Here is a 72089-nt window from a genome sequence, read left to right on the forward strand (position 1 = left end):
AAACTATTTAATAAGCACTTGTATCCACATAGAAACTTGCTACCGAAGCATCATTTCATGACCCACTGTATATGTGGTCTATGAGGTTTGAAGCCAAAGACAAGATGTTTTAGGATTATTTCAAAAACATAACAAAATCACTTGCTTAAAAGCATCAGATGGCTATTGCTTATCACTGGGAAACCTTCACCCTCAAATAAAAAGAGTATGGACCAATTAAGACTTATTCCCTCAGAGATGTGAAAGTGGTCAACAATGAAATGCTTGAAATGATTTTGTCAAAAGATGTTTTCTCAACTAGTTGGGTTAAAGTTGATGGTGTAGAATATACATCTGGACTTGTTTGTCTTTTGTCAAATATGTGATATACTTTTGGTTGAAGGTAACACATGTTGTTTATTAACAAACAAGCTATCCATCGAGAATTCTTTTGACGACCATCATCGTGCATTTCGAGTGTTACAAAGTGAGGAAAGGTTCATAATGAAAATGTCTGCGCTTAAATTCCATAAGCCATTTGATATTCAAAGCTCATACAATGTTTCAGATGAAAGTTTGTACATTATACCATGAAAATGGCTTTGTTTATTGGAATCAATAAATATATTATTTAATAACATTAATTAGTGTTACTTTAACTCTGTTTTGTGAGTTAAAGAAGGAACTCTGGCACAGTGTTTTAAGTGTGGACCTATATAAACCCTGAAAAAGTGTTGAAATCAACTCTGGGAGTTAATTCAACACTGGACTTTTTGCAAGATCCAGGGTGTGGTTTAAACGGTGAGTTGGTTTATGTACATTCTGACTGAACACAATTGAATCTAATGAGATGAACGCGTTATTAAGGCTGTGGTTATCGATATCCACATGAATATTAAAGTCATCTACAATAATTACTTTATCTGTTTTAAGGACTAAATTCTGAGAATTCAGAACAGTATAAGAAATAAAAATGGCTTTATTGTTTTCCATGTTGGGTTTGAAAGCATAAGAACAATGCTTTTAGGTTTAGGATTGATTAATAAGCTTGAGTCTGCAACTCCACCTCCTCGGCCTGTGACAGCGGCGTGGTAGCCTATGTCACGATGTTCAGTCTCATTTTCCTCAAAGTGCAACAAACTGTCTGTCACAGTGCTTGACATCAAACAAGCTCTTGCCCGGATGAAGTTAACTATTTTAGTTACAACATCAACAACATGGTTAATTTGTAGAACTGACTTACACAACACTTCCTGATGTATAATACAATGCAACAATACCAATTTCTGTTCAGGGTTCATTTCTGTCACTTTATGCTGCATTCTCGTCAAAAGTCCGACATGTTTCCCTGTTAGATTTGGACAACCATCCGTTGTCACGCCTGCCAGCTTGTCCTATTTCAGTCCCAACTTGTCCACACGTGCATTTACCTCCGTGAACACATCCCTCCCTGTTGTTGTCCCGTTCATTGACTGCTTGGCTTCTCAAATGCCTCCTTTTTCTCCGGACATATGAGTTCTGCAGAATCCACCAAACACTCCTTGATAAACTGATTTACTTTTTCTAGCGATTTTGTGGGATAAGACATAAGTTGTGTTGACAGCTGCATCTCTGGATGTGCAATGTTTTGTAAAATGTCCTTGTTGGTTTTACAGTTTAGCTAGCAAAGCACGCGACTCCTTTTCCCGCTCTTCATCAGACAAGTTCTTGAACGGCGACTCAAATTGTAATCCTTGAACACAGCGACCTGCGCACCACAAACTAAGCACACGGCTTTACCTTTGACTTCTGTAAATACATACTTAGCAGTCCATGTCTTCTTGAAAACGCGGCATTCTGTATCAATCTTTCTTATTTTGGCGTGAGCAGACATTTTGAGGGTCCTCACGCGGGCCGGACAAGGCCGGCCAGAGGGCTACCGCAGACCTGGGCATTGTAAAGCTCGCGGGCCGTACAATGGCCAGGTCTGCGGTAGACGATGGATGGATGGATAGTTCAAAGGTAATAAAAGCACAACAATTCATAATCATAAATAAACAACATAAAAAAGTCCTAATCAGGGGCAACAGAAAATATTTCATTAAAATACAAGATTGTATGTGCACATGTGTTTGTCATAGGGATTAATGTATCTATATATAAATTGAATTAGAAAAATATTTTGGTAGTTTGTAGTATGTGTGAAAATGTATCAACTTCAAGTATAAAATGTGTAATGTAATTTAATGGTTTAACATTACATTCACATTTAGTGATAGAGAGTCTTTAAGTTTATGTAAAATATGCTGTATAAGACATACCCCATCAAAACAGTCTTGTCGGATAATGGGACAAATATTTCTCTTAGTAGATTTTTTGCCATGGTATTTTATAATCACGCCCACTTATGTAAGCAGCCCTCCATTGGTTTTTGTTGTCCAAGGGGGAAGTGGGTTGTACTAGTGGATTTTCATACACACATATCGCGCTTTACAATGCAAAATAGTAAACATGTAGCAGCCTCGACAGGTTTGATTCATGCTAAACCACAGATGTTGCGCGCGAGGGATCGACTGATATAAAAGGTAACGTAGGTCTATGTGTTACAATGCATTCACATCTGGTTCAGCGCCGGGCGATGGCAGCCGCCGCATCCCCAGGAGAGGGATTTAATATCGGCTGGAGAGTTGGTGGAGACCCGGGGGATTCTTCCCCTGAGCTTACTGCTGACTCTTAGCACGTTTACACCTATTTCGAGTCGCTATATCATCGTATTAGCTACCTGTCTTGTCTAGTTTGACGCCATAATAATTTTGGGCTGAATTTGAATTTGTGCTCCAGAGTCGCGAGCCACAAGATGTAGTCAATGTTGCCAGTTGCCTGATCATGGCCCACATGCCCATGCAGGCTATTAGTGAAGTAAATAATACACAGAGTTGGAGAGTAACTACTTACATGTAACAGAGTTTCTTAATTATATTACAAAATAAATGTAAGAAATGTATGAAAGAATATGTAATTAAATAACAATTACTAATCAAAATGTTTGTAATTACAAAGGGGTTACATCTAAATATAATCTTTTCTATATAACAGTCAGTCTGTTGCACTTCCAATCTTAATTCAAGTTTTATTGAATATCTCGTAAAGTTTGACAGTAATCAGAGTTTAGTTGTGTTGTGAGGGTCACTCTGCCTGGTTTAACTTTATGTTTTTAGAACTTATTGCCCAGTTTGAAATATGTGTTGGAAAAATAATCAAAAAACTGTCAAATGTAATAAATTACAAAGTAACTAAAGATTAAAACAATTATCAAAAATGGCCATAGGTTTCTCAATCTGATATGATTTAGTAGCAGGATGTTAAAGATGTTATGGAACTACATTATTCAAAATGTTTAATGGATTGTATTTATTGATAATTTATGCGGTTTTATTTACTATGTTATCATATCATTACTCTTGTACCACATTGCCTCGTGTCCAACAGGTTATGGATTCAAACCTTCCTTGTTTTATCCTCTTCATCTTGATTGGCTGTGTCAAATGCTCCTCTGACAACCACCACCACAACGGCACCCGCCGCTATGATTACTGCGTGCTGGGAGCCGGGCCTGCAGGCCTGCAGATGGGCTATTTCCTCTCCAAGGCTAAAAGAGACTACATCATCTTGGAGAGGAACTCAGGACCGGGTAGCTTCTTTAACAAGTAGGAAACTTTGCGAAAGCATGTTGTAGACGCGCAAAATAAATTCTCAAGAAAATTGCACCTGTCTCCTCCTGAATCACCTTTGACTTGGGCCTTCTCTGCTCTGTTTTGTGTGTCAAGGTACCCCAGGCACAGGAAGCTCATTAGCATTAACAAGATCCACACAGGAAGGCAGAACCGAGAGTTCAACCTGCGCCATGACTGGAACTCACTGCTGAGCGATAGACCTGACCTGCTGTTGAAGAGAGTCAGCACTGAGTTTTACCCTCCAGCTGATGCCTTCCCACTCTATCTGTCCATGTTTGTGAAGGAGCTCGGGCTGAAGGTCCGGTATGGTGTTGACATTGGAATGATCAGGGCAGTGCAGTCAGCCTCTGGCAGGAGCTACATCCTGACTGATCAACACGCGGCAGACTACACATGCAGGTAGTTTGCGTCACACTGAACCTGAGATGAAAACGTAACAGTTGTTTGGATTGTGGATTGCATTGTGTTGTACTTCTCTCCCTCAGCGTCCTTCTGGTCGCCACAGGTTTGTGGGTTCCTCAGAAGGTACAGTTTGTCGGTTCTGACCTGGTTGAAGGCTATGAGTCCATTTCCACTAATCCCGAGGACTACAAGGACCAGGCCGTACTTATTCTGGGCAAGGGGAACTCAGCTTTTGAAACAGCCCAGAGCATCTTGGGACGAGCCAGTCAGGTGCACATGCTCAGTTCCAGCCCTGTTCGACTGGCTTGGCAAACACATTATGTTGGAGATCTCAGGTAGTGCTTGAGATGTGGTCATTTGTTTTCCTATCTACTCCGTCTCTTAGGTATTGCTGTAGCTTACTTTTACATCAGGGGTTCCCAACCCTCTTGTTTTTTCAGACGCAGTCCACACAGCCCTATAAACCCAAGGACCCCTGATGCGTTCATTTAATTTATTTAACACTTTCAATTATTTAAAAGTGGATATTTTCATACAACTGAATTGTTAGTGTTGAACTACTTATCAATTACTTTTAGCCAACTATTTTAAGTATTTATCCATTAATTTAGAGTAATTATTTCAACCATTTACACAAGAGTTTTAACTATTTCAACTGCTAACTTGTTACTTTTAGCTAGTATTGAATATATATATACTTTGAACAAACTATTATAAACATTTATGCATTACTTCAAAATGTGTTAATTGGGACTCAGTGTTCTGCATTGATTCTTTGCACATGACAGCTTCACCAACTGTTCTGCATTAGAGCTGTCAGCAATGTAATTCTAAAGTGACGTTTGTTTTTCAGAGCTGTGAATAATGAGCTAATAGACACATATCAGCTGAAGTCCCTTGACGGGTTGGCGGAAGCGCGCCTGGACAAAATAGGCATCACTCAACGAAAAGAGCAAGGCGGGAGGAGATTGGGCGCGCAGAAAAAAGGACAGTTTTACTTGACTTTAAAGAAGTACACACAACACCAGGAGAAGAAGAACAGCTCTGATGTGACAGGAGAAGAAATGCCGGGTTATCACATTGACAACTTCTCTATGCGAAAGCCTTACGACCGGGTGATTCGATGCCTTGGATTCCGATTCAACTTCAGTGTATTTGACAGGTAAAGACTTATGAAACACCGCCGCTTATTGTATTGTGTCATTAGGCTACTACATTAAGTAGCCTAATGAACTGCCCTGCCAACAAATGCCCCTCTTGTGTCATATTACTGTGTATAAGAAAGTCCGAGCTGTTTTATTTACATAATGTTAAATCTCTCTAGCTCCGCTTGCCCACCCAACAGTGACAATGCAAAAGGGAGGCTGCCGGGGGTGACTGCGTGGTATGAAGGGATAAACATCTCCGGCTTGTTTGTGCTGGGAACCGCTGCTCACTCCAGAGACTACCGCTCCTCTGCTGGCGGCTTCGTCCATGGATTCCGTTACACAGGTGAAAGATGTTCGTTGACTCGAAACAATGCTTCATTTGTTCATCGCATCCTTTCTGCCACTACTGTGACATCTTGTTATACACGGTTCAACTGCGGGACCGTAGTCGTAGCACTCAAATGTGCACCATGAATACTCAAGTGCGTGGGTCACAATTGAATGAGCCCTTTTGTGCCAATTTAACATGTAATTAATGTGATATTCTTAAACCCTGCATGGATTTTCTGCCACAGCGCGAGCTGTACATCGTGTACTTGAACAGCGTTACCATAGTAACCGGTGGCCATCGACAAAACTGTTGATAACGCAGCTGCAGTCCTGGATTCTGAAGAGGCTCGGCGAGGCCTCTGGACCATACCAAATGTTCGAGGTGCTTGGGGACGTTATACTTCTTCGAGGGTAAGCACATGTTTCCTTTTCCAACTGTGCTCATTTGTTCAAGAGATCTGTCATTTGCTGAGTGATCCGTCCGTCGGCTGATCCGTCTATCCATCGCTTTTAAGTTACATGTTTCTTTCAACTGCTCCTGGCCACGCACTGCCAGTTCAGCTACAGTAAGAGATGTAATCCCTCCTACATGACCTGAGCCTGCGCAGGGGCTCCTCTCAGATGGTTCCGTACAGAACAACACTGAATGGATGTGGCCACTGGCCAGGAGGCATTAGACGCCACTACCACTGACTCCTTATAATTCATGTGAAAGGGCAGTGGCTGGATGCCAAGGGAGCAACATCAATACAATACTCCATTTTCAAGAAATATATTCTTTCCTACTCAATCTTAAGGATAAGTGTCAAAGTACACACTCACATTTGTAATTCTAACGAGCATCACTGTCCAAGCAATGCCAGAATTTACAGACTTTAGTTATTCATCTTACAAATGTTCCTCCTGTGTATTCTCATTACATACATTCTGCTCTTCATAGGTGTAAAGTCACCAAGAAAAAGACATTACCTGACCTCAATTAACAAAAATGACGATTATTAACTTTTTATAATCATCATATTATGTTGCTTTGTTCTCTGTCCTCTGCTTGACTCTAAGCTCTCACTGTGAATACGTGGAAGAGTTTACACTCCAGGCCTTGCCTCAGTTCTCCTCTCTCTCGGGCCACGAGGTCTCCAACCATGGACTGATAGTTCTAGTGATGCAATACGGGCACAATAAGATAGACTATCTGGGGTGGACCAGGGCAGAAACAGACTGGACCAAAGCTTGGAAATCCAACTTTCTGCACCCTGTTTTATACTACTATGACAAGCTTCCTACCGGTGAGTAGAAATGCTGTATCTTTAAAAAAGTGTACTTTTTAGGAGTAGAATTACTGCAGTTTTGTCGGGCAACAATCTCTGATTATTACACGGCTTAGTTGAAAACTTGATTCTGATTGGTCAATTTTGACATTGTACGGTCTGTTATTTCTGTATAACAGACTGTTGCCAAGGACGCTCTGATGATAGGACCACGTCCAATCATATGAATCTGCAGAAAGAAGTCCGGTAAACTTAACATCATCAGCTGTGGTAAAAAAAAAACCACATTAGTTTTCCATTACTCCATCAGAAAGCACCATATAATAATTGTTTTAAATTAATTTTTATATATGTGGAGAGCAGGAAACTTTGGATTCATGATGGTTGAACGAAACGAAGAACGAAAAGAGAACATGAACTATTTTTTTTGCGGAAGCAATACAAGCATCAAAACAATAGAAAATATTTATTTTCAGTCAAATTATTGATTAATTTAGTAAGTAGCCGTGTAATAAGCAGGATAATATTCAGAGAGCGAAATGAACCCCGACAGGGTGAGCAGGACTTGCACATTATCCCTTACATGTAGGTGAATGTAAGTACTTTATTTTGCCCCAGAGGAAGAAATGAAGCTCCGTCCCCATGGCTGGCCTCTACCAAGGCCCAAAGCTATTCATCACATGGTTGAGGACTTCCTCGCAGAATGGGAGACTCCCATATCTCATATCCAGCCACTGCGGCGCTTCCTGGAGCACTGTGTCCAGACTGACCTCAGGGCCTTCTATGCGGGTAAAACTCTGTGTTTTATTCAGCTTTTGCTAGGGCTAGCTAATTCAACATTAGTTGTTACTAACAAGCTTGATGGGCTACTCTAAGAGACATACTTGCTAACGTTACTGAACAGTATGTAGCAAGATGTTTTAACATGTTTGGTTTCTAACCTACAGACCAGAAGCATCTATCATTGATTGTATAGCAGGTGGTAGTTTGACTCATTTCTGTGTCTTTCAGAATCATGTTTCCGTTCATCCCTTTCCCACCGCAAGCCACCGCTGTTTTGTCAGCAAGGATACTTGAAGCAGCAGGGTGTTGTTCACAACAGTCAGCTGTGGCAGCACGTTCATGACGCTGGACTGATGCCTACTGAGCAAGACGCAGGCACATCAGGGGCTGACCCCGCATTCCCCAACTACCTTGCACAAGCTGGAGCCTCCATGTCTTCAGGTCTGAAACTTGACTTCTGATTGTTTTGCTCATGCCTGTTAAATCTATGCCTATGATGCTGTTTAGGTCCCTCAGACTTTCTACCTCCAGCACCCATAATAATTCCTTCCACAAGACCAAATATTTTGACAGAATACCATCCGAAAGATCAGTGGTTCCACATGTTGTTGGCTTGTGACCCCAAGTGCTGCTTGCAAACCCTTGTCACCAGGTGTAAATGTCTAACACTTGACTATTTCAACCAAAGAGTGATGTTCCTTTCCTTATTTTGATGATGTTTAAGGGTCCAAAGAAGTAAAATTATGCAGTAGTTTACAAGAGGAGAGGAAAGTCTGTAAAAAGAAGCATAATTTGTGTGTGAACTTGTGTGCAGCAGATGACTTGTGTGTTTCCTTTTTTGGTAATTATCTCACGGCCCCTCCGACTCTCGGGGACCCAACCCCTAGGTTGGAAACCACTGCTTATCACTGGAGAGGCACCTTGTCCCTTGAATGTTCCCTTATTGTTATTAATCACACAATATTTAAATGCATTATAATATGCCATTTTCATATTATGGAAATCTAGATTATATGAATCTTTATAGGTGGAGGGTGGGTGTTACAAAATGATTATGCATTATACATTTTACATGATGTTACATGATGAAACATATATTAAATAGACTGTTTTCAATTAAAATAAATGTGTTTTGTGGACCGTTATTGATTTTTCACGGTGCGCATGCGCGGATCACTCATTGGTCCAACAAGGGGACTGTCTGATTGGCTGTCCGGATGCGTTGATCCTATTGGAAGGGAACAAATGAACAACAGGGAATCTGATTGGTCGTCATTGCACTAGGAGCAGTTGACTGTACAATGGGTGTGCCTTTTACTACCTTTACCCGATAATGGAAAATGTGAAATAGGGGACATTTTGGTGCTGTAAGGAAGGGTGTCTTCTGTTGTTAAAATACTGCAAATTACCCAGGATGGAAAGACTTTAATGGGGGAGTTTCTGAGTTGACGTCCCGTGCAATGGCCCCATGGCGTCGCTGACAGCGCAGATGGCATATTCAAAGTTGACCGACATTAATGAAGACTCCTTTTTGCATTGGTAGTAGTAGTCGTAGTAGTAGTAGTCGTAGTAGTAGTAGTCGTAGTAGTCGTCGTAGTAGTAGTAGTAGTAGTAGTAGTAGTAGTAGTAGTAGTAAGGACCGTAGTATAAACACAGCATTCACATGTCACGATAAAGTATGGACGGGTGGAGCCCAATCGTAGCAACACCCTCGGATAATGACCGCTCCAGCTCCGAGGGGGAGTACATGTTGGAGCCTGGACCCGAAGATGAAACACGGGAGGCGGTGGACGGAGAGCAGCAGGGTAACCTGGAGAGGATGGACCCCGGGGGTACCGCCGCTGTCGGGTTTGGGATAAGTGGGACTGGGGAGGGCAAAGTGGTGTTGGGTCGAGTGGGACAGAGAGACGACAAAGAACTCCGGTACCTGCACTTGTTGTGGGAGCCGGGACGGGCTGAGCTGGGTGCCGGTTCTGTGGCGAGCAAGATGGGGAAGGTGACGGGGAGCCGGGCCAGGAGGCACCACAGAGTTGTTCGGAACCTCGGTCCTATGGGTAAAGATATTTATGGTAAGAAACAGTTACATTTTCGTCCATTTGAGGTGTGCGCTGTGTGTGGAGACAGCTATGCGTGGGCTACATTCGTTTTAGCTACAAAGTACGAGCTAAAAAAATCAAGCTAACTAATGTGTGTAATAGTATTTAGACTTGGTATCTAAATATCGCCAATGGGACAATATTCTAGGTTTGTGAGTACGGTGAATTCATACAATATAAAAGCCTTAAAAATACATATCATTAAATTAGATATAACCAAACAGGAAAAGTAAAAAGTAATCACAGTGTTATGCAGTCCAGAAGATGACAACATTTAAAGGAAGTTATATAAAAATGTGCATCTCTTAATATCTATGTCATAACTTGCATTCCATAACCAGTGTTAACATACAGTATATGTATAGTTGCAAAACACTGTGGCTGATCAAACAAGTCCCCCTCTTGAAAGTGTAAAGCCAGTGTTAGTCCCTGAACAATGTCTTTGTTTGTTGTTCGTGCAATCGAAGCCCATTCATCCAGTCATAAAACTTTGAATATCTTATCTTCACAGCTGTGAAAAGACTGAGGGAAGCAGCAAACAGCAATGACATCGACACAGGTATGAACAGTGAGGTGGTGCAGTGAAATGCCTTGAAGTGGTGTTAGGGAACGATGGTTAAAGGCTGTGTTTTGCTAACTCTGTTGTGTTCTTCCAGTTCGAAAGCTACTGCAAGATGACATAGACCCCTGTGCAGCAGATGACAAAGGGAGGACAGCCCTCCATTTCTCTTCCTGCAATGGCAATGAGAGCATTGGTAGGTTGGTGATTAACTTGTCATGACTGTATCATAGGAAATCATGTATAATGCAGCAGTTTGTTTACCACACAGCCAGTAATTATTTTTTTACACTTCATATTATTGTACACTGCATTTTAGGATTAGCGACAGTTAGTTAAGTCTAAATCTTTTTTTCAAATGTCTGTAGTGCAATTGCTGCTGAGCCACGGTGCTGACCCCAACCAGCGAGACAGTCTTGGGAATACCCCCCTCCATCTGGGTAAGAGAAAACAATCACCACGGCCTGTAAAACCTGTAGCACTGTGGTCAGTGGTCATGCATATGACTGAGGTTTCACTCTGACTCACAACTGTGCAGCTGCTAAAGGTTCACACCTGCTGAAATGAACTGATCTGAGATGTACTGCAGAATGAATGTGATGTATTTGAATGCAGAAAGTGTTTTAAAACACTTTTATTCTTGTATTTTGTGTTGCACCTTTCCCATTTTAACCTGTGTTTCTGCAGCGGCCTGTACCAACCACGTGCCTGTAATTACCACATTGCTGAGAGGAGGTGAGACTGCTGAAGAGGTGTTGAATCATTGTATACATGTTGCTCAGTTTCCCATTATAGGGGAGCTCTTAGTGAAAAAAAACAGCGGAGCAAGAGCAACTTTATTCCTTTAAAGGGACAGTTCACCCCAACATCAAAAATACATATTTGTCCTCTTACCTGTAGTGCTATTTATTAATGTAGATTGTTTTGGTGTGAGTTGCAGAGTGTTGGAGATATCAGCTGTAGAGATGTCTGTCTTCTCTCAATATAATGGAACTAGATGCTCTCGGCTTGTGGAGCTCAAAGTAACAAAATACATTTGAAAAACTCAACAGTAATGTCTCTTTATAGAAATCATGACCTGGTTACTGAAGACAATCCACAGAACTTGTTGTGAGCAGTTTCATGTGGGAACTATTTTCTTTCTAACATACTACACCCACCAACCGTATCACTGCGGAGAAGGAAGCGTGTATGTACTCGGGGAGGAACGGCTTGTGCTTGTGACAGCACTAAATGTACATATTAATGGTGTCCTCCTTGGCTGCGCTGTTAAGTTAGCTAGCTCAAGAGAGCCTCTTGCCCACGAGTAGATGCGCACTTTCTTCTGGGCAGTGATGCGGTGGCCGGGTAAAGTTTGGTAGAAAGAAAATAGTTCCTACATCAAACTGCTCACAACAAGCTCTGTGGATTATCTTGAGTAACCGGGTCATGATTTAAAAAAAGAGACATTACTGTTGAGTTTTTCAAATACTACAACAAAAGTGCCATCTAGTTCCATTATATTGAGAGAGAAAACAGACATATCTACGGCTGATATCTTCAACACTCGTCACCAAAACAATGTAGATTGATAAATAGCACTACAGTTAAGAAGAAAACATGTATTTTTGAATTTGGGTTGAACTGTTCCTTTAAACCAGGGGTGGGGAACCTCCGGCCTCCGCGCCGTATACGGCCCGCGAGACCATTTGATCCGGCCCTTGAGGTAATTTGTAAAACGCACGCAAATAAAATCCACTAGCAAAAAAAAAACTAGACGTCAATATTTTAAATGGGGGACTGACTGTTTTTCCTGACTGTTCAGGGTCCTTGAACACAACACGAGCGGAACGTGTTATCACATGGTCACGTCATGTCAAAAAACTTCAATTTTAAACGAGACTATCGTTGACATCAGTGAACGCAGCATGGCGAGTGTAAAACAGAGAAAGCTGGATGTGGAATGTTGCACTTTCCAGGAGAAGTAATCTCGAGCGTCATTACACCACGAAACATGCCGAACTGCACGAGCTGAGAGGACGAGTGCGTGTGGATAAAGTTAACGCTCTTCGGAGGAGTTTGGCCCAACAAGCAGCTCTCTGCAGAGCGTAACATACAAACATAGACAGATAGAGAGGTAGACCACCACACCAAGAACAGACTGTTCCACCACTGCTGTGCAATTATCACTGCCATTTACAATACTCACTTTATTTTCTATCAACCACTTGGTACTTATATTATTTTTATTCTATTTAATTATTGTTTACTGCCTTTTTACTTCATATGTTATTTGCTGTGACAAGATAAATGTCCTCGTTGTGGGACTAATAAAGGATTTCTGATAAAACAGAAAGATACATGGATAAAAAAAAGTTGCTTTTTTTCACAGCATAAAAGAAAAGTGAAATGAATGGGCTGCGTCGTCAGAGGTTATGAGTTCAATAATTAGTATGGCCCTCGAAGGATGTTGTAAAAAACAAAATGGCCCTTGATAGGAAAAAGGTTCCCCACCCCTGATTTAAACTCTATGTACATCTACAGTATATCACTTGCCAAAAATACAGCAAATACCACAGGGTACTTTTAACTGTAAGTTAGTCTAACTATAAGTGAGTTAAACCATAAACATTACATAAAGCAAATGTATTGCTGCTATTTACAGTTTCAAAATTAATTAATATAATTCAGAATGTAACCAGTTCTGACAAATAAAACAAAGATATTAAGACACATTTTGAGTGATGTTGCAATAGCTATAACTACATGGATTATGTTACCAGAGTTAATACTCTACTGTGATTATTATTGGATTATAATTGAGAATCATTGCAAACTATTAAATGTGTGTAACTGAGAGATTTGTGCTCTTATTGTGTCTGTTAAGGAGCCCGAGTGGATGCCCTTGACCGAGCAGGCAGGACCCCTCTGCATCTAGCACGCTCCAAGCTTAATATTCTGCAGGAGGGAGATTCACGCAGCATAGAAACCCTGAGAGGGGAAGTCACACAGGTAGATGAATGCTTGCTGGGCTCATAACTTGGATCCTGATTATTTCAGCAACTTGCATTCTTGACTCTGACTTTCCCTTGCAGATCATTCAAATGCTGAGGGAATACCTGAACCTAATGGGCCAGAGTGAAGCTAAAGAGAGGCTGGAGCATATTTCCACACAGCTGCAGCACACACGCACCAAAGAGCAGGTAAGACCTGCATACTTATTAAATGATCCTCAGATTTGCATGCATATAAAGAAAGATTTATGGTGTGACTAAACCTAAATGTGCATTTTAGATATGCATGTATTGATTATTTGTATGTATTTACCTAGATTTCACCAACTCATACATGGTTTTATGTATTTTTGCTTCTTTTCAGGTGGATGAGGTGACCGATTTATTGGCCAGTTTTACATCACTCAGTCTACAGAAACAGAATTTGGGGGATAGGTAAAAGATAAAGTTTAAAGAGAGCTGAAGTCCTGCTTCTTTTTAAGAAAGCCTCTGCTCCACTAGCCTTGGCTAGACAAGGAAATACTTAACCATAATGCTTGGTTTTTCTTTCAATATTGGACTAATATGCTAACAATGCAGACATATATATTCTTATCTTGGTTTCTAATGCCCAGTCCTGCAGTGTAGTAGATATTCATTTTGCTTATGGACAGAAAATACTTTCACATGTTAGCTTTTCAGAAAAAGGATACAAGAAACCCCTTAGGGAAATATACATTAAAAACAGGATGCTAGTGGAACAGAAGCCACAGAAGTGCAGTGGGATCTCGGCTCTCTTGTGTGTGCGTGTGTGTGCGTGTGTGCGTGTGTGTGCGTGTGTGTGCGTGTGTGTGTGTGTGTGTGTGTGCGTGTGTGTGAGAGAGAGAGGGTGTGTGTGTGTGAGAGAGGGTGTTGTTTATGTGCTGACATGTTCTCTTTTTGCCTGCTATTATTAGCTAAGATCTATAATAATTATGAGACGTATTGTCATGAAATGGTTAAAACAGTTTTCACTGTTGTATTTTTGGTTTTCTTATCAACAGCATCTTTGTATCTCGTTGCCTTTTTTCTCTTGTATTGCATGTTATGTTTGTATGTGAAACATACTGTAACAGATTATTTGACTGTTGTTGGAACATGGATATATGTGATTCAATAAATCAATATGTTTGGCTATATTCGTGAAATATTGTCTTTCATACAATGTGATAAAGAATTAATCAGAATCAGAAATACTTTTTTGATCCCAAGGAAAAAAATTAGGTTGCTTTAAAGTTGCTCCAATTCTAAAATAAAAACATATAAACAGAGAAACTATGAGAAAAATAAGAAAAGTATGTAATAAAATATGTGCATTATACGATAATAGCCTGTATAACAACAATACATATACATTAAGAAATGTGTAAAAAATATTTATACTTCAATATAAATAAACAGTGTAAATAATAATAATGCTGAAAATGGTGAAAATATGATTAAGTGTGTTTAAAATGCAGAAATAGTATAAATAATATTAGTTTAAAATGTATAGTAAATGCAGTATGCCAAAGTGAAAAAAACATCACTGAATTATTATTGCAAAGAATGGTCTATCTATCTTGTTTTCCGTTGCTATTTAATTCAATACTTGTTTAAATATCAACATATTTAATGCATATATTTACTTTTGTAGTAATTTTGCATGACAGGATATGTTCAGCGGATGCATTGCGAATATCGCTACTTGTCCCCTACGCTGATTGGCTGCTTTACGTAAGCCACTCCCCTACGTCGACACGTATTGTTGCTCGCCGATAATAAAAGATGGCGACCGGACCCGCGTAAATTGGAGATCCCATAGAGGTAGTAAAATTTAATAAACACATTATTTCCTGTCTTCCTGGTGTTTATAAACAACACATGCTATAACCCCACAGGAGATGAAGACATGAGCAGAGTTAAATGCATGTTTGCCACTTTATTGTATGCACTTGAAGCGACCGCGGCCTAGCTGTGGGTGTAAGCCCCGGACTTTCCTTAGTTGCTTTCACCGGAAAGCTAAAGGCACACCCAGCGAGACGCGTACGAGTGCTGGAAATGTTAGGAAGCTAAGGAGTCAAAGTGAATGGAGAGGGGGTGTGTTTGTGTATCTTTATGAAAGTAGGCGGGAGTTTGTTTAGCTATCATTTGTTGTACTCCTTTGTAGGTGACAGACCCCATCATTATTGTAATATAACGCAAAATACAACTTGTATTTTCTTTCTCGGGAAGCAGCCAATCATTGAGCACTTCCCCACTTTTGAGGAGCGTTATGTCCAAGTTACCTGCAGCTCCAGCTCAGTGTAGAACTGATTAGGAATAGCTTTAGCAACCCAGTGTCCTATGTCTACTTAACGTTGCAAAAGGAAGAATATGGAGGCATAAATAACCAAGTTTTGTACTTTTTTATGGTGTAAGGTTAAACTGCTCTGATTCGTTTTTGTCCAGAATAGATATTATATATTCAAACCCATAACTAGCATTTGATTTTTTTTTTCAGGCCAGAATCCTGCCATATGTTGTCAGCGACATACTGGGACAAATAAACGTGTTGACAAAGGAGGCACCATGGCTTTTGAGGAAATCAAGAATAAAGGAGGAATGGGTAATCATTTCTGACTGTAAACTTCATGTAGTTTTACTGTGTTTCTACTTTACAGGCTTATCAAAAAATATACAATATTTTGCAGTCAGAAACACTGACTTGAATGCTAGTTTGAACAAGAAACGGAGAACAGTTCAAGAGACGTAGATGTAACGAGACCCTTCATAGAAACTCATCAAATCTTTCCTTTTAAGTTAAGGATTCTAATACTCATTTATTCTAGATGTGGGGATGGACGGAGACAGAGGACTTGTAGCTGGTCGTAGCCAGAGAGAGAAGAGGAGGTCGTACAAGGATCTGTTAAGGGAGGAAGAAGAGATTGCTGCTCAGGTTCGAAAGTCTTCTAAGAAACGGCCCAAAGTAAGTTATCTATCTTCGTTAACTTGGCCTTGTGGTTCAATACCACAGAAAGCTTTTAAGACATTACACCCCTAGTTATGGTGTTATAACACATTTTAACCAACTTGTCTATGAGTTGGTAAATGGAAAGCAATTGTGTCATTCCAAATCAGGATTCAGAACTGTTCATGCTTGGAGGGGACTCGCACAAAAAGAAGAAGAAACATAGTGATGACTACTATTACAGAGGTGGGCGGTTGAAATATTGCAATCTTTTAATTTCCCCAAAAAATGACTCTGAAACTGTACTAATTTTTTTCTTTTCCTTTATCGCCCCTGTTCCAGACCACGATGGTTCAGGTCCTCCTCCCCACAAGAAAAAGCACAAGTCTGCAGACCGCTCCCCTCCTCTCTCGTCCCCCTCTTCCTCCCACCGGACAGACACAGCGATGGGCCTCCTGCAAGCCATCACCTCTCCACTGGCCACAGGTTCAGACCCCAGCCCCCACTTGCACAAGAAACCCTCCTACCCACCCTTCTCCTCACACTCTTCCAAGGACCGCAAACGTGAGAGCAGCAGCGGCGGTGGAAGCAAAGGGAGCCACTCCTTCTCTCACTCCCGCCCCGCGCCTTCATCATCATCTTCCTCCAAGAAGCACTCCTCCTCTTCCTCTAAGTCGTCTCTATTCCACGGCGGAGCTCCCAAAGAGGAACCCTTGACGTTACGTGAGGCTGACGGGCTGAAGATGAAGCTCATCATGTCCCCAGAGAAAGAGGAAGGAGAGAGCTTCCCGTTCACGCCCCACTCATCCAAAGGGGGTGGGAAGAAAGACAAGGACAGAGACAGAATGCAGCACTCAAAGACGCCCAAGAAGAAAGTACAGCAGAGTCGAGATCCACTCCCTGTGGTGGGGAAAGAGGTGGAGGTAGAAGGTAAGATAACCTTGAATCATGTTCCAGGGGATGCAAGTTATGTTATTTTTCTCTTAGTACAGCTGGTTATTATGCTTCTACGGCCTGCACGTGAGATAACATACACCAGTGTGGAATGGACATACATGTATTGACTGGGAGTATAATGTACATGTCTACTACAAAGCAGTGTCACGTTTAGGAAACCACAGTGTAAAGAAAACGAGAAAGAAATCCACAATTGGAAATAGAATTCAACTCACAAATAATTGAAACTACATCTGTGAAACAAACACAAAAAAAAGAAAAGGATTCATGAAGATGGACCGTGATATAAACTAGCTTGAATAGGTATTTAGGTTCCTGTGCTCGAGTGGAAAATCACTTGTGGCAGTACTCTTGTTGAGATTTGGGACGTGTGCACGTCGGCACTTCTACAAGGTTACCCATAACCCCCTACTCTGCGTAGGTTTGCAAAGACATTTATGTATCTCTGCAGAACCATAATTCTAGCATAACTCCATCATTTGGCGTCCATATACTGTATACACCTACCAATACGGTTAAAAAGTTGTCATTTGCGTATTTGTGCAGTTTACACTTTTCAACTCGCGTGACGCTGTGTTACGAACGCTTATCAGCGTTGAGGTTTTTGCTGTCCTGAAAATGTGTGTTTGGTGTGAACACAGCATAATGCATTTCATTTTTAGTTCTGGTATCACAAACAGACACGATTGTTTGCTGATCAAACACGTACTGATGAGCTGTATTGGCACAGATACAGCTGCTGTAGATATTGTAGATATTATTGATAACTCCCTAAATGATTGAGACCCACATGTTTGCTTGTGTTTTGTTCATTAATCTTCACTGATGTGTTCAACAGGTCATTATGGAGGTGGCCTGGGAGATGATAGCTCTTCGTCTGGGGCCGAGCTGGAGGCTGGTGAGCTGGTTATAGATGATTCATACACACACCTAACAAAAAAGAAGAAGAAGAGCAAAAAAAGCAAGAAGAAGAAGGACAAAGAAAAAGACAGAGACAAGGATAAAAGTGGGAAGGACAAGAAACACAGCAAAGGATTTGGAGGTGAGTTAATATTGTATATAAATATATAATAAATACATTGTGGTCCAGCTGAGTGTTCTTTTGCTGCGTTGTTTGATTATGTGAACTGTGTAATGACGTCTGTAAGAAATCATTACAACACAATTGATGTTTCAATACAGAACTTGTCATTATGGCTTTATCTTTGTGTGACATTCAGACTCATCGAGGGGCCACAGCCACTCCCATCCCACCGTCACTCACAGCGCTGTCGGCCCAATGTATGCCATGGGCACGCCCGTCCCTCCACACCACCATCAAGGCAATGATGGGATAACAGAGAAGAAGAAGAAGAAAGAGGAGAAAGATCGGGAAAAGCACGAGAAGGACAAAGATAAGGTAAGAAGAGACTGTTCACAGATTTATGTCGTTGGGTTGGTCAAACAGGAAATTTAGCTTTGAATGCCAAAAATAGCAAAACATTTGTCAACGTCATCTTAAATTGCCGACTACGTAAACACACTTTTACTAACTTTTACACACTTTTTGAGCAAACTAACACACTAATAAGAAAAACCTTTAAATGCTTTGTTCATTATGTTTCTGTGTTTCTTGCATTATTGGTTCATATCTTTGTCCCCTCTTAGCCCAAGAAGAAGAACACAACAGCATATCAGGTGTTTTGTAAGGAGTACAGAGTGAACATAAATGCAGAACAGCCAGGACTAGGTGGGTATTATTATGTAAAGTAAAGTATATGTAATATATAGAAGCATTCGGCCGACTAAATTACATTTATCAAGCAACCCGTCAGTCTTTCTCGGAAGACTTTTACATTTACACATTTGAAAATGAAAAGTCAAATGGCACATGGTCACATAATGTGCATAAAGGTATATGAACATTTACATTTCAATGGTGTTGATGATGCAGCTAAAAATGCAAAATTAAGTTACAATATCTATACTGCATCTTCATTTTTATTTTTGAATTTGAATTGGACATTTGAATATTTTCAACCATAAAGCAGAATCAGTCTTTGAAAATGAATGTAAAATGAATTTTTTCATTTTCATTTTAGTATTGTCATCCAAATGTGCCGTATTGAAGTTTGACCCAATAAAATCATATGTAAATGTGAAAAGTAAATGCTATTGTGAGATCAAATTTTCATTTATAATTTAGTCCGACAAATGCTTCCATAGTTATGACACTGATTGGCATATTTTCCTAATATCACTGAAATACACATTTTAAACGATATGCTTGGATGTGTAATCTGCAGTCTTTGGTGAGCTAAGCAAAAGATTGGCGGAGGTATGGAAGGCGATGCCAGAGAAAGACAAATTGGTAAGTTTTGTCCTTATTTGCGATTGATATTAGAAACACTTTTGACCATCATGTCATGTTTGCAGTTGTGGTGTTGCACTAACTGTCCTGTGTTCGCTGTTTGTTCTGTGCAGGTTTGGAGGCAGAAAGCTCAGTACCTGCAGCACAAACAGAACAAAGCTGAGGCCACCACAGTCAAGCACAAGAGTGCCACTGAGGGGAAAAGCAAAGGTATCGTTGACTCTTCACATTAATGAGGAAGCTTTATCATTTCTCAGCTCTCGCTGTCAGTTCTCATATCTGTTTTGTTGTCATGAAAGTCATAGGAACGGGAACAGGGATGGTGTCCCCGAACAGAGCACCCGGCGCTATGTCCCTGTCCCCAGCACGGGTCCCAGATGTTGATCCCATTGATGCAGCCGCTCACCTGCAGCTGCTGGGAGAGTCCCTGTCTCTGATTGGGCATCGGCTACAGGAAACAGAGGTAAGTCTCCACATGCGTGCACGTACTGCATTTGCAGTGGATTTGACCTGTGACCTTTATACAACAATTAAAACATAAAGACAGCAGAACAGATTAGTAGATTAATAAATATCAAACATGTACATGATAAGAAAGAAGCTTTATGTTCCTCTTAAAGGAATACTTCACCACAAAACGACCATTTGTACATCAATTACTCACCCCGTGTTACCTTGAATTCTTGAAGAAAATGTTTCTCGCATGCCTCCGCGGTGAATGAAAAATCCAAAAACGTAAACAACGAAGTAAACAACAGCAGGTCCAATAAAAACATCTGTTTACAAACCCTCACTCAACTCGTGCAGTACAGTCCAAGTCTCATTTATCCAGTCGTCTGCTCACTACTTCCCAAACTCATTAGAGTTTTGTTGTTCACTTCAATTCATCGACGATTTTCTCACTTTTTGGATCTTTTTTCTTCGTGGAGGCATGCAGAAAACAACAACAGGGTTTTCTTTAAGAATTCAAGGTAACACAGGGTGAGTAATTAATATACAAATGGTCGTATGTAGCACCATATTCTCTGTTTTAAGTGTAACATGGAGATGTTTTATAACTATGCTGTGGAACAAGTGTGACTGATGTTTCTCTGTGTTAGGGGATGGTGGCAGTGTCCGGGAGTCTGTCTGTACTTCTGGACTCCATCTTGTGTGCGCTGGGACCGCTGACCTGTCTCACAGCACAGATACCACAGTTAAACGGATGTCCTCGAATCGTCCTGGTAAAGTACCGGCATTTCTAAATGTTGTATAAATAATTCAGTTTCATAAACATTCAGGTGTTTTACAATTTGCAGCGATCATGTGCATCTTTAATGCCGTTTTACTAACACAGCTCTCGCTCTCTTTTTCTGTCAGTCGAATACGTTGGACAACATTGCCTACATCATGCCTGGGCTGTGAGGAGGATAATCAAAGTGAAGTGATGCATCAGAAATCTACAGATTTGACTGGAGGCGTCCTTTACAGGAGTGACTCTCGGACTTTAATTTAAGCCACTCGCTTAGCATCTGAAAAGTTGGATATTTCTACCGTCAACATGTTTTTAAAGTGTATTTTTTTAAAAACCTTGTTCTCTTAATTTTTCTAATTGTTATTTTTAAATGAAACATTTTACTGAACATGTTCATCTTTCTTGGCATGTCAGCTTAGTCGTATTGTTACTGTACAGTGTGCTGTTATATGAATGAGTGTGTGCATTTGTTAAACTGTTCGGTGGGTTTGACTGTTGTGTGTTCTGTATGTCTACATATTTGATTTTTTTACTGAAATGTACAGGAACGTGTGAGTCATTTAGTCATCATCACCATAATATATTTGACAGCTGCTTAGATATTTTACCTTGTAAAAAGTGCTGTTTTATACATTTGATATTTTACTGTGCATTTAGATTTGACGGCTCTGTAGAAATGTGATAGGAAACACCTTTAGGTCCAACCTTGTGTTAATCAGGAGCTGTTCATCAAATCACTGTCAGGCATTTAACGAAATGGCAACATTAAAATTGTTCCCTAATTCAGCCTCTGCTTTTTTTGTGATTAGCCGGGCCGGTTCACAACTTTATTCCAGGCTGAAATATTTCAATAACCTTCTGGATGGATTGCCGTGAACTTTTTCACAGACATTGATGGTCAGAGGATGAATTCTAATGACTGGTGATCCTCTACATTTTCATCTTGCGGCACCATGAGGTTGACGTTTTTGTTATTTTGTGAAATGTCTTAAAAACTTTTGTATGGATTGCTCTGGAGTTTTGTACAAATGTCAATTTCCCCCCTCAGGATAAATTGTAAACACATTCCCATCAGTCCCAGTCTTCTATGTGGCTAATTATCAAATAATAGCATGGTAACACACAACACTAACACTGAACATTAAACCAGCTAAACCTCAGTATGTTAGCATTGTCATTGGAAGCTTCTGATGTTAGCATTTAGCTCATAAAGCCCCACTGTGCCTCAGGAGGCTACAGCTAACAGCCATGCTAACTGTACTCTTGTTTTATTGAGTAATGGATTACTTGGATGCTTGAAGGTAATAACTAACTTACTTAATCGAAATATACAATGAAGTCTAAATGCACAAGTGTTCAAATAAATAATAAAAGTCCAAGTTAAATACTTATTATAGGCACTTTTATAAGTTGTGGGCTGAAATGATCAGAAAACTGTTGAGTCATTTTTCAGCGGATGTAGGGCGTCTCATCCCGCGGCCCCGGGCGGTCCCCGTGCCCCGGGTTGAGACGCCCTACACCAGCCACCACCACAGATGGAGCTGCTGTGTTCACCTCTGCTGAGTCAGCCGGGTTGAGTCCAGTACAGCAGGCAGGAACTAGGAAGTGCGACCATCCCTTGTTCAACAGTGAATACGGCAGCGAACAGGAGCAGACATGTCAACATCTGCTGCTCAGTCGGGTAGGTGGACCATTATTTTTTAAATGTTTCCCAAGAACAGCTGTCTATCTGCGGAGACGCAGTCGGCCGGGGCGGCTCCCCGTGGCGTGTTTACGGTATTTGTGCGGTTTGAGATGAGAAGAGACGGCAGCTGCAAAGGGCGCTGCCACTTCATGGAAATGCGAAAGCGGTGCTGGCAGCACGGGTCAGCGACACAACATGTCAATCAGCTGACTAAATAAACAACACGAGGTCTATCACTTTTAGGAGGAGGACATACACATTGAGGCGAGGAACTATAGGCAAAGACTTCTCCGTGCACTGCTCAATTTTGAGAGCTTGGGCTATTTAGCTTCCAGAACCTGTCAGACTAATGGAAATACAACATCAAACTACACATTTAGCTGTTTATCTTTCTAACTTTGTCTATTTGTGTTTGTAGATTTCTCCTAAATTGACCAAAAGTTTTAGTCAATGCCTCATTTGCATATTCAAGTAATTGTCTTAAAGTACGTGTTTAGCTGGGGAAGTTTCATGGTGATATCTATTTCTTAAAATGTTTACCGTATTCCCGTGCAGTGTCTCGCAAAATGTATGGGTATTACAATACATATCAAAATGAGTGTTTTCTCAGACTCTGAGCCAGAGATCTCCACTTCAGTAGCTCTGACATGCACCAAACTCTCCAGTTTAATTCCTCTCGATATTCTGAAGGTTTTTACTCAGGGGTTTGTTCATATCTCATTCATAGCCTGAGTTATAGATCATTTGACTAAAAACCTAATATGTCAACAAAATAAAACAATAATTTCAGATTCCTACTGTGGAAATGTATCCTTCATTTTTGTATTTAAACTTAACATTTCTTGTAATACAAAAAATAATTGTCTTAAATGTAAGTAATCAACCAGGGATGTTTCAAGGTGATATCTATTAGTTAAAATGTTTACCCTATTTACTGGCGGTGTCTCCCCTTTAAAAGATTGTATTGTCATAAATGGAGAAACCTGTGTCCTCTCTGGACAACACAAACACTCAGTATACATACAAACAGTACACCATGAAAACCATAATTGTGTGTTTTTCACTGCTGTGTGTCTCCACCCTTTTGCTGAGCAGAGATAAGGCTGGTGGTGCTCGGCCGGACGGGTGCAGGAAAGGGATCAGCAGTCAGCGCCATCCTCGGCCTGCAAGACTCTGAGCAGGGCACAGATGCTGTAGTCATCCAGGAGTGCAGCAAACACAGAGGAGAGGCTGCAGGTAGACAGGTAGGAGAGAAGTGCACACACAACAACACACTGCAAAGTATCTGTTTTGAAAGAGTCAATTATTACAGTGAAACAACATCATATTAAGTTGACAGCCTTCATTATTAATGACATATAGGATTGAACCTCTCTTAAGCAATGTCCCCTACACCACTTACATCTCTGATTATAAGCAACTCTGTCTACAAAGAGATTCAAAACGTCAACAACGAGACGCAAAACAACCAAAAAGAGACAGAACACGAACCCAAAGAGATGTGAAACGACACAAAGATGTCTCTTTGAATCTGTGTGTCCCGTTGGGGGCCCGCTGCAAGTCTGTACCCTGGGGGCCCATTGTCTCATCTGTCCGTGCTTCTAGTGTTATACATTACTTTTCATTTAATTTACTTTACATATAATCTGTACAGTCCTACATGTCCTATGTGGAATTTTGTTACAGTAACTTATCAATCAAACACTATTCAACCTTGGTTTTGTGCTCCTGCCACCTCCCTGTAGGTGGTGGTCGTCTCCAGTGCAGTCTGGTTCGGCTCAGGCTGCGACCCAGAGGAAAGGAGGAGACACATATCCTCCTTCATCTCCTTGTCCAGCCCTGGGCCTCACGCCTTCCTGCTGTGTGTCCCCGTGAACCAGCCAGCCGACGGAGAGGCCGAGGCGCTGGATGTCCTGAAGATGCTGTTGGGCCCCTCTGCAGTCAGAACCAACACCATCATACTCTTCACCCACACGGACGAGCTGGAGGAGGAGGAGCCACTGGAGGAATACCTTGTCACGTGGCGCAAGGACCTCCAGGAGCTGGTGGAAGCATGTGGCGACCGCTACCACACCTTGGAGAGCCGCAGGGGAGAGCCAGAGGAGGGGAAAGCTGTGGAGGAGCTGCTGGAGAAGGTTGAGCAGGCGGTGAGGGAGAGCGGGACGCAGCACTTCAGCTGTGCTCTGTACCAGGAGGCTGAGGAGAGAGTGAAGGGGAGGCAGGTGGAGATGGTGAGACAGAGGAGAGGAGAAGTGTCTCCCGAGGACACAGAGGAAAATGTCACAGAAGAAGAAATGGCGGCAGTGCGAGAGGAGGCAGAGAGGAGCGTTGGTGACTTGAATGTGGATGTGGAAGGTATGTTCCCCTCTGCCGGTGTCTCCCCAGCTCCCTCTTTCCTCTGGTGCTTGTGGGAGAAGCTGACAGGCTGGATGAGCTGGCTGCCCCTGAGGAGGGAGGCCCTGCTGGGAGCGCTGGTTGGCCTATTTGTGGGAGGGCCGTTTGGAGGTGTGATGGGGGCCACTGTGGGATCAGTGGCTACTGAGGTGGGCAGAAGAAAAACACAGAAAACTAAATGAGAGGTAACCCCATGTTTGAGTATTATGCTTTAAGTTGCACCTTAAAGTCGCTTCACTGTGTTCAGCCAACCATTGTATTACCATGTTGTTGGTTTACTAGCTAGCGCATGTCACAATAGTATTTATGCTTGACCTCTGAGCACCACTACTCTACTAATGCATACCGTATTATCTAATGGCTTTAATTATGGTTAATACATCATGGTTTATATATCAGTAATAACCCATTGATAAGAACAATGTTTGGGTTGCCAGGTTGCTGGTGTATATTTCCCTCTAGTTAACTCATCCTTAGTTGTTCCTCCTGATGGCACAGTCACTGACGCTATAAATGTAAATGATTAATACATTTGTTTTCAGTACTTCATTGATGGTACAGATCTGGCTCTGTAAATGGGAAACAAACAAAGTGGCTCCGGCCGAACAACACTATTCCGGCCAATCAGCAACAGAGACGCTCATGCTAAGGCTAAGGCCATGGATGTATAAAGATACAGGCAGTGAGGGGGGGTAAAGCTGGAGGGGGATTTGTTTGGATGCTGAGTTCAAATGTCATTAATCTTTCACCAGAATCCCTGACTCTACCTTTAGGTCTGCACATGGAAATGTCTGCAATAACATATTTGGTCACTTGGGGGCAGCAGAAACATTTAAATATTAGCACTTTTTAAAGTTCATTATGACACATTTGCAGTGGTGGAAAAAGTACACAGATCTTTTCGAGGGCTCAGTGATTTTATCCAATGTTCATATAATAATAATATTGATTAGAGTAGTTTTAACTAAAGACTAAACATCAAGTGTCATACTGTAGGAGGATATACACCACCCACATAGATTCTTCACTTGGCAACACAAACATAGTCCTGATGAGTGGATTGTCAGCGATCCATAAAGAAAACAAATATATTTATTAATCATTAAAATGTTATCAGTAACTTGTGAACCCCCTTTAGACTTTTTAGAGAGGGGCAATACAGATGGTTGAAAACATTTCGTAAAGAGGCAATACTAAGACTCCTCCACACGGTGGAGACATGGACCTTTATATATTGGAGACGCTGGAAATGTTTGAGGTGAACTGAGAGATAATTATTTACTGCCTACCAAGCAAATAAAAGCTGCTTTTTCAAATACATTTCACTGTTTTGTCTCTGAAGTCTTTGACTCAAGTACGTCATCTTCCAGAATGTTCTCTAATTTAAGGACGTCCAGCATTTACCAGTTTACCAGCTTCAACTTATTTTCTAAGATGCATATTTTGTACTGCATCAAATGTGCTGCAGAATGAAGTGAGAGGATATAGTTAACAAGAGATTCATGCTGCATGAACTCAGCAGAGCACTAAAGCACGTCTCTCCCAGACTCTCCTCCTTACACAATGGCAGGTTATGGCTTTGACATTGATGTAATTGATACTCTTCTAAAACCGTCAGTCATAACCCATCCTTACATCTCTTTCTCTCTCTCTCTCTCTCTCTCTTGCTCAGTCTCTCTAAATTGCCGGCGGCTCTGCCTCAGGAACAGCTAGGCGTTTCCGAATGTGGGTGGTCCGGCCGGGAAGGGAGGGAGAGAGAGAGAGAGAGAGAGAGAGAGAGAGAGAGAGAGGGAGAATTAAGCTCTCATGTTTCCCAAAAAGAGAGAGGGGAGGGAGACTCAAGAAAGAGAGAGTGAGTGAGAAACAACGACTGCGAGGGAGAGAGAGTGAGAGTCAAAGGCAGAGAGAACAAGCTTTGGGACTACATCTGTCTTCCAGATGTGGCCTCCACAGTTGTCTGAAACAAGGAAAAAAAGAAGGTTTTAAAAGTAAAGGAAAATTGGTGCTAAACAGTTTTTTATTGTTAGGGATTACACATACAGTGAAGACTACAGTATACCAGCTTAAGAATCCAGCAGCCAGGATATGCTGCTTTTTTTTTTCTCTTTATGAAACTGCAATGAAACAGCACACTAGACCCCTTGAAGTTAATGTGTGTGAACGAACACCTGTCCAAATATTATTCAGTCTTAGCGGATACACACATAAGACGGACAGAGCAATGAGAGAGTTGGTATTATGGAGGAAAATGAATGAGAATTGTTTTGGATGGAAATATATTTCTTCAGGAAGATATGGGACACAAAAGTATCACAAACGGCACACATGTAGGAAGGTTTAGTTTCAAAGTGTCGGGCCAATATCAGTTCTGGAAGATGAGACATCAGCAGGGGAAGAAAGTGGACGGAGAGTTTGATTTGTGCCTGTATTTATAAGCAGAGCCAAAATCTGAACAAACATGTGAGGGACTCACCAGTGAGCCATCATTAACACACAGGCTGTAACTTCTGCTCCTCTCCCTCCGAGCAAAAATGTTGTTGTAAGAGCCTTGTGGTCCCTCTGTGGATTTGGGGGCAAGTCCGCTGCGAGACGTGGACGCTGCAATATGTTTTTGTTATCATCACCCTATGGGCTGGAAAAGACAAGCAAACCGAAGGAAAATAATCAGGAGGACACACTTTGTCCTTCACTGCACTGGTTTACACAGACAACACACTTTGTCAATGCTTCAAATGGTTTGCCTGTGATAAAAACAGTATTTCTACTGTTAAAGAGAACATTCAATATTTAACATTTGGACATTAAAGATAATTGTTTAAATCAGTTGATGAATATAATAATAACTTGAAGTAAAATGAAGAGCTGCTCTGAGCCAGCCATGCATTACACAAAATGCACGAAAGCCCAACATAAAAACAAAAACATACGTAAAAAAAAAGGAAAGGAAAATGATATGGTCCGAGTTATTTTTTATTCATATTTGAAAAACATAATTTTGATAATATAAAATTGATCATTAGTTTTTTTATGTTTTCTTTTTATGTATTGAACATTTCTGGTACAGGATATAAATCCTCCACAAAATTCCACTATACTACAATACAAGCAATACAACAAAAGTACTACCTCAGTGTGTATATATTTATATATATATATATTTATATTTATATAACATCTTGAATGTTGGTGAAATTACAGCAGCCAAATGTTACGGCAGAAATGCAGCATTAGCAAAAATATAAATAAATATATAAATAAGTAACCGCTAAAAACTAAAAGAAAGCAAAAACAATGAGCTACATGACTGTGACATTACCACACAAATGCCATAAATCAAATGTTTCAATGCTATTCAAGTGGACTTTGTTAACAAAGTGACCTCAGGCAGAAGTCTCTGTATGTGATCCCGGCTGTTTGTGTGTCTCTCCTCCCTCTCTGGGTGTGCTCTCTGTGAGCCCTCTCATCTTTTTCCCATTAGAGCTGTTTTCATGTTCCTTCCGAGCCTGAGCGTGTGTGGCTGCGATTGTTTGTGAAGCAATGCTTGCCCCATCCGACTGTGTGTTTGTGTCTGTCTGTGTTTGTCTGTCCGACTTAGATTTATGCAACCAATTGGCAAGAATATCACAGACAACAAAATATAATCATAGCATGTTTCATTGCATTACTTAATTACATTTAATTATTTTAATGCACAATTTGCCATTTACAAATTGGCCGAATGTATTGTGGAGCCAGAATATGAGATGCAAAATTTAAAGCGGCGGTTCCCAACCATATTTTCTTTTTTTAGACGTCCCCTCACAGCTTGAACTCAGTCACCCCTTCATCAACACCAGCCATGATCCAAATGTGCTCATCTGAACTGATGAAAGGGAATTTGTTACCGTCGTCTTTTTCACACAGTTGAACTGCCAGTGTTCAGGTTCATGTCTGTATTATTCTACTAGTTGCAGAAGCATTTATACGTTACTTACGTCACTAACGGTTTATCCAATACCTGTGGATAAATGTTCAGACTTCTCTCAACTGCACTTCTGCAACTTTAGTGTTCAGGTGTTACATCAATATGTGAATATATATTTTTTAATAGTATCATATTTAAAAAACAAATCAAGTTAGTTGAGCTGCTCCACAATCTTTCCACATACCCTGTGGCAACAGTTTGAGATCCCCCGGGGTACGAGCAGTGTCGGGAAGGTTACTTTTGAAATATAAAAGGTTACAGATTATTAGTTACCCTGTTAAAAATTGAATAAGTAATGTAGCCTATTTTAATTACTTCAACTTAAACTGGGCAATAAAGCTCTTCAATGTAACTTGCAACAGAATGAATGTTATATATATTTTTAAGCTTTTTACTGAAAATAATATATTGTATATATTGTAATCACCAACATTTTGATTTGTAACTATAATTTAATTACACATTTCTTCCTCATTAACTGTAACAATTACAATTTTGTCATTTAATGACGTAACTCCGTGACATGTGACAGTAGTTCCTCACCAACACTGAGTACGAGTCCCCTGCTTGCTACTGATTTACAGTATCTCCATGTATCACCAGAAATGTAAGTCAAAGTCCTGCATTCAAAACATTACTAAAGTAAAAGTACAAAAGTATTCGCATCAAAATGAAGTTAAATAGAAAAAATGAAAGTATTAATTATGCATTATGGCCCATTTCAGAATAATATATACAATAATAATGACTTAAAATGATGTTATTGATGCATTAATGTGTTCGTCACTGCAATGATGCAGCTGGTAAAGGTGGAGCTAATTTGAACTACTTCATATACCTCTAGCTCGTGAACCCCCATCTTTAATTTTATAATAATACGTCACACTGTAATTGTTGATTTATTTATTGTTATTAGTATTAGTCTGAAAAGTTATCAAATAAATGTAGTGGAATAAAAAGTACAATAATTGTCTCTGAATTGTAACTCAGGTTTTGTACCTCAAAATGATACTCAAGTGCAGAGCTAGAGTAAAGGTACTTCAGCTGCCATGAAGCAGCTCACATCTATAATCTGCACAGAACGTCTTCGCCACATGGAACAAGGTGTCGGACAGACAGGAACAAATACAGGAAAGAAGCCCCCAGACAACATGAATACAAAATCACACACAGCTGCTGAGGTTAGCGCTCCGATGGACACACACACTAACATACACACTGAGACGGCCGCACATGCACCAGCAGCTGAACCGCTTTCAGGGGAAAGGAGAGGCACGACTCCAGTGGAGGTGTGCTGGGTGATCCAGTTCCAGCATGAGAATCACCTTTCATCCCCTCACGCCGGGCCGGCCTGACCTGATCCCTGTCCAGATGTGACGGAGGAAGTTGTCTCATGGACAGAGATTGAAAAAGAGAAGAAGAAGAAGAAGAAGAAGAAGAAGAAGAAGGAGGAGGAGAAGAAGAAGAAGAAGAGGAGGAGGAGGAGGAGGAGGAGGAGTGAGGCTTGGATAATGTTGTGTGGTCTGGTTCAGGTTTGCACGCCCTGCCGTCATCTGTCTGTGTAAAGGGAATTCTAAATATGGTCGCCACATTTGTGTCATTTATTTTCTCTCTTACTCCCCTAACATACGTCCTGACACTTAGATACCGGAAAAAAAGCCTTTGGGCTTAACTAATACCCCATGGCGACATGTCAAAAAATGAGTTCCAGTTTGACTCGGTTCACTTGCCAAGGGACTGATAAACAGCGAGTAGGAGGGTAAGGTCGTGGACTCGTGTGTGTAACAGGCGAGCGTATTAGCCCGCTTTGGGATGGACGAGGATGGCAGTTACTTAGGATGGGAAGAAGTGAGCTATTATGAAGCTTAAAGCACGCTGCTGGGAGCTACATTTACAGGAGGATGAGGAGTTGCGGTGAGATAACACGGCATGAAAGAAGCACGAGTTCTATTTGTGTGACAGCTCTTAAGAGTTGGTGGTCTTACACCTCCTGTAACAGATGGAGGACTCTTGGAAGGGGGGGGGGGCCTTCAGTCAGAACAGAAGACAACTCACTACTTGTGGAGCTGTGGTGCGGGTGTTGGATGGCCCCTGAGCTCACCATAATTGATGAATAGTGTGGTCCACATTAAGTTACATGCGCCGTTTGTTGTAAGTGGGTGCGATGATTGGGGGTCCGTTTGAAGCCGGGGCCGTGGGCTGTGTTTGAACCGTCAACAGAGAGCCCTCGTCTCTGTAAAGGACACCAGCCTGCGGTTTGGTCGCACAGGCCGAGCTCAGCACACACACAAACAAATATGCACACATACGTTACCCTTCAGTAGTATTATAGGTTTCGGGGGGGTTCGGGGGGGGTTGTATTATTCCTGCTGCAACACTGACTTAATTCAAGGCAGATCTGACCCGAGCTCGTTCTGCTGTATTGGATCAAGTCTTAATCCTGCCCTCGCCACATGAATGGGAGACACAAAGAGGAGCTGCACTCGCTCCTGCCACAAACATCAAATGTCACTCAGGTCCATATGCTGTCATGCAGCTTCTGATGGGTATCGGCGTGTCATGTGAGAGCCGGGGGAGCTTAATGAAGGCCTAGAACTGGAGACAGACAAGCGGGAAGATTGGAGCCACATCTCGTGGATACTGTGCACGCCGTCAACCTGGAATTGATCATCTGTTGCCCTGTTGTTTTTTACAGATCCACACATCCTCCGCCAGGAAAGCCAGAGGAGCTGACCCGTGTCACCACTTCAGAGCCGCTGTGCACAAAACAATCTCTAAATAGGAGCGTCTTAGGAGACACTTCACAGTAAGCTATGACTAACAAACCCAAAACACCTCAAAACAACACTGAGACGCATCCAACCTCCATCGCTGCAACACGAGCCAAACACATAATAACTCCTGCTCAAAGGCCCGTTATTGTCATATCTTTTCAAAGGATGCCAAACCCAAAACTCCACTCACACACGACCTTGAGCTAACAAGGGATGCAGGCGAAGCTTTCGGGGCTTTTCCATAACGACTGCGTGCACCAGACTGCGGACCACGGGGCAGAGGCACTTGCGGCGGGCTCCATGTTTAGTGTGTGTCACGGTCCAGCTCCCACGCAGTGGAAACACAGGGGCCCCGGGGCGGCGGGTGCTACTGAGGCCCCCTGATCCCCCCACTGATGCGCCAGGGGTAGACTTGTCCTTCAATCTCCATCTGAAATGAGAGACAGGCCATTGGTGTGCATGGGATGGGCCTCTGATTTGTTCTGTGGTCCCTTTGAAACCATGCATCCTGCAGAAGAGAGGAGAGAGGGAAACATCAAGTAAACATGACAGGCAGGATGGAGGAGAAATCAGATTAAGATGTGCAGCTGCAGTGGCTTTACTTTGCCCCAGAGAGGGCAGTGGAATCAATGTGGAAATGATAAGGTGGTGTCAAAAGAAGTGGGGATTCTTACATGCAGTGACTCTGGAGCTATCTCGTCATTTTGTAAAGCTCAGATAACTGTCAAAGAAAAATTAATATGATAAGTATGTTAAAATCCAGGACTTCAATGTCAAAAACTAAATCACAAGTGTTTCTGAACATTTGCTGAACAGTGATCAAAGAATATGTTCAATCCCTCCCATAACACAGTCTTACACAAATGTGTTTTAGCTTGTGCATGGTTTGTGCACAGGCGTGGGCCCAAGAGAGAGAGAGAAGGAGAGAAGGAGAGTGTGTGAGAGACAAATCGTGAGAGAAACAGACAGATTGTGGCGGCTTTGATGTGCGCTCGGAGCTCGGTCCTCAGAATAGATACTAGGTTGGAAAAAAAGCGATATCATAGGACAAATGTCTCCCTGCAAACCACTACAGTAGGAGAGCATGTGGGACTCTGAGTGCGTGTTTGGTGCTATAATTCGTAAATGGCTTGCACACACACTCATTCATGTGTGCAGACTATCGAGATGTCAATCACTAGGAGTGATGAAGTAGAAAGAAGTTTTTTCTCTCCAAAATCCTCAAGCAGGGCAGACAACTGACACGCCTTTAAAGGGGAAACTAAACAGCCCCCCACCACATCTAAATCTTGTTGTATTCTTTCTCCTCAGAAGAAACTTGTGTGATCACAACTCTGCCACCAATGTGCTCCCCATATGTCCACTCTTTTGTTTTTTTGAGGAATTTGGCTTTCGAGCACATATCTGTGTATATGTTCTTTGCTCTATGTATCCTGCATTTTAAGGGAGGGCTGTCTTTGAGTGAATGCTGACGGCCCGTCACTTAGCACCGACTTGATGGCTTTCTTTATCAATAGCACACACAGTACTATTAGGAAAATAAGGCCCAAATCATTGGTTCCCAACCTTGTGTTGTCTGACGCACCTTACAGCCCTGTCAGATGAACTCAAATACCTCTTCACCAACATCATCAGTCATGTTCCAATAGGGATGTTATTTAACACTATTTAATATATAAAAGTAGATATTGTTACCATTGTGTCCCATACAATTCAACCTAACATTTTTTGGTTGGTTTGGTCAGTTTGCCATATGCTGGACGTTTCCACCATTTCTCCTATATTCTTGGCTTGTTCACCATTAATCTACTTCAGGCTTTGTTATTGGTTGATTCATTACTTGTATCTATGTCAACCACTCAATACTGAACTTTGTCATCATTTATTCAATACTTTTCAGAAGTTACTTTTAGCTGTTTCAACCATTTACTGATTCACTTCAGTTTATATATATATATACATCCATAACCATTGCTAATTACTTTTAGTAAACTATTTCAACTTTAATCATTACTTTTAGCTTATTCACTATTTATCCAATACTGTACAAAAAAACCCTGTTTTTTATTTAGCTGTTTAAACTATTTTATTAGCTTTAGTAGCAATTTCAGCCATTTATCCATTTAAAACTATATATATTTTCGAAAGATATCTAATACTTTTAGCGATCACCATTTATCCATTAAGCTACTGTTAGCTATTGTTAGCTCTCTGCTTTTAGCCAACTGTTTGACTCGCTAACTCAATTTCACACACTTGCAGTTGCATAATGTCGTGTTCAGGTGCTCCAGTTGACTCAACGTATGGATACTTTTAGCTAACTACCGATTGCTAACTGCATGTTTACACTTCTCTACTTGCTAGCTGACTATTTAACATGAACTTTTCGCCTTTATTAGACAGATGACAGTGTATTGACAGACAGGAAATAGGTGGAGAGAAAGTGGTATGACATGCAACAACGGTCCCAAGGCAGAGCAGTAACCACTACAATTAAATCATAATTTCTATTTTGTTCAGATTACTTGAGCTACACATACTCCCTGGCAGTTGCTGAAGTTCCTTCTGTGGTACAACTACCCCTTGTTGGAAATCCCTGACCTCGATGGGACTCATGGCTTAGCAGTGCAAACAGAGCCCGCAGATATGAAGCACATCAAGCAACGTCAATGTTTTTTCAATCTAAATTCTAAGATTACTTCACTTTTTAGCTCGATGCCAGACCCCAGTCACAGCCAACATCTGAATACACCATCACTCACTGAAATATTACAGACAGCAGAAACTCACAAGCTGCGGGGATTTGAAAAAAATGAATACGCGTATTCACACGTCCCGTCTAATAATTAACGGATGCTATGACTCAACATGGTCACAGCACGGTAATTATCTGAGGAGGCTGTCATATTTATTTAACTAGGAAGCTAAGACTGCTGAAGTCCAGCCATGTCATATGTTAGATCGTGTCAGATTGAAACCATGCCACATTAAGCTGACCCCCCCCTCTCCTTCCTCTCTCTCTGTTGAGGCAGGGTGGTCCTCACTCTGGTGTGTGAGTGTGTGTGAGACTGTCACAACAACATGACCCCAGAAAATCTCTAACATACACACTAATACTGCTCAGACACGCACATCTAGACCTCGCATTTACACACGCACACACACCAAACTCTGTACCGTCCGCCAGGACAGAAACAACAATGCTGCCATTGACACTGACCCTTAACCTCCATCCCATCTCTCCATCCCCCGACCATCATCACCCTCCCACGTTGCCTCGGCCCTGAGCTGGCCACAGGGCCCAGAATGCGGTTCAGGTGCAGGACTCTGCTGTTTCCAATTAGCAGGGTATAAATTAGCATCGCTCTCTCCTGTCCTCTCTCCAAACATTGCTGTCTCTTCATCCTTGTCGACCCTCCACACTTTACTCTGCCTCTGACCTCTCGCCTGTATCGCCCCGACACATAAATTCCCCTCATTTATGGCTCTTGTCAGCAACCTCTGCACTCCCCTAACTCATCCTTGGTGCTGTTAATGTGCAGCGCGTTTTGGTATAAAACCCTCCATTTTCAGTCAATGAGAGTATACATCCACTGCCATATATCTGACTTTTAAAGGAATATAACTTCTGGTTTTACTGTACAGTCTGGTTACTGTAACTGAGATATTTCACAGAGGACAAGGACACTACCTGACACATGCTCTCCACATTACAGCAAGGCATGCACTGATAAGGTTACAGAAAGATTCAATTACTCTCTGAGAGGAAATGTAGCCTTATTCCTGGACTTATTACACGGTGTGTTTGTGAGCTTTTTCTTCCACAGGTCAGTCTGTTAAACTGAGTGTTATTTTTCCAGGGCGGAGAGATCAGCTGCAGTGTAGCCAAGTAGGACCTGAGGTCACCCTGGCACTGAGAGTTCACATCTGTTCAAATAAATCCTCCTGTGTGCCATCAGCAGTAAAAACACACACGCACACACGTACACACACACACACACACACACACACACACACACACACACACACACACACACACACACACACATACATGCATGCAGTGGTGGAATGTAACTAAGTATATTTACTCAAGTATTGCTCTTGAATAGGCTACAAATTTGAGGTACTTGTACTTGACTTGTGTATTTCCATTTCATGATACTTTATACTTACACGCCACAACATTTCAAATATTGTGCTTTTTGTTTTTTTTTAAGTATTTGACAGATTTAATTACTATTTACTTTTCAGATTAAAATTGCACAGAACATAGTAGCCTAGTGTTGAAACCTGATTCAAAACCTAGTTGGAGCCATTAACCTTTTACACATTTTAAACAATGGGCATTTGTGACAACTCAAATTGCACCAATCAGAAACGAGACAGAACCATGACACTCTGCAGGTGCTCTGTGTTGATCCCTCTCTGCCTGCCAACTGACGTCTTATAGACTATTTCATTAATTATAGTGTTTGAATTCAACTGAAATTAATTGCTACACTAGCCTACATGTTGAGCTCATTGAGTGCATTAAAAAATGTTTTCTAAGCTAGCAGTTTAAACTGTAGTACACACTACTAAAAGTAATAAGTATTCGTGTGATAGTAGTGTGATAAATGGTTGAAATAGTTAGCTAGCTAACAAATTAGTTGATGAACCTTGAGTAATGGACACATGCTTAAAATAGTTAGCTAATCAATAAACCATTGAACTGGTTCGATAACATAGGCCTACCTCAAAGTCATGGATCCATCCATCCATCCATCCATCGTCTACCGCTTATCCGGGATCGGGTCGCGGGGGCAGCAGCTCCAGTAAGGAACCCCAATCTTCCCTTCTCCGGGCCACATCCTCCAGCTCCAACTGGGGGATCCTGAGGCGTTCCCAGGCCAGTGAGGAGATATAATCTCTCCACCGAGTCCTGGGTCTTCCCCGGGGTCTCCTCCCAGCTGGACGTGCCTGGAACACCTCCCTAGGGAGGCGCCCAGGTGGCATCCTTACTAGATGCCCGAACCACCTCAACTGGCTCCTTTCAACGTAAAGGAGCAGCGGCTCTACTCCGAGTCTCTCACGGATGGCTGAGCTTCTCACCCTATCTCTAAGGGAGACGCCAGCCACCCGTCTGAGAAAACCCATTTCGGCTGCTTGTACCCGTGATCTCGTTCTTTCGGTCATGACCCAGCCTTCATGACCATAGGTGAGGGTAGGAACGAAGATCGACCGGTAGATTGAGAGCTTTGCCTTCTGGCTCAGCTCTCTTTTCATCACAACGGTGACAAAGTCATGGATAAATAGTTCAAATAAAAAACTAAAAATGAAAGGATATACTGTATGGTTGAAATAGTTAGCTAGGTAATAGTAATGGGTAAATGGTTGAAATGCCTAGATTCTGCCACTAGACGTGACCGAACCAAACTAAACACGGACCGTTAAGAAGAAAATACAATATAACAATATCCACTTTTAAATAACATTAATTCAAATTAATACATGGATGGAATAAACTACCCAACAATACAAAATAGTTCAAATGAGCTCCTCCTTGACCAACTACAAAAGCAAATTGGGCAAAAAGATATAATAGTGTAACACTCTATTCTACGTCACAACATTAATACTTATGTAGGGTTACTGAAATGACATTTTCAATAGAATGTAATTGATTATCATCATATTGCAGTATTGCTTACTTAAGAAAAGGATCTGAATAATCCCTCCAACACCGTATGAATGCATATGGAACTCTCAAACTCTTCAACACACATTTCCTACTGAAAGATCACACTTCACCGAAAGGAAAATAGAAAAAAAAACTTGAAAAGTAACAAGCTCCATAACAATATTTCATTATTCAGTTTTTTACACATTCCTGACTGTGGCACCTGTCATGAGTGTGGTTTTTCTTTTTACAAGCTTGGGCTGCTGTTACAGAGAACACAGCACACGGGAGGGAACTTTACAGAGCGTGTCCTCCCCGGGCCGTGCAGTGTTCACAGGGATCAAATACTCCCAAGGTGTAATGTGTGTGTGTGTATATAACTCCACAGTCCTCTCCACCACCAGAGCTGCTGCCACAGCCTTTTTTACAGAGCCCAGGACCTCGGGGTGCCCTCTGAGTTTGCTCTTTATGAGCTCTAGCTCATCCCTTGACTTGTAGAGAAAACAAGAGCAGAGCAGGCTTTTATAGGACTCCTGGGGAAAACACAAAGAAGGAGGCAGGGGAAAGAAATGAGAGAAAGTTAGCTTGAGGCTTCTGCTGTCTGAAGGATGGCCGGAGAGAGGAGGTTAAAGTGTTATGTCCCATTTGCTGAAGCCTCACCTTCAGCTGCCTGGTAGAAAAATGTTAGAAAAGAGATGAAGAGAAATGGAGACCAGGCACAAGGAGGGGTGTGAACTTTCCCCCACCGACACAGACTCACTTATGTGGACTCCCTCCTCCACGGGAGTCCCGAAAGATAAACACGGCTGTTCGTTTAACATCTTTCACCTCTTCTCCTGACCTCATTTCATCCCTCCTTTTCCCCCTCACGTCAATCTTTCTCTCTCAGAAAACGTTCTCTCCTTCACTCCTCTTTGTTACTTCGCTTCTCTCTCTCTGTCCAGATGTTTGGCAGCAGCAGCAGCAGCAGCAGCAGCAGCAGCAGCAGCAGCAGCAGCAGCAGCAGCAGCAGCAGCAGCAGCAGCGAGAGAGAGGACCTCGGGCTAAGTGGTGGAGATCTCCAGCGTGGACTGGAATGCTGACCCTCAATCCATCTCCATCAGCGGGGATGCATTTGTTTGACTTGAGATGTGATTGTGTTTTCTCTTCCCCACACCTGCAGCTTCCTCTGAACCATGTTTCCCCCACCAAACCCCTCCTTCTTTGGACTCTCTGGACTCTCACTGATCAATTGCTTTAACTTGGAAAAACACTCGTCCAGCTGCTACTGCTTTTCCTCATGTTTCCTTCAGGGCCGACCTGCAGAGGAAGAGCTGCATCTCAGCAAACAGAGTGAGGGGAAGTCTTTTAATCCAATGAAGTCATGAAACAAAGCAGGCGTGCTCAGTCCATTGACAGCTCCTGTCTCTTTCTGCTGTTTGTTGTCACTTCTGCTTTGATTGACTGCTGGGAAAGCAGGCCTCTGGGGGGGTCAGCGCCGTTATCAGAGGCAGCTCATGTGGGATCTGATAAAATAATAAACCTCCTCTGTGTTGTGATGGTGTTTTCTCCAATCCGGACCTGAGCCGGCATTGTGACTCAACAAACTGTGGTTTGGTGCAGATCAAACGTTCCTCTCATTTTTGAATTTATCATGCAGCAAACCCGCCCTCATTAGTCAATGGCACTCAGCAAGTTGTAGCGTCTAATTCTGCGAGGCCGCCCAAACTTATCACCCTTCATTTCAACATGGTGGGCTGCCCCGTTGCTGGAAGCCTCTCAAGCTGTTCCAGACATCTGACAACAGCCACATTTATTTATTGACTTCATTTCGCTTACGGGGCGGCCCTTTACAGCTCCCTTGAGTGATGCAGAGTTAATGTAGAACTGTTCATTTCTCGCGAGTGTTTTTTCACTCCTCCTCCTTCTTCTCGACCACCACCTCCTCTCTCCCCTCCTTTTAAATAGTTCTTAAGTGTTTAAACACTCGGATAATGACGTGCTGTTATGGAAGTGAAAAACCATGTGGGATAAAAAAAAGAAAAACATCCATGTGGGCTTTTCCCCCCCGAGGAGAGAGTGAGCCACCAAGGATGGGATGAGAGTGAGGAAGGCCCTGTTAATCAAAATGAATGAGCACCTCTCAGGGCCCTCGTGTCGACGAGGCCACAGAGGAGCTCGCAGCCCCCCTCGCTGCGGGAACATGGGCTCTGGGTGTAAAGAGAGATCCAGACACTCTGCTGCACAAAGCTATCAGCAGACCAACTGCCTCGCTGCAGATATTCCATCAGTCACTTCCTGTTTGCGCATCTTTCCAGCATCGAGGCAGCAGGTCAGAATAACTGAAACCGTTATTTCATTTTTATTTTATGTAACCTTTTGATTCAGATGCACCCTCACAGTCCTGTTGGACATGAACTCAAATAACCTTTCATCATGTTTCAAATTTGTTAGTTTTTATACGATTGTACTGACAGTGTTTAGGTCGATTTGGTCAAGTTTGCGTTCATTGTTTTTACCACTGGAGCAGCAGAAGGAGAAGAAAAAGAAAAAAGCATTTTTAAATAATACCTCAATGGGAAATTCAATTGAAAGCTGGTTAAACAACCATTTATTCATTACTTTGAGCTTTTCTTTTTTTCAACATGATGAGATATTTTGCTTTTACTTCTGCTATTGCAATTTCTTTTAAATAAATTGATATTGATATTGATATTGATTGATATTGAGATATGATGGTGATTTTTCCCAGAATGGCTTTATTAATAAAAATACCAATAACTTGTGCCAGCTCTGGAATACAGAGCACAATGATATGTGTGTGGTTTTAATTTGACTACAAATCTCAGCACCCTACAATAAACAACACGCGGTGACACTGCGCTGGTGCATTCACAACAAATTACCATAACAAGTCTTCCACGAGCTTCAAATGAGAGACAGGACCGCATGTTTCTCAGATGGTTTGCAACATGGTGCTTAAAGGAATAGTTCGATCTTTATTCTGTTTCTTGCCAAAAGTTAGATGAGAAGATTGCGACCACTCTCGAATGTCTGTGTGATAAATATGAAGCTACCACTAATAACCTGCCAATTTAACTTAACATGAAGACTGTGAAGCGGGAGGAAACAGCTTGCCTGGCTCTATCCACAGGTAACTAAATCTACCTTGCAACACCTCTAAAGATCACTAATTAAAATGTTATATTGCGTTTCTTTAATCCATTCAAAAACACAAAGTTTCAGGCAGCTGTATCCTTCTGTTTCCAGGCTTTATGCTAAGCTAAGTTGGCTGCGGGCGGTAGCTTCATATTTAGCATACAGACATGAGACTGGTATCGATCTTGTCGCCAAGCCAGTAACAACAAGTAAGCAAATCAGTGTATTTCCAAATGTGTCAAATGTCAGACTTCATGCTTCCTCCTAGCATTAGAAAAACAACACCAACTTGGTTTTATGTACCCCAGAAATATTGGCCGTTGCCCCCAAATGGTTGTTTTCATCAGACCGACAGTCGATGGTTTCTGAGATTGAGTTTTATGTGCTTTCGGTGCAACTTTGACTAGAATGAGCTGAGAATACCAAATATTAAAGGCGTAATGTAGTTTATGAGGAGCACCTTGGAGAGGAGATCCACAGTTAACTATGACTAAAACTGTATCGTTTGCATAACATTGAGTCATAATTATGTAATGACAAACTAAAGTGGGCCAAGCACAGAACTTTGAGGCGCTCCTTCAGTAAGCCAGTTTGAACTGTGGCCATTGATTAACCTTGACCTCCACTGACTTGAGAGATAATTACTAAACCACCCTGTCATTAAATGGCCTTTAGGAATATTCAGCAGTTCTTTCTTTCACAGCTAGCCTATTTTGCAACTGACCGTCAGCTGGAGAGAGTTTTTATATCCCCTAAAACATGAAAATTTGTGCAGAAATGGTATTAACTTGTAATAGAAGAGAAGACATTATCCCCATCATGTCATTAAAAGACTCATAAATATTGGTGGCTTCGGCTTACATTACCCAACAGTTATTATTTCATTGCTGTCTTCTTTCTTTTGAGGCTTATCATGTTTTTGCTGTTTTCCTTTTCAACTGATTGAATTTTAGCCCCCCCCTCTCTCTCTCCCACGCTCACTCTCACCCCGAAAAAAAGAGAAAAAAAAAAATCTCTCTCTCCCCCCTCTCTCTCTCTCTCTTTCTCTGTCTCGCTCGCTCTCTCATCTCTCTCTCTCGCTCTCTCTCCTCTCTCTCTCTCTCTCTCTCTCGTCTCTCTGTCTCCTCTCTCTCTGCTCTCCCCTCTCGCCCCTCCTCTCTCTCCCCCCTCTCCCCCATCTCTCTCTCTCCCCCCCCTCTCCCCCCCCCCTCTCTCTCTCTCTCTCTCTCTACCTCTCTCTGTCTCGCTCTCTCTCTCTCTCCCCTCCCCCCCCCTCTCTCTCTCTACCTCTCTCTGTCTCGCTCTCTCTCTCCTCTCCCCCCCCCTCTCTCTCTCTCCCTCTCTCTCCCTCTCTGTCTCTCTTGCTCCCTCTCTCCCTCTTTGTACTCTCCCTACTGCTTCTACAGCGTTTCACAGAACGCCTTCAATTCTCTCTCTATCTCCCCCTCTCTCACTCTCACCCCCTCCTCTCTCTCTCTGTCTCTTCCTCTCTCTCCTCCTCTCTCTCTCTCCCCCCCTCTCTCTCTACCTCTCTCTGTCTCGCTCTCTCCCCCCTCTCTCTCTCCCTCTCTCTGTCTCTCTGTCTCTCTTGCTCCCTCTCTCCCTCTCTGTACTCTCCCTACTGCTCCTACAGCGTTTCACAGAACGCCTTCAACTCAGCAGCTTTTTCAAATTTGGGGCTTGCGACACTCAGCCAAAAGCCGCAAATTACCCCCCTCTAGCAGCAGCGAATTAGGAACAATTTTGTGTTAGCTATATAAAAAGAGAGAGAGAGCGAGAAGTGAGGGGAAAATATAGCTTACACCAGGGACCACCAACAGAGGCAGCATGGGATGAACGACTCGTTGGCCGACAGTTTGGGTGGCAGGGCGGTGCTAAAAAGCAGCCTCAGTGATCTTCAGAGCAATCAATCCTATCATATCACATCTACATAGTATGGCACAACATCCATTACCAAACACAAAGGGTTGAATTAGTGGATTTATGTTGCTGTTACAGGATGTTTGCAGGCCTATGAATTGGCTTTACAGTTCCCTGTGCACACAGAGACCTGCAGCAATGATTAAAAAAAGAAAGCAGCACCCAGCTCTATTCACTCTAGTGACACCGAAGGGGAAAAGGATTCGTATGAGGTGACAATCCATCGCCTGGAATTTTCATTCTCTCTTTCGAAGAGGGTGGGATTTTTGATTTGCGCCCACTATGCGGTGGGTCCTTAACTCGCAGCATTAATGTAAAAAAGGTATTTTTCTTGTTTCTTACAAAGCGAGAGGTTTGGCATGCCCACTTAATCTGCCTTCATTGAGCCAATCCATGTTTTTCCCATTCTGGCACCCTTCTCTACTCCCTTTTAAAATCCATTTCCAAGTTGTAATATGCCACTGCAGACGTTATTGAGGGGAGAAAACCGAATGTAATGGGGGAGAGAGGTGGAGAGAGAAAGTGCAGACAGAGAGAGAGAGAGGTAGAGAGTGAACGGAGAGAGAGAGTTTCCAGCTCTTAACTGGCTACGTCCTCTGCTCTTCATGGCGATGCCTGGTGTGGAAGGCAGACCACTTTGTCTTCCTCTGAGATCAGTCAGAACCAGGTTGGGGTTACTGACTCTCATTAGGCGGCACGCCGACCGCTGGCCTCGGACTGTACGACTGTAATAAGAGCCTGTGCGGTTACAGTCTGACCCCTCATTGACACATCTTGGCCCAGATGTTAATTGTGCTTCCTGCTCCCTATTTGATTAACAGAGAGTTTTAAGTCTTTGTTTGTATGGCTAATGGCTCTCATTTGCAATAAGTGGTATTGGGGGCTGCCGTGGGTGACATCCCACTCCTGTTGCCTTTGATCTCGGGCCTGTAAAGGGTGAGCGTTGCTCTTGGTAGTTGGAGGCCTTGTACCTGCAGCAGATACCTCACACGCAGACGACCATGCAGGCATGTGGTGGTACACAAGAACCTGGAGAGGGGAAGTTGTGGTTATGCCAAGCTCAATGGGCAGGGTGAGGGCATGAGGTTCGCCAGTATGGGAACAGTAGGGCACCACAAAGATTAAAAATAAAGAGCAACAAGGTCATCCAATGAAATACAGATCGGCTGCTTTCATAGCCTGTATATAAGAAGACGTTGTCACCGTGACGTCAGCAATTGGTTTGTGGACTAATGTTTTGAAGCCTCAAGTTTGGCATTTTAACCGTTGCCATCTTGGTTTTTTTGGAACCAGAAATGAGACAAGAGGGTGGAGCTAAGTACAACCGAACGCTGAACAAAATATTTTTAGTCGACCTAAATGGTACAATTAACTTCCATGAACTGAAAACACAGTGAAAGGGTTAAATGTCCACGAAAGAAACAAGGAGAGCTACCAAACCGCACAACACCGCTGTAGTCAATCACAAGGTAGCCCCACTCTGAAGCGTACCCTGCTTTATTGTCTATTTTACTTGAAATGGAACTATAATCTACAAAATGAACATTGTGCTGTAATGAAGAAGAATTAAAACTAGTGATTGAGACCATAAACTCATTCAGAAAATGTTTACTGAGGGAATACATCAAGTGAGAAGTAGGGTCATTTCCTCATAGACTTCTATACAATTGGACCAGTGGGGTTGCCCCCTGCTGGCCATTAGAAGAAATATAAGTTTAAAGCACTTCCGCACTGGCTTCACTTTCCAAACCAAGAAGTTGCAGCTTGGCTGCTTCACAGGGTTTTTTGAGAAACAGATGTCGTAAAGAGGAGGATCTATCTGCAATAAAATCTTGAACGCAACTGCGGATTTTCTGAAGATTCCTAATGGAGCAATGCATTTCTTGCAGAACTTTGCTGGCAGAAACAAGCCTGAGGGTAAGAATAGAATATCTAATAGGTTAAACATAGTTTGGTTTATTTGGAAATGATTAAGTCACAATGTCCAAGTTTAGCAAAGTATTTAAAGAAGACATATGTATGGTTCACTTCTCTTCCATCAGATAATTTATTAGCTTTTTACTGTTTGCTTCTTTGCTTCTTTCCTTTCTACCTTTTCCCTTTCTCCATCCTTGCCTCTTTTCATCTTGATTTTATTGTCCCCTCTGCTCCCAGCTGCAGATCTATCCTTTCTCTATTTTCTCCCACTCTCTCGGAGCGCGTGGCTGAGGTGTGAGATCATTCTCCTTCTGGGTGGCTTTCCTGCTATATGTCACTGTCATCTGTTGGCACTGAGGCTCGAGGGGGGGTCCCTTTTCCAAAAACACACCGCACTCCGCTTCACCACCCTGAGCATAATAAATTCTTGGGCACGAGACTGGAGAGGGGTGCACTAACGGAGCAGCGCGTTTTACTGGGCTTGGCAGGGTAACATATAGACCGGTGAGAGAGGGAAAGCAGCGAGAGATGGGTGGGGGTTGGTGGGAGGTGGGGGATGGGGGGGTTGCAGCAAAAGAAGGGTGGAAGATTTATAATTGAATAACTCCCCAAAGCAGGGCAGCGGGGATTGGCCCTGCCAGGAAAAGCAAACGGCAAGGAGCGAGTGAGGCCTGTGGAAATCAGCCATTAAAGTGAGAGGAGAGAAAACCTCAGCTGTGATGTGCCTCAGCAGGAAGGTGCAAGATTTACTAATGATAACTGAAAAACCACAACACCTTCATTTTCTCCAAACTCTGATTCTATTGCTGCACAAATCACCCTCTTCAAATGCAAACGCAAACACAAAGCAGTCTCTGGTGTTCAGTTACACACAAGAAATCACAATATAGAGTTCACTTTATCCAGTACCAAAGGGTTGTTTTGATGCAGGTGTTAGTGTTATTTTTTATATCACTTTTGAGTTATATAAAGTATTTTAGTCATAGTTTTATCTTAACGGGGACATGTTACAAAAAAATACTCTTTTAGTGCTTGTGCACATACATTTGTTGTGCCTAACAACCCACAAAATGTGAAATAAGAAGTTTTTTGTGGGCTGCATAGGACAGAAAACATGGGATTCAGCAAGTCATTCAGATCTGGCTCCCCGTCCTGTGCCACATGCAGGCTCATTAGAATATACCGCCCCCCATCTGAGTGTCTGAGAACAAGCTTTGCTAAGGTGCACCAAATTGCAGACTGGGTTTTTTCTGGAGGGGGGCTTAAAGAGAAAGGCGCTCTTTAAACACACAGTGAGTGAATACAGGTATATTCAGACGGACAGTAGGAGGAAAACAATATTTTATTTATTTTTACAGTAAAGCATTTCACATGTTGAAGCAGAAACCCAAAACACAAGTGTGAACTTGAAAATGAGCATAATATGTCCCTTTTAAAACATTTACTGTTACAGTTTACACCACAATGATGTGCATGCGAAACTACAAACACATATAATTAACAATAAACAGTAAGAAAGTGACACGTATATTGTTATAAAGAGCTGGGGAAGATTATAACATTTCGTAACCATGTTTGGTTTTTTGATAAATAACTCAAAAGTGATACAAAAATAACTCTAACTCTGTTGCTATATTGACCCACATTTAGTGTGTACACACACTAAACAACACTAGGGCAAAATTGACCCAGCATGTAGGGGTATAAAACCAGTATTTTGATCCAATAATATAAAGATAACACTGGTCAACCCAATGTTCTGTTCTGGGTAAAGTTGACCCCAGAATGTTAGTGTGTGAGCAGCAGGCCACGAGACAAGAACAATATTTGAAAGGCATGTAATCCAAATTATGTATTTCGAACTGTGTAGAACAACACAGACTGGAGTTGCAGGGGTTATCCCAGAATGCATCATACGCGGACTCTTTTGCTGTGGAAGCAGAAGGAGCGAAGGCAGCGAGGCGGGGTGCTCCACCAATGAGTTTATCTTGCCTGTTTGGCTTGGCGGTTGTGAGTGGAGAATGAAAGCATGGTACAGCGGCACTGTTAGGCATGAATGGAGCTCGGGCTGAATCCACTCACTTTTCCCAGAGAAACGAGCTCCACATCAGAGGGAAGTTACGACATGTGATAACTCAGGACTGATAATCCACGCGGAACTGAGCAGGGACGCTGCAGCGGTGTAACATGGCATGCACCACTGACAGCTCGTCACATAAAAGTCCATTCATCATGTGCACTTGTGTGATGAATCACCTTGATATGACATTGAGTACAGTTCTCCGTGGTGACATACTCAATTTAAAACACCATCCCCTTGTGTCAAATTCTGAGTGACTTTGCAGATTACATTACATTTTACTCATACTGGAAAAAGTTGTTGAAAACAGGAAAATCTTTGCTGCTAATCGTTAAAAAAGAAGCATTTACTCGTAACAGAAGTGAAGATTTAATAAAGCATGTCACACTCAATGACGCACAAAAGGGGGGGGGGGGGGGGAGGAAAGTGAAAAACTTTGAAGAAGTGTACTGGCAACTTTTACCTCCTTCAGGATGGAAAACTGACGTGACAGTCACAGCACGCGCACACACACACACACACACACACACACACACACACACACACACACACACACACACACACACACACACACACACACACACACGCTTGGGGTGTCTGACTTGCTTATTTTATCAGGTGCACCAGCTTCTCCAACCCCACGCCAAACAATCCCCCCCCCCCCCCCCTGCAAATCAGAGTTTGTCTGCTTCAGTTTCTCTTCTCTTGGCAGCACAACGCGCTCATCATAATGACAAAGATTTCTTCTTCTGATGCTCTCTTAAGAACTGTTAACATTATTGTGTTTACTCATACCTGGCCACAATGTACAACCGTATTAAACTGCATTATAGTGACACATCATGTGTGAATGCACTTATTGCCTGCTATATGGATCACATACAATACTTTACATTGTTCCCAATTTTCCTAATTTACCACCTCTCATCGTGACATTCTAAATCACTACAAGCTGAGCAGTGAAACTGAAGGAAACACTGTATATTTGGTTTTCCAATCAGATAATAGCAGAAGTGCTGCGATGTATGATACGAGCCTTATGTTTAACCACAGCTCTTGTCGCAGTGTTTAGGATTACCAGTAAAAATATTGGACATTTGGTTTTTGACGAAGAAAAAGAAAACCTCAAAACACAGTGAATTAGATTAAAATATTTGGAGCATCTGTGAAATCTTCTGAATGGAGCAAAGAAAAAGGAATGAATGAGAATGTGTGCTCTTCTTTTAGGAGTGGGCAGCTTCACAGCTCACCATCAGGTAACAATCTTTTTATTTGTTTCAGCCCCTCGCTGGGTGCCAAAGTCTGCTAAAGAACTAAGCGTGCGGTGTGATCCATCAGCCCCGTCCAACAGCTTCAGCCTGGTAATCCATCTAAACCAGACTCAGAAAAGAATTAAATAAATACTTCCATGCTCTGAAACCTAGAATTATTTAACTACTGTCATTATCACTGTGTCGACTTTAATAAAAATGAGGAACAAATAAATCCGATCATCTATATTAGTGGCATGGAGAAATAGGCGGAACGTTTTAGACATATTTTGTAATCACATTACTGATTTATTCTCAGTGTGTCTCCAGGTGGAATCAGAAGATTATTTTATTTGTTTAGGTGTGATGATGGATTATGATTTGATTTAATCATACTGAGTTTGATTTAGCGTATCACTTATAGACTAGCCTGTAAATATTTAAAAAAAAAAGGAATAAAATAAGCAGCTAAGAGTGAGATGTTTGGATTGCTCTTTAAAATGTTACTTCCAGCAACAATTTCTCTGCAACAAATATGTATATTGTTTTATAATTAATAAACTGTTGGATTATCACTTCTTTTTTAAAACAATACATTGAATTTAGATTGATTGCATCAGTTCACAATATAACATAAAACCTCTCTCAGGTATTTCTTTAAAATGAATAATGTATCGCTCAAATAGGACATTTTTATAATGCCAAAATTTAAAAATTTAAAAAAGTGAACCAACCTATTAAAACTTGAACGCATCATGACAAAATTATAATAAGTGATATAAGTTACTAAACAGGCTCCTGAGTGGGAACATTTGGGAGATTTTATGATCTTTATGATCGAACTTATTTGATATGAAAATGTGTTGGACAGATTTCCTCGCAGACAAGAGTGTGTGTGGCCCTTTCAAAATAAGGCAATTATAGGCATGTATATTTTCAGCGTTACACCCATGAACACGACACACACACACACACACACACACACACACACACACACACACACACACACACACACACACACACACACATACACACAGACACACAGACACACACCAGATAGGCCTGTAGCTGCAGCTGCTCACAGATGCCGTGCTGAAGGTTTTGACCATGAATACTTATTATTATTACAGTTTCATCATATTTAATGCATTAAAATAAGTGCAGGGCTACAGCTTGACCTTGACACCGGGATCTATCCAACATGCTGCAAAATGCTGCTTTTCCCGTCATTTTTAAAGCATGAAAATATAATATTTTACAAGCAAATCTTTTTATTTTTGCAGTTTCAATATAGTCTTCAACAATAACGTGAATTGTCGTTTATAATAAAAATACCAACCAATATATATTTTTCATGAACGTAGGTAACCTTTATATTATTTGATCGATTATTTGCGGAAGTGAAGCTCAATTATATTTCATCAATAGGCCTCAGAAAAATTGTTTTAGTCATCAAATTATTATTTTTCACCATAGTTTTAATGAATGTTTTTGACAACTTTTCCTTGTTTGGGAAGTAAAACTTCTTAACATTTAGGTAACTTGGGTTTAGTACCATCATTACGAATAAAGACCTCATTAATTATTGAATCAGCGCAGAAATCGCTACTAAAAACACAGAAACTGAAATGAAGGTTAACACATGACATATTAGAGCAAGTCTGGTGTTTCCTATCCATAAAGTTAAATAAATAGCCACATATTACCACATGGATCTGTACAAAATACAACTGACCGCAAGATTTAAATATTCACTTTTATTTCTTTCCAGAAAAAAAGTCAAGGAAACTCGTCATTTAAATATTTAGACAAAAGAAGATAATTCATGATCAAAATAAAAAAAGCCAAAATATCTTTTTGCCATAAAAAGTGAGAGGGAGGGAAAGTTTTTAAACATATCTACAACATTCTTTGAAAGCAGATTCATCAACGCTGGAGAAATTCTGCTTTAAACGTCTCTGTTACCTGAGAAAAAGTTCAAATTCTGGGGCGCTGGTTATTCATTGTTAACAATGTTGATGTGTTTGGCCAGGTCCACGGTGCCACGCTGAGTCTGTAGTTTCTGATACTCCTGGTGTAAACTGAGGAAGTGCGGGGACACCGCGTGGTGGAAGAGCGCAGGGGACGCGTAGGCAGCGCTGGAGGTCAGAGGAGAGGAGTACGCGGTGCACTGAGCCGGGGAGAAGGCTTCTAAACCGGGCTGCGCCTGCAGGAAAGCCTTGGCTGTGAGTGCGCTGCGGGTGAAGAAGCTGGAGAGAGCCGGCAGGATGCTGCTGACAGGTGGGATGGTGGCGGGGTGGTGATGGAGGTAGGGGTAAATCTCCAGACTGGGCAGCTGCAGAGCAGCCGCGCCAAACCCGTATGCGCCGTGCGGGAAGCCGTGCAGTCCACTGGGCTCCAGGTGTTGCTCCTTCAGGGGATCGAAGCGGAAATGCTGCCGCTTGAAGCGCTTCCTCCGCCGCAGAAAACTCCCGTTCTCAAACATGTCCGAGGAGTTTGGATCCAGCGTCCAGTAGTTGCCCTTTCCGGGGTTCCCTGGCTCTCTGGGCATCTTTATAAAGCAGTCATTCAGGGACAGATTGTGTCTGATAGAGTTCTGCCAGGCGGGGAATTTCTCCTTGTAATACGGGAAGCGTTGGCTGATAAAGTCACATATCTCGCTGAGGGTGAGCCGCTTCTTCGGACTCTGCAGTATGGCCATCGTGATCAGAGCGATGTATGAGTATGGAGGCTTCACCGACGCGGGACCTTTGCCTTTAGCAGGAGAAGGACACGCTGGGTCGGGGCTGTACGTGTCCCGGTCTTTACTCTGGCTGCTGGAAGTCTCGGTGCTGCGCGACTCATCCAAAGGTAAGAGCTGCTCCTCTTCGCTGTCTTTGAGTCCTTCCCCTACTACGTCGATAACAATATCCTCCATGATTTCCAAACCCAATGTCATAGTAGATGTCCGCAGGCAAAGCCAATACCACCTGCCAACAGGTGGGAGAATGACAGCTCTTCTCTTAAATGCGATCAACAGATTTTTACGCACGACTCATATTCATTCACAAAAAAAAAAAATCCATGCGCAATCCTTCTCCTACTTTTCAACAAGCAAAACTCTCTAAACCGCACGCGCTGATATCCTTTATTTGTGTGCCTCTAAGCGCTAAAGAGCGGTCAGCGGGTGATTGTGCGTAAAAGCGTAAAAGTGTGCGCGTCCTCTGAGGTGTCCAGCATCATCTGTAATCTATGTTGCTTTCCTGTGGGTCGGGTGGATGTGATGTCACGTTGAGGCGCGAGGAAAAGGATCCTGACCAATGAAAACGACGCAAAGGGTACCAAGAAGGCCTGTACCAGCCTCCCTAGCCACTCTCATCATCGGCACATCGGTGCCAAGTCGACGCGGACATTAAGAGATCCATTCAGGGAAAACATCCTTATGAGCAGGAAATCAGAAGAAGACTATTTTTAGAGAGGAGTGAACAATTTTCATTCAGGATGTTGACTTCAGAGTTGCCTCAAGAATGCTAAATTGTAAATATTCTGCAAATGTTCGAGCTCCGTCTAAAGTGTTATTTAACTTCTAAACGATACGTTATTTTCATAATTTTCAGGAAATTATTAAACCTATTATTGCTATTCCGTAATAGTTGTCTTTATACGCTTTTGTTCTGGGTAACAAATATTTTTTATAATAACTTTTTTTTCATTTAAATCAACCCAAAGCCAAAGAGGGAAACGCTGTCATCTAAATGTGCAGCGCTGATGGAGAATGATAATGAAGGACCATAAATACACATTTAAATTTCCACATAAAATGATAGACACTTCAGATCATCCTGAGTTTAAAGACTGAGGGGGAAATCCCCAAACGCTTCTCTACGTGAGGCAGGGGTTTAAGCCTTAATCCCTCTCGAAGGCTTCTGCAGCCGCTCTTTACGCACACTCTTGACGCACAATTACATGTTTTCAGATGAACAACAGAGAATACAACTGAAATTAATGATTTAGTGCTGCTGTGAAAATAATAATTTGTCGCCTGCATGGTGACTTCTTTGAATTACCTGTGTGCCTTTTTTCTCTACATTACAGAAGTTGCACTCGTGCTTTCGTTTCCCGGAGAGAAACATTGATAAATATCACCATGTGTGAAATGGAGAAGAAATAATATTTGATGTGCCGTCTGCATAACCTGAGAGTTTTGGGTTAGAAACTCTACACTCTCTGTTCTCCATTTGAACGCAAACCTATCAAAATCCGCCATAACCCCGTCGGATTATCTTCTTTAATAATGGGCAACTGGAAGCAGAGTGGTAATATTGGGATGAAAGTAATAGATTTTCACTTGCTCAGACATAAAAGAGAAGTCAGGACAGGAGGGCGCTTTTGGTATTGTTGGGAGGCCTCTGGTTGTTTGCGTTTAATGATGGAGCCCTTTGTTGGGGATTCCCACATTTCCTGCCTCTAATCGTATTGATACCTCGGGGCAGAGGGGGACTGGGTCCGGACTGGGTGGGCTGTACGGTACCAGTAAAGCTGCAGATGATTTCCCAAATTCATCACGCATGTCTTCAGATTGGAAACAGGCCCGTGCGCGTTGTGTGGTTTCAATAAGGCGAGAGCAGGAGCGTCAAATCTACAAAAGATGAAGGTATGGTTCCCAACGTCATGCGAGTCACTTCGGGGGACAAACGACTCAGGGGACGATGATGGAGAAGACATTTTCAGACGCACCAAAGTGTCGTTCACACGCAGCTGGAATTGAATGCATCCCGATGTTACATTTACAGATATGGCCTACGATTTTTATTTCTGGCAATTGTGTAAAAAAGCCCACCGTAAAAGCTGTGCACCATTACATTTGGGCTCTCGGTAAGGTGTTTTCCTTTTTTTCTTTTTTACAAAAAAGGCGATATATGGAAACGTTCAAATCAATAAGGCTTTTTTTTTTTTTTACCCATTGCGCACACATTATAACAATAACAAATCTGATATCTAACAAAACGACCATTGTAGAGATCTTGTTTGTTTTGTAGCGCAGATGAATAAGTGGGAGAGTGAGCAGCCACCTCGGAGTAATAACACGATTTGGCAGGAACTAAACAGGCCTGGGGGATCTCACTGGATCATTCTGGATAAATGAACCTACATCCGCGCAGGCCACAGACCCGGGTTAGATGGAGCTGTTACGGGCTGCTTCAGTTGAAATGTTTTCTTATCTCAGTGAAAACTCGAAGCCGTTCGCATGATTCAGAGAGTGATAAAACACGGAGCGTGTTTTTCATTGGGAGAGGTTGAAACGGCTTCAAAGAGGCTGAGGTTGTTTTCTCACAATGCCCCCCTCTCTCATCTTGATTCCCTTAAAATCTTGGCAGCGCACCGGACAATAATATAACGTGTAATTTAAGGTATCGTGAATCAAAACTTGCATGAAACAGAGTCAGACAAAAGAGAGGTGGTGAGCCAAACACACATCTGAAACACACACACACACACACACACACGCACACAAAGTGTACATTTTCACGAGCTGAACTGGTCATTAACACGTTATTTATGGGCTGACAAACGGCTCCATAACAGACAAAGTGATACACCCTGTTTCTCTGTGGCTTATCATCTCATTGTACTCCTGTACTTTCCTCGATAATCGTTGTGTTGTGTCGAGACGTTTATGGGGAATGAATGACACATCTGCATCTGAAAGTCCCGTCAATCACAGGACGGCTGCCCTCTGGCTGTGTGGCGCCATCTCGTGGCGGGAAAGGGAATCGCCTCTTTTTGTGAGGGAAGATATAATAAAACAACTTCAATTCTACAGCAACACAAATACGGTCCCTGAAACAACACTTCTCTAAAGCAGTCTCAACAAAAGCGGAACATTCAACATTCATGAAGGCAGTGCTCGTCTTTTAGCCGACATTAGTGTGAACTAGCTGTACTAAACAGGCAAACTGTGGAACCCAGTAAAAGAAAAAATACAACCTCAAAATACAGGCTTAAAAAAAAGGATCCTGTAAGTCATTATCTTGACACACTTTCTCAAAATGATGACTTATCTCGATAATAAGAGTAGGTTAACTCAAAATAAGGACTTAGTCATTATTTTGGAAAGGTTTCTCATTATAATGACGTACTGGATCTTTTTTTGGTACATCGGCAAAGACAACTTTTACAACCAGTTAAACAGCATCAGACCCGACTATCTTTACAAACTTAGTAGTAGTGTTATGTGGCCACTGTTCAAACACACTGAATTGTATTTAACATTCTAGTTTCGTAAAATTTAGAAAAATAAAGTATTTATAATAAACGTTGGCGCCTTGGACTAATATTTCACTTAGTGTTAGCATCATGTACGCTATGTGGTCTTATTGGATCAAGCAAATACAAAATATATATGTGATAATGTCATAAAGTTGGATTTCTTTGCCCCGAAAGTTTTTTAAGTTGAGTTGAAAGCGTGAATTGAAGGGTTTACATGGTAAACAACTAGCAGTTTAGCCTGATTTGAGCAAATTGTATCTAGTAAATGTCTGACAAACTAGTTCGTTCAAATAGAAAACCTTAAACTGCCTTGTCCATTTAAATAAATAATATTTTAATGCGCTGTGGCCAAGTGCCAACCACCGGTGCCAAAATTAGCCAAAAACAACAGTTCCTCAAACAACCACTTGAGGCTCGCTCCAAAAGCGTGTGAGTCCCCATAGAGCCCCATGTTAAAATGCCCAACCTTTCCGCAGAAATAAACATGTTTTACATGTTTACAACAACTGTTTTTGTCTCTAATTTCCCGTTCATGACAACTGTATGGGGAGTCAATTTTTATAAACTCATTAAATTAATTAAATTATATCATGGCTTAAAGTAATGCACACTTAAGGGCGTGACCGCTTTGAGTGACAGGTGGGTGCCCTCTCAGGTCGCTAGCCGCTAGCTTTCTGCTCTGCTGAGTCACCCGGGCCGCCTCAGCTACACTGACGATCCCATTTTTTTTGGAAAAGCCAAGAGTTAGGTGATGTCAGCGCTAGTTAAACTGAAAACTAGCCAATAAACTGCCTTGCACATTGACTGAAAAACCACTTCAAGGTTATCTTTTGTTCTGGAGAGTTCACCTCAAGACAATGCATGCTGGGACGTGTGCTAACAGCATTTCTCAACAAACATAACTCGATTTGTTGATCAAATATAATTCTTGTGCTCTAACCCTCAAGCCGTTATATTTTACGTGTGGCTCCAAGACCTTTTTCATAGCAGACATTTAAAGTTGGCAAACCAGGAAAAGAACAGGTGTAATTAATAACTTTAATCAAAGCTACATTCCACTTACATGTGCTAGTTTCAAGGTCTTGCTATTGTGCATGCCGGCTCACCGTCAGGGTTTACTGGGACACCTCTATGGAACAGAGCCCTCGTTAATGTTATTAGTAACACGTGGTTTTCCTTCTATGACAAGTCAAAATGAAAAAGGTCTATTGTTTAGGTCTTCTACTAACTAAACTGATCATGAACCAAGACACACGATTTGTGAAGTTTAACATCTCAGCATCGGTTAAACTATTTATTGGTTTCACCGAGATTTAACTCACAAGGCTCGAGCTGCTGATCATTAAATGGATTACTGGATTAAAACTAGCATGAGCGATGATTAATGATCAGATTATTGCATTAAAGTAAATGAGATAGTTTTATGAGGCAACTGTAGCTAATGTTGATCTCATATAACAGCGATACTCAACTTGCTCTGCCCGGGGCCACTTTATCAAGACGACAGGAGGCCAGTTAAAAACTGAACATTATTAATATTTATCAGATAAAATGAATAAACATTAAAAGGGCCCATTACTCATCTTTCTTTGAAAATTCTTTATTTTAAAATGAACTGACTTATTGACTAAATATACTTTGCACAATGATTGATGCTCGGCTCCTGTACGACAGATACATCAGATATTGTACTGCATTTATTAGCTGCAACTCATTTGAGTTGTATGGGTTTGTATGGGATTATCCTAATTTCTCCGTAACTTTTGCTCCTCTTGAGCTAAAAGTTGTCCTCCCATGGCAATTAAAAAAATTAAAATAAAAAGCTTTATTAGTCTATTTATATGCTTTTTCTTTCACTCTGGCGCCTTATTTACATTAAAAGTACGGCAGACCATGACACCCTATCAAATCTGGCCCTCGGGCCGTAAATTGAGTATCACTATCAGATAACTTTTTACTTTATGCTTTGTTAGTGTTCAGCCAGCAGAGCAGAGCTACAGAGCCCCAACGTGTGTTGAGAGATTTGCTACACACGACAGGAAAACACAAGTAAAGATACTCTGATCAAATCATGAAAGTGCTGACATGCTGAATAACGCCCTGATAAATCTTTGGCTAAAATATTGCAGGAGACAGCCACTAAGGAGCAGAAGCAGAAACAACTTCTGTGTAAGGACACAGATATGAACAGCAGGATGTTGATCACACAATCCTGTTTTACGATGCAATTGTATCCTAATGTAATTTACAATTGTGATGACAAGTATCAAGAGTTTAACTAAATCCCGTCCTGCCTCTGGTTAATGTTGGTTTTATCGATTTAGAAGAATTGAAAGAGTTCCTTAATTGTTCCAACAGAGGGAGCTCTTACACCAATAATCAGATCCAAAGGAACTTTACTTCCATTTCTAAGCTTTACAAACTGGGCTGACACAAGTCTGTGACACTTCGTACATTTAGGGTCCAGTTTGAGATGTGCATGCAATCGTCTTGTTCAGAATGCATCAGTGCTCTGCTGACCTCAGCATGTTTCTGTCCGCCTTGACACTGAAGACTTTTATTCCATGCCACAAAGTCTGAGGAACGCACGGTGGAAGTTTCCAACATTATTTTCTATTGGGACAGACAGCAGCAGTCGTGTCTGATGGGGCTTGAGGATGGAAGGAATGCAGATGTTTTAAAGCTCAGCACATACCATGTTGACTGATAGTCAGGGGTCAGGGCGCTGGCTGGAGGGACTGTGACGCCTCAGGGTGTGAGGAGAAGTTACAGAACATAGTGGTTGATGCAGAGAGATAAGATGTCACAAATGCAGTGATATAGACTCATGTATGACACATGTGAGCTCTATTCAGGGTTACAATAGTTTTTAATTTTTAATTAGGTTTTATATTAGTTTAAATTGGACTTTCAGTTTAGTTTTAGTTCGTTTTCAGAGTGCGTTTGCAAATTAAGCTGCAACAATAAGTCAACTAATCGATTAGTGGATCAACAGAAAAATAATTGCCAACTATTTTAATAATAAATAAGTAATTTGTCATGCAAAAAATTGCAGAAAATGCATTTTATAGACCAAACGATTAATCTATAAAAAATAATTGGCAGATTAATTGATAATAAATTGTTAGTTGCAGCCCTTTTTGCTAGTTTCTTTTCAGTTTCAGTTTTTCAGAAAAGGCTTTAATAATTTAGTTTTAAAGTAGTTTTTGTTAGTGTCTCAGAAGTATGTAGCTACATATACATACATTATACATAGTTGGAAATTCTTTATTGGAAAAGCCATTATGAATTATTTGGGAATCAGCTTGAGTCCTCTTTCACTACCACACTCAGAGGAAAACGACCCCAATTGGTTAACATTAGACCTGCCGCTGAATAACTTGGTAAATGGTGTTTGATCGAACTACAATATTAAAATCATGTCATTCTTTCATTCCACAAGACTAGACTGCATGTGAAACAAAACAGGGAGTCACTGTGAAGTAACTGCAGTATATATGAGGATCATCTCCTGGAATGTCAAGTCCGCTCAATTTCTGTGGTTCAGTGTCAAGAGAGTTGGCGGAAATTCATGCGGTCTACTTTATTCAGTAGTGATATATTATAGCTAAAGAAAAACTAAGACAAATAATTTTACGTTTATTCTTTAACCAGGCAATATCGTTTCAGTTTAGTTCTAATTTTTCCTAAAGGATATCATTTTGATTTAGTTTTATTTATTTGCACTTTAGTTTCAGTTGGTTTACAATAATACTCTGGTTCAAACGTTGTTTACTTCCTGTTTTCTCCTTCCTGCAGCATCAGATGTGATGCTAATCTTCCTCTATCATCATCCTAACTGGCATTTTTTTTGACAACATGTTACGGCTTGTCCAAAAAGGGACACAGGGGCATTTCACAGGAATAATGTATCTGGTATGACGAGAGTTTGTTTACACGATTTTCGTCAAAGATCTGTGACGCAGATGATGGTGAGTCCGGGCAATAATATCCCACAATTTCCAGTGAATATAAACACCCATCAGGTCTGAAAGCAGACTCTCTCTTTCATGAGGCTTTCCAAAGTGTGGATGTAAGAGATCTAAGAGGTGAGTGGGAACGGACCAGCTGGTTTTAGTAATCCTTAAAAAACAAAAGTGTAAGATGGTTTGCTTAGACTCAAACTTTGTTCTGCCAAACTTCTCCACTTACTCACTGAGCACAATTTTCCAAAACAACCGCGAGAAAGAGAGGAGAAAAGAACGTTTTTAGATTAAAGTTCCAACTGCTTTGTAGTTTTTTATTCTTTTGGTTTACACATTGAGCAAGTTATTCCCCCACACTGTCTCTCCTGATATGGAGGTGTAACATTTGTCAGAGCCGTTGGTGTGACATAAAAGCACCGCAGTATATCATTCCCTGACATCTGAAGCAAGTGCTCGGGTCACATGCTGTGACCCTCCTGCTCTCTCATGAGTAGAGAGGGCCCACCGAGCAGCAACTGGTGGTCCCAGGACACCCTAGGGCCACGACCCCCGGCTACTCTGCTGTGTTTTTAGAGGTCAGATTGCTACATTGAGAGCCTGCTGGTGTTCTCCCAACATGGGCCCCTTCATAATCCATCACCAGCCCTCTGACAGAGACACATATGCACACTTGTGCACATGAGGACATAAAGAAGCATGAGTGTTTTATTACCAGCCGTGACAGGGACGCTGATATTGTTTTCACCTTATGAGTGTGTGTGTGCGTCAAGGCAACATATGGTCCTGGAGACACTTACTGTAGCGGGAACTACCACAGAGGAGGTTCTGAGTGTTTTAACAGGTGTTTATATTTCATTTAATATTTTTGTGATGGCAATATGGGATTTTAACATGATTTCAAAAGCTAATCTACCAATTAATCCATTTGATGATCCTGAAATCTCTTCTGGAAGCGGTTTTATAATGAATCTGTAAGGACATGTATGTAACCGGTTTATGCAAATCATTTGATACACATGCTAACACGTTTGCACATCAGCACATATTTCCCTTCATAGGTCAAAGGCTGTTAATGCTGCTCCACTTGTATCCTAAAAGTGTGTGACAGCAATTCCACAGTAATAAGCCCTGCATCATTACTGTTTCTACCTGTTAGTCATTCATCATAACATGCAATCGAATATTACCAATAATGCTTATATTCAGATATTTCTTCCTGAGCTATTTGTGACATGAAAGAACATACATATATAAAATCATTAAAGTGCTGCATAAACTCAGTCAGAATTTGATTTTCACATGTGGGCCTGATGAGGCAGGATTACAAAACTGTCCAATCAACGAGTTACCTCTCAGTAGGCCGACCAAATTGTTCCAATACTATCCAGAATCCAAAAAAAGCTTTGTCATTCAAAGCCAAATGTCAATACCTTAGGATCTCATTAGTGTTTGTGAGCCAATAAGCATGACGCATGCTTGTATTAGGATCAATTAATGTTTACGCCCAGAGAGGAGCTCACGTGTGTGTTGTTGTATTCTGAGGGACTTGACTACACTGTGTGTATCACATGTGTAAAGGAGCTGAAAAATAAAAATGTGTACCGTAATGTGTAATGTTATAATTTCATTTTGTCAAAATGGATTTATAAAATTGGTATAGGAAAAAGTATCAAATCAAAAATCAAATCAAAATTATTTATATAGCCCAATATCACAATACAACACCCTCTGTCCTCAGACCCTCGCATCGCACAAGGAACAACTTCCTAAAAGAAACCTAACCTAAAAGAAAAAGGAAAAAAATGGAAGAAACCTCAGGGAGAGCAACTGAGGAGGGATCCCTCTCCCAGGACGGACAGACGTGCAATAGATGTCGTGTGTACAGGATAAACAACATAGTACAAATACAACGTTTGACAGAAATTATGTTGTGTTGAAAAAAGAGAAAATATGGATGAATCCAGGAAAATCACTCAGGACACACACACACGCACACGCACACACGCACACACACACACACACACACACACACACACACACATACACCAGCCCCGCTCTGATCCCGACATCGTCAGCTGTGACGCTAACACATTCCAGGGGTGATCCCCACCGGACAAGTTCAACGCTGACGGATACATTCCTCCACTGGCATGCCACCAGGACACCCACCTGGCCCTCGACAGCAGCGGCACAGCCTGTGAACACACGGGGGGAATGTGGATAGATTTAGATACACAATAGTTTGTACTTATATGATATTGTGCCCACTCACAACTAATGTCTTAACCATGTATTTTTGTTGGATTGAAAATGCATAGGCAGGATAACGGATGACAGTTGGTCCCAGCTTTTCATTGTGCTTTCTGGTGAATTCATGCAAACCAGGTGTTCATTACATGGACAATGTAAGATGTAAGTCATGCAGACTGGCCCATGTTGCTCAAGATCTGGTGTTGAGCTTAATGGCATCTTGTTGAAAGACTGATTTCAGTAAATGTGCAGCGTTCTCACAGAGGGGAAGCAAGTTCAAAAGCAAATGATTCAAATAAAGTCATTTTGGTTTAAACATTTAACATGTAAGGTCAGCACCACAAAGCTTAACTGTACTTCAAGGGATACTTTGCCGATTTTCAACATTAGAGGGAAGCCGATTCATTTGCACGTGCCACATACAATGCAACCCCTTTGTTACTGTTGCTACGCCTCTCAAGCTTTCCATTATTGCGCGGCACATATGTAGTTCACGATGATAAAAGTGGCAGATTTACTGCTCAACACTCTCAGTAATTTCTTAAACAATAGGTCTTTGATTTCAGGCAGAAGTAAACAAAAGAAGCTTCTCATTTCTAGCTGGTCCCATCGATTCTTCCAACTGAAATGACAACTGCTGCTACTAGATTAGATCAGCTGTAACACACTAACGCTAGCTAATCAAGCCAACTAAGTCGGACTTTTAAATGTTTTACAGCGGACTCGTTTGAAAACAAGAACCCTGTAAAATGGGTCTGTAAAATATACACTTTTAGCGTGTATGTTTGGCTACATACATGCTAAAAGACTGAAGCTAAAGCTACATGTCCCAGCTAAAAAGTCAGCATCCTCACCAATTGATGATATAGAAGACATCTTGCATTGCCGTGTAGAGATAGTTAGTCCTGGTGTTATTAAGTATGAAAACTGTAAGATCAAACTGTTATTCGTTCTAACATCTAACCTTGTTTAGCTGCCTAGCTTACTTAGCCTTCTTGGACAAGCAAGATGTTAGATTTCCCTTATTCTTTGTGCTTTTAAACAGTACGTTTAACTTAAAACGTTTTAAGAGAAGCTACAATATGACAATCACTGTTGTATTTGCTGACATGACACTATCATTGTTTTGAATCTGTTGGAGTATTTCAATTCAGGGACATTGTTTCTGACAGAGGGAAAGTTTGCTCTGCAAATAGCTTGTGAACTTTCACCACAGGTGGCCGAATGAGTGTGTTCGCCAACAAATCACTCGATGTGTGTTTGGGGTGGTTACAGTGTGTCACAGCGCTAATGATCAGTGATGGGAATATATGCTGACTGACTCACAGCAGCTTCCCTTTCTCCTTCCTGGGAATGAGTGTCCTATGATGGGAAATCCAGGTCACCTGCCCACTTTGCCCCCAAAGCAAACCTGAATGTAAGCATATATTCACTCACGTAGCCAAATATAAACACATGTGCATTTGTACAAGCAGTTGACAGCTATAACTGCTGCACTATTAGGACCTATGAACTTGGCCAGAAAAGCTTTAAACCAGTTTCCAGCTATCGCTCTGATATTGACACATCTCAATATGTTGCGGTAACAAAGGGCCTACAGGTTCTGACAAGCCTTGCATGTTGGCGTAATGCCTCAATATTCTTTACACCATTCCAGGAGTATATTTCCAACTGTCTTCAGCTTGAGAATAATTTATGAGCAGCTACTGCAGCGCATTGACTGGAGGCTTTAGAGATGGAATGCCTTTCAAATGTGTGTGTGTGGGAAAATAGTGAACTTGGCTATGAACGTGACCCAAGATATGCCAATTATGAAGAGTGCATTTTCTAAAGGCTCCAGTGTCCAAACTTATTGTTGCCTGTCCAACTGACCGATGAGCCAAGAACAACAGGAATGAAAGGCTTATCTTTTGTGTCTTTGCTCCAAGCTGTGAAACCATCTGGCAGTGAAACAGATTTCCTTTTTGTTAAGGATTAAATATTTATTGTTTTGGATTTTACTTGACAGTAGAATCAGGAAGAGTTTGGGAGAGAGCTGGTGACATGTAATGAAGAACAAGTCAAATCTAGAGAGGAACTGTATATGTGAGATCCATACCAATATAAAACAATGTACATGTACAGCCTAAATATTTATTTATTTAATATTTATATTGTAACTTTAAATTAAAACTATATAATATAGCAACATGTATATAACAATTAGTGCCTACACAGCAGTGCTTGGATGCTAACATTAGCACACACACGAAGCACAGTTGAGGCTGATGAAAAGTATTGGACTGACGGACACAAGACAAGGCCATCCATTGACCCATGGCACTAGCATGGCTAAAGTTTTTTATTTAACCCTAAAGTAAATCTGCAAATCTTGAATATGTGTTCAAATGTGTGATCTCAGTGGCACCAAACTCACTGGGTATAAACACTTAACTCTGCCACTCAATGTAGATTGGAGGCAATGCTGGTCGGTCTGTCCGTCCACCATGTTGTTCAGAGGAAAACATCTCAACAACAATGGATTGCTGTTCAATTTTGCTCAGGTGAACCCCTGACTTTTTCTCTGGCACAACCAGCAGATCAAAACTTATCAATTATTACCAATACTTTGGTTAAGCCCAACTATCTGTAATACTGGTCATGCTGGCATTAGCTCAGAGCACTGCTGTACTGCATCTGTGAGCTGTAGACTCTTAGTCTTGCATATAGAGTCAAAGCTTTTCTACCAACAAAAAAAGTATTAAAAGTTTAACAAAGCTAGTATTTATTGCATTGCTGTAGTACTTGGCTTCACTGCGTTCAACACAGGTGCAATACATACAATCTTCCTGGGTTTTAGATGCAGAATTATAGTCAAATAAGCATCGTACTGAGAAAAGAGAGAAGCTTTTAATTCTGATTTGTGAAGGTATTTTATTGTGTTTGTGTGTTTTATGTGCTCTCCAGGTTTACATGTGCATGCACCTGGTTTGCCCTTTTAATCCCATCAGAAAGGGGATCGCCCCATACACCTCCTTCACCCAGTAACACAGCACACATGTTCACAGCACAATGAAGACATTGAGCGGAGCGATCATCCCCCTGCACTCCTGGTACCCATAAATCTTCCCCGTGGTTCAGAGGAGAATTCCTGCAAACAGTCTGGACCTGTTCTCAACTGATAATGTTGGGCTTAACACACACACACACACACACACACACACACACACACACACACACACACACACACACCATTTTACCACTGACCTCATGATAATGTTCTTGGAAGTTAGAGCCCTGAGAAAAGACAAAGAAAATGTTCATGTTAACAGTCTGACCAAATGTTGACAATAAAGATGTCAGAGGTGAAGTGAGCTGAGATAAATCATCTTAAAGGAGCTGATGAGGCACACAGTGTGTCAGGCTGTCCACCATGTTCAAGTGGTCACGGACTATAATGGATTTTACCAAGCAGCTCTCAGCTGTGAGTGATAGAGAGTCACAAATCAATCCACGCTACGCTCCGTCCTCAAGATACATACTCGCTCTAACACACCAAGCACATGCAGCCACACACACGCACGCACACGCACACACACACACACACACGCACACACACACACACACACACACACACACACACACAACCAAAGTAAATCTGTGTTTTGTGCCTGCTGTCCCCTCGGTGCTTGCCGGCAAAGCCTCAATCACACGATGCCCAAATCCCTCACACGCTGCACCAGCTATACAGGATCTACATCTTTTTAAGCCCCTGACTTTATGAGAGGAGTCATGTGAATGGGAACTAAAACAGACTAAAAGTTCAAATAAACTAATTCTGTTTGAAGTCTGAGTGGCTATATATCAGCTCTGTCAATGCTAAATATTTTCTCTGACCACAGCTCAGTGACATGTGAGTGATGTTTCAATCCCAACGGTCTATTTAAAGGTCCGCACTCTGTTTTTGAAGGACGTGCTGTTAATGTGGTACAAAGTCAACCACTGAGGTTTGCAGGAATGTGTGTGTGTGTGTGTGTGTGTACGCGCATTAAAGGAATAATGAGTAGGCTTTGTCAGTTGCGCTTTTTAAAAACAACATTCTAAGTTGGCCCATCCTCACCAGCTCAACAATTGTTGCAATGCTCGCTGACCCCAGATTCACTCTCGTTTAGAACAAGTTTTGTCCGCTTGGCCTTTCGTTAGCAATATATTTGCGTTTTATTCAGCGCTGTATCCTCCATTTCCGTATGCTTCCTCTTGGATGCGTGCTTACGATCTGGCACTTGGTTGCTATGCCAGAAACGTTCCAAACACAGCTAAATGTACTAAATAAGAAAATACAGGCGGCGTGCAGGTTCTCTGCAGACATAAGAGATGATAGAGCGGGATTCTTTTTGTATGAAAATCCTACTCATTCCACTTTTAAGGTCTGGTCCCCCCAGAAAGTTGGTATATACAACCAGGAGTATGATCGCACATTCAAACCAACCGCTGTTGGCTGGTGGTGAGCAGATCATGAATGTAAAAATGTTGTGTTTTTACAGCAGCAAGTGGCACACATCACATATTTGGTTCTAGAGGCTTGGTGACATAGGGATGGTTGGCAAACTACTGCAGCTCATGAGCCAACAATGGAGTTATGTAGTGTGTGGAGTATTAGATTAGATTATTAAAATGTTGTTTTGGCATTTTATTTGTGCAAAGAAGTACTTCCTCCTAAACTGTCTGGAGGTCATGAGTTAGTGGTGGAAAGTAACTCACGTTTTATCTCAAGTACTGTACTTAAGTAAAATGTTGAGGTATGTTATTCGAGTTGTTTCCATTTAAGGCTACTTTATACTCGTACTGCACTACATTTCAGAGGGAAATACTGTACTTTTTACGCTACTACATTAATTTGTCAACCGTTCAAATTATCCAATATTTCCCCCCAAAAAGCAAAGATTTATATATGTAGACCGGTACTCATCATATAAAGTAGTGCACCAGCAGCTGCAGGTGGAGGAGGTGCAGTAATGCAGCAATGTACGCTGTCAGCAGTCTGTAAGGCGGTACAGTGGCTCAGTGGTTAACACTGTGGCCTCACAGCATAAAGGTGGGGGTCACCTCAACCTCGACTTTTGTCACTGTGTGGAGCTTCTCCCTGTGTACTATTCTGTGTCCTCAGAATTATATATCATTTAATTTCAAGAGTATTATTAAAGAAGGAAAGTTTGCTAATTGAAAAAGACTCCACAGGTCGCAAAAAGAAGTCAGATTATATAGAGGTCTATGAGAAAATGATCCTACTTCTCAATGGATTTCTTCTTCTTCAATACAACACGAGTTATGGTCCCATTCAGAGTGAAATAGACAATAAAGCAGGGTAGGCTTTAGGGCTTGGCTACTTTGTGATTGACATGTCGCAGTGATTCCATTGGAATGAATGGATTTTGCGTTTGAATTGTTATAATGTTGTGACCAGGCTGTGTTTTTACAGTACTGTATAGGCCTATAATGTGTAGCCTAAATACTGTAGGTCATCTCTAATGTGTCCTTGCTATACAAGCATGTGTTTTCAGGGAGTACAGTACTTGTGTTTCATCGTATGGGCATTTACAGTATATACTTATTGTCCATATGTGAGTGAAGTGACTGTGATTAGAGAGTGTTACTGCAGTGTTCTCCTCGCGACAGTTCACCCTGTTATTTTCCTGTCGTCAACCCATGTTCCCAATAGGGAGGGTGGGTCCGTGACCTTCCTCCCATGCACAACCACGGGAGAGGGTGGCACCCGTTTCACACAGCCCCTCTTATAGTGTCTGCAGATAAGGGGCTGAGTTCACAGGCCCCCTCAGGCCTCCGCAGCCCCCAGCAGAACTCCCCAATTTTCAGAAAGCAGAGCGTATTGACAGCCTCCAGGCTGCATCCTCCACTCTCTCCTCCTCACTGTGACACAGACAGTTAATATGCTCTCATCACTGTCCCCCATCTGGACTCATGGAAGTCATCAAAAGCGATGAACCAGTGACACTGAGGGAGGGGGGGAAGAAGCAAACCTTTAGGGATTTAACTTTCCAAACTGCAAGAGAGGCCAAGTGGTGACTCGAGCAATATGTCTTTTGAAGCTTTCTTTGGCATCCTCTCTTCTCCAACTTTTTCATATCCCTCTTTTCTTCTCCTCCTCTGGCTCTTTTTCCCGCTGTCTCTCCCTCCCTATTTCCCTCCCACAGCATTCAGAAACCCTGAAAGGAAGGCACCACCGTAAAACAGCCAGGGCACCATGTGAAGTCAGGGAACCATCTGATGGAAGGAGACAGGGGGGAAACACAATAACAACTGCAATTGGGCAGCACACAGTGGACTCTGTTGTGCTGAAAGTTTGAGGTTGGGGTTCATTAAGCTTTAATGAATAGTTAAAACAATACTGGACAGTAGAGAAACTGCAGCACAAAGACTCTGTGGTCCTGCTGTCTGCACTTGGCGGTCTGATGATCCCAGCAGAACAAAAGGTTCAGACTACCAAAGTCCTACTGAGTCCTACAGCATTCAGAGTCTTTTTGTCGACGGGAACTAGAAACCGTAGAGTCAGGACTGGCAGTGTACCAGAGTGTCTTTGTGAAGAACTAAACAATGCTTTTGGATGAGCCGACAATTCTGATGAGGACTGCCTGTGCTTTACATGATCATTTAGGATAGAATTAAAGTTTCTTCTCAATGTTTCTGTGTCTTATTTATCAGATAGTTTTCATCACAATTAAAAACACCTATCAAGAACAAATCCCTACACTGTCAGTTGAGTGACATCATAACATGATCAAATGTAATATTTAAAATGTGCTCAGTGAAGCAGAGCCTCCATGGGAACCAACCTGCACTTTAAACATCAGACCACGGCGGGTCTCAGGGTTTCTAACTCAGAGGGACTGATTCCCCCTGCAGTCAGACATTACCATAGTAAACGAAGGGGTTTCACCTTCAGGCATGATAGCATCACCACAGGACACTAAAGTCTGTGCTCTTAACTGAGGTCATCTACTAACAGGCAGGTGAATATCACAGGTAAATAATATCCTGGCTTGGGAAGCGTGTTTGGCTATTTAACTCTGATAAACTCACTGTAACAGACAGACAACGTTTGAGATTAGCTAGTGAACATAATTGAGCATTTAGTTGCTAAAGTTCAAACAAAACACGACTCCAAATGGATACTATTGTTGTTTGTCCGTTTCAACACATGCAGCATGTATTGCATCTCGATATAAGTAAAAGATTATTCGTAAAGAAACCAACAACTCTTGAAATGATTGTTAGCATAAAGGTAACATGTGCCATCATATTCACTTTGTCACAAGTCCATAAAGTTTGTTGAAAGATTACAATTGTATAGTGTAGTAGAGAAGAGGATTTGTGGTATTTCTCCACTTTTATTTAAAACATTTTTTAATATGGTTTAATTGAAAATATTTGCTACTTCCCCCAAGTCTGTTCTGGTAATATTAAACTTCATTCAAACATACAACCGGTCAGTCCAAACGTTCCTGCCACAGCAGTTCGCAGACTCTCACTGCTCAACACTGTAAAACATCATAGGAGACACAAAAAACTCTCCAGAAACACCACTGACAAGGCTTTTAATAACATGCCTCCCACATGGCTGTCTGGGAAAGACACTAACACTAGCTTATGGAGGAAATGAGGATGATAAATAACATCATTCTTTTGTCAGAGATAGCCTATATGAAGCCTGCATTTCTGGTAGATCTCATGCAGACACACATACTGCTTGTTAACTTGTTGTTCAGTCAAACACACAGAACAGCAGACACCAGCATGTGCCCATGCACACAAAGAGCAAGAAACAACAGAAACAAAAAAGAAGATGTGTATGAAAGGAAAGAAAAGATTGGGCGTCAGTCTCGCCACCTCCCAGCACAAACCACAGAGAAAAATGGCACGCCGTCTTGAGAATTGTGGCTGAAAGTCGATATGTGACTGAAGCTGAAGAAGTAATCTGGGTCAAACCTCACCTCGTGCCGCTCGTTTGCCACACTCTCTGCAAACTAGCAAAATACAAGGGATCTTCAAGACATCATTTCTATGATTGTGTGCGATCATTTCATCTTAAACATTTTCTAATGTCAGTTTTATGGGGCAGATCTGGCTGCTAGCAGTTTTTCAGATGGCTGCAGTCCCTCCTATCACCCAGTTATCAGATATCAGTCAGCTGTGGATGTCTAATGTCATGCTGCTGAATGTTTTCCCCACAGTCTGCTGCAATAACACCCCCCAGACATCAGCTCCTTGTGCAGTTTGTTGGGTTGACATAGAGGGTCTTTTTTAAGGAGGAAACATGAGGCTTGTTAACATCATAGCAGAGGTGATGGGAATCCAAACACAGAGAGACGCGACGTGTTACATCACTACAGAGAGCCAGTGAGATCACAGAGCAATGTTCTGCTTCTTGTCGATATCTCATTGTTTCCCCGCAGACAGAGGCCCCTGTGATCCCCGAGGCTTGAACTTGGCATTCATTAATGCAATCCCCATATTTAGCAAACCGAGAGTGTGAGAGCAGTATCTCCTGCCATGTTATACGACTTGCGATGACACAAGACAGAAGACGTGATAGTGAAGGGGCAGAGGCCCTGTGACCGAGGAGAAACATGACTTGTTTGCAATTGGCTGACTTATCTTATCAGGAATCACGCGCTCTGTTTAGTATCAGCAGCAGGAGCAGCAGAACACAGGTTTACAGTATGTTGGGGGAAACCTACCAGCTGCAATGTGATCCTAACATCCACTCACAGGGATTCCCAAACAGGGGTATTTGTACCCTTAGGGGTACTTCTGCTGTTGCAAAGGGTAAAGCTGGTAAAGGTGGAGCTCATTTTAATGACTTTATATATTGCCATCATAATGTATTAGTTGATTTATATTCTCTATTAATAATCTGAAAAGTGAACAAAAGTTACAAATAACTACTAACAGACAGATGTAGTGGAGTAAAAAGTACATAATTGGCTTCTAAAATGTTGTGGAGTAGAAGTAAGTGGCATAAAATAAATACTCAAGTAAAGTACAAGTATCTTAACATTATACTCATAAATACAGTACTTGAGTAAATGTACTTAGTTACATTCAACCACTGTAGTACAGCAGTAAGAATGACCAAAGCAGCTTAAACATTGACCGTACAATTGTTAATTATTGGAACAATATCCACTTTTATATGATATTTATTTATATGTTTGGAAGCCACTGTCCTACCAGCCTGTTTGTTTCAATACATTCCTTCACATTGTGTATGTGACAAGCAAACCTTCATTGTTAAGCAGCCTCCATTACATGGATTGTGGCTCTCGTGTGAACATGAGCGATTCTTGTATATCATCTATAACATTTTGCCTTATTAGGTCTCAACATAAAAAGCCATTTTTTAATGTTACTGACATACTACTTCCTACATGTATATGTATATCAGCTTCTCAGGAGTAAAGAGAGCCAGTCTTGCTAACCAATACAGGGCTTGTTATCTTCCACTGACATCATGTTGTGAAATCAGCAAACTGTGTTTTGTTGTTTGCACATTATATCAGAGGCATATACATCAGCTGTTGAGAAGAAATTACCTGATTATGGCTCAGGCAGCGCTGTCAGCTGACACACCACAGCTCAGCACAGGCTTCAGCAGAAATGGCAAGGATCATGTCAATGGTGTCCTCAAAAGTACAACATTGAACACACCACACACACACACACACACACACACACACACACACACACACACACTTCCAGGCACCGGAGCAATAAAAAAGTATGTAGTAAAGTAACACATGTGCTATACAAGGCATAATTGTGAGCAGTGGTTCAGTGTTAACGCATTTTATTTATCACTGTCTATGAATAATTATAATTTCCCATCTCTTGGGATAAATGTGAGGTGAATAAAGGAGTCAATATTTGTTAGGGGGGGCCAGAGGGGGATCTAGGCTAAATATTACTGCCCCACCCTCCGCCCCTCACCCAGAACTGCCCATGATTAAAAGTGTATTTTTTGCAATAAGGTTCATATCTAGAAAGAAATCCAACATTTTTGGCCATGAACACACGTGGTGAGCGATGATGATACTTTTTTGGCGTGAGCATGCATGAGTGGTCATACCAAGCACCAATAAGAGCAGTGGTGACGGATTCCTCCGGGCTCAGACTCTAGAGGTGAAAAAGGACACATTAAAACAAAATATTTTAGTAAAAAGAGCAGCCAAAGAGACTGACAGGCAATAGAAAGACAGACAGATCTAGTTAAAGTAAACAGTAAGTGAAAGACAGTAAAACGTCTCTTGTGTTTTCTCCATGTAGACCTGGCCCAGAGCCTGTGCAAACACCCCCGTACGTGCCTTCCACTGACCCCACAGGCTTTTCGTTAACCCCCCGACGTCACACAAGGCCACAGCTGCATCCCAAATGTGAGGAAAAGAGTGTGTAAAGGCTAGAGGTGGGGAAGATGGGCTGAGGAGGGAACCGCTTCCCATTTTAGATACTTGGGAGGATCTTTGAGTCCAGTTGTTACAGGCTGAGAAAGGAGTTTTGCCTCAGAGTGCAGAGTTTCTACTCCGTCACCCCATGGCCTTTTTTCTTAGACGGAGGAGGGGAACATGAGGGTTGGATCGAGTTTATATCTACAGCTGGGAGGTCAGCTTTCCTCTGGGACAATGTGAGGATATGAGTGTTTGATGACAAGTTGTGATAACGGACTCTGTGTGTGTGTGTGTGTGTGTGTGTGTGTGTGTGTGTGTGTGTGTGTGTGTAGGGTAATGGGTACAAGGGCAGCCAATCTTTTCTTCACTCCCATTTTCTGAAGCCTCACACGCAGTTTTCTGCTTCATTTAAGTTGTGAGCGTGTGGAGCAGATCACTTTCTTCTGCTAATCAAAACAGCACCATCAGCGATCAGGGATCTGAATGTGTGCATGTGTCATACGGCCAAAAGTAAGACAAAACAGAAGATTTGTTTACTCTATACCTCTCCCTTAACAAACAAAACTAAAAGCTGTCTTGTGACAATTGTTTCCTTTTTCTAAAGTAAAACATGTTTGTGTACAACCCTTTCCGTCACACCACTGATCGCCTTGGAACTCTCTGGCATAATGTTTTTGCACTGTCAAGTAAACAATGTAACCAGTTCAGCACAGGAATATGATGTAAAACACACACAGCTGGCAACTGTAAGTATATTTTGAGATCAAAACAGTAAAACTGAAAGTGAGTCCACCTGAAAAAGGTAATAGTATCTCTTTGGACATAAAAAACATGAATATGCACAAATACCACAAGAATATGATAATACTGTAGGGCGATACTTACAATGAAACAGTAAGTTTACCGTTTTCTCTTCCAAATAAACTTGACCAACTTGGATGCTTGTTCACAGCCTGTCTGTTGTCTGAGTGCTCATGTTTGTTGCCCCCTGGGCATTTGTAGCTATGTTGCTTGAGATTTACAGACATGCTAGCCGCTCTGTGAGGTTGTAGTTAGGCACAGTGCTTTGAGCTAAATGCTAACACTAGCATGAGAACATGCTCATAATGACCATGTTAACATGCTGAAGTTTAGCAGGTGCGTTCACCATGTTCACCATCTTAGTGTTCCACGTTAGCATGCTTGCATTTGCTAACGAGAAGGGCACTTGGACAGTGCAGACCTCTTCGAAGGCCGAATGCTTTATCTTGCAATGTTAACGAAATTGAAAAATTATTTGACCTTTGATTCAGACCCGCTTCAACATTTAATGGGTTCTTCCGTGGCCCATAATGCACCTTTCAATCCCTGTTTCATGAATGTCGGGACTGTAGTTTTTCCATAATCCTGCCGAAACACAGACAAACAAACCGAACCGAAGAAAATTAGCAATAAACACAAAGCGCAAAGTACAAAGCTGAGGCTGATGGGAATGTATTTGGTCATAAAACAGAGTATAATAGGACAAATTATAACTTTCACTTGATTATGGCGCTGGAGGAAAAGTCACCGAAGTCCTTCATTCCTCATCAGGGGACCATGAATATCTATACCAAGTTTTATAACAACCCATCCAAAACCTTTAGTCTGGACCAAACTCTTGGTCCT

General features: G+C 41.7%; 5 protein-coding genes across 5 annotated transcripts; 4 read left to right on the forward strand and 1 right to left on the reverse strand.

The window, feature by feature from the left end:
* Positions 1-2409: 2409 nt before the first annotated feature.
* foxred2 (FAD-dependent oxidoreductase domain containing 2) lies at positions 2410-8752 on the forward strand. Its single transcript, XM_029438180.1, has 10 exons — positions 2410-2543; positions 3448-3665; positions 3786-4091; positions 4178-4429; positions 4948-5256; positions 5419-5585; positions 5818-5983; positions 6632-6858; positions 7459-7629; positions 7852-8752. The coding sequence occupies exons 2-10, from the start codon at positions 3451-3453 to the stop codon at positions 8082-8084; spliced, it is 2046 nt and encodes a 681-aa protein (XP_029294040.1). The 5' UTR covers positions 2410-2543; positions 3448-3450; the 3' UTR covers positions 8085-8752.
* Positions 8753-8919: 167 nt separating this feature from the next.
* Positions 8920-14428, forward strand: ankrd54 (ankyrin repeat domain 54). The gene is made up of 8 exons (XM_029438198.1): positions 8920-9692; positions 10231-10278; positions 10376-10474; positions 10647-10718; positions 10966-11013; positions 13145-13269; positions 13353-13460; positions 13636-14428. The coding sequence occupies exons 1-8, from the start codon at positions 9302-9304 to the stop codon at positions 13708-13710; spliced, it is 966 nt and encodes a 321-aa protein (XP_029294058.1). The 5' UTR covers positions 8920-9301; the 3' UTR covers positions 13711-14428.
* A 565-nt stretch (positions 14429-14993) lies between these two features.
* hmgxb4a (HMG box domain containing 4a) lies at positions 14994-21862 on the forward strand. The gene is made up of 13 exons (XM_029438184.1): positions 14994-15095; positions 15772-15876; positions 16100-16236; positions 16389-16464; positions 16561-17148; positions 18014-18217; positions 18396-18574; positions 18823-18904; positions 19461-19525; positions 19639-19735; positions 19825-19988; positions 20626-20748; positions 20885-21862. The coding sequence occupies exons 2-13, from the start codon at positions 15840-15842 to the stop codon at positions 20927-20929; spliced, it is 1797 nt and encodes a 598-aa protein (XP_029294044.1). The 5' UTR covers positions 14994-15095; positions 15772-15839; the 3' UTR covers positions 20930-21862.
* A 406-nt stretch (positions 21863-22268) lies between these two features.
* Positions 22269-26157, forward strand: LOC115012534 (GTPase IMAP family member 4). Its single transcript, XM_029438197.1, has 3 exons — positions 22269-22440; positions 23539-23687; positions 24189-26157. The coding sequence occupies exons 1-3, from the start codon at positions 22416-22418 to the stop codon at positions 25017-25019; spliced, it is 1005 nt and encodes a 334-aa protein (XP_029294057.1). The 5' UTR covers positions 22269-22415; the 3' UTR covers positions 25020-26157.
* Positions 26158-49460: 23303 nt separating this feature from the next.
* Positions 49461-50878, reverse strand: foxd7 (forkhead box D7). Its single transcript, XM_029438199.1, has one exon. It carries the CDS (start codon positions 50475-50477, stop codon positions 49536-49538), a length of 942 nt encoding a protein of 313 aa, XP_029294059.1. The 5' UTR covers positions 50478-50878; the 3' UTR covers positions 49461-49535.
* Between the last annotated feature and the right edge of the window lie 21211 nt (positions 50879-72089).

This window comes from Cottoperca gobio, chromosome 8 (assembly GCF_900634415.1).
Source record: "Cottoperca gobio chromosome 8, fCotGob3.1, whole genome shotgun sequence".
NCBI lineage: Eukaryota > Metazoa > Chordata > Actinopteri > Perciformes > Bovichtidae > Cottoperca > Cottoperca gobio.

Coding starts and splice junctions, on each gene's coding strand:
- ankrd54 (XM_029438198.1), top strand. CDS start 9,302: ATGGACGGGTGGAGCCCAATCGTAGCAACACCCTCGGATAATGACCGC. Junction 10,279..10,375: donor CAGCAATGACATCGACACAG/GTATGAACAGTG, acceptor GTGTTCTTCCAG/TTCGAAAGCTACTGCAAGAT. Junction 13,461..13,635: donor ACACACGCACCAAAGAGCAG/GTAAGACCTGCA, acceptor GCTTCTTTTCAG/GTGGATGAGGTGACCGATTT.
- hmgxb4a (XM_029438184.1), top strand. CDS start 15,840: ATGGCTTTTGAGGAAATCAAGAATAAAGGAGGAATGG. Junction 18,218..18,395: donor ACACAGCAAAGGATTTGGAG/GTGAGTTAATAT, acceptor TGTGACATTCAG/ACTCATCGAGGGGCCACAGC. Junction 19,989..20,625: donor ATCGGCTACAGGAAACAGAG/GTAAGTCTCCAC, acceptor TCTCTGTGTTAG/GGGATGGTGGCAGTGTCCGG.
- LOC115012534 (XM_029438197.1), top strand. CDS start 22,416: ATGTCAACATCTGCTGCTCAGTCGG. Junction 22,441..23,538: donor AACATCTGCTGCTCAGTCGG/GTAGGTGGACCA, acceptor TTTGCTGAGCAG/AGATAAGGCTGGTGGTGCTC. Junction 23,688..24,188: donor GAGAGGCTGCAGGTAGACAG/GTAGGAGAGAAG, acceptor ACCTCCCTGTAG/GTGGTGGTCGTCTCCAGTGC.
- foxred2 (XM_029438180.1), top strand. CDS start 3,451: ATGGATTCAAACCTTCCTTGTTTTATCCTCTTCATCTTGATTGGCTGT. Junction 5,257..5,418: donor AACTTCAGTGTATTTGACAG/GTAAAGACTTAT, acceptor AAATCTCTCTAG/CTCCGCTTGCCCACCCAACA. Junction 7,630..7,851: donor CCTCAGGGCCTTCTATGCGG/GTAAAACTCTGT, acceptor TGTGTCTTTCAG/AATCATGTTTCCGTTCATCC.
- foxd7 (XM_029438199.1), bottom strand. CDS start 50,477: ATGACATTGGGTTTGGAAATCATGGAGGATATTGTTATCGACGTAGTA.